Source organism: Urocampus carinirostris, chromosome 2, assembly GCF_059441175.1.
Source record: "Urocampus carinirostris isolate Australia breed hairy pipefish chromosome 2, RoL_Ucar_1.0, whole genome shotgun sequence".
NCBI lineage: Eukaryota > Metazoa > Chordata > Actinopteri > Syngnathiformes > Syngnathidae > Urocampus > Urocampus carinirostris.
In genome coordinates this window covers 3767871-3822516 of record NC_142350.1, presented here as the reverse complement: position 1 = coordinate 3822516, position 54646 = coordinate 3767871, and the positions used below count along the sequence as shown (strand labels likewise).

General features: G+C 40.0%; 3 protein-coding genes, 1 long non-coding RNA gene and 1 other non-coding gene across 8 annotated transcripts; 3 read left to right on the top strand and 2 right to left on the bottom strand.

The window, feature by feature from the left end:
• Positions 1 to 509: 509 nt before the first annotated feature.
• Positions 510 to 28691, bottom strand: cdcp1b (CUB domain containing protein 1b). The gene is made up of 13 exons (XM_088328417.1): positions 28353 to 28691; positions 26955 to 27170; positions 24215 to 24559; positions 22026 to 22241; positions 20377 to 20727; positions 17808 to 18023; positions 13272 to 13634; positions 8721 to 9080; positions 7195 to 7392; positions 6079 to 6435; positions 4632 to 4991; positions 4484 to 4565; positions 510 to 1180 (listed from the first exon to the last, which is right to left on the bottom strand). Exons 1-13 carry the CDS (start codon positions 28408 to 28410, stop codon positions 691 to 693), a joined length of 3612 nt encoding a protein of 1203 aa, XP_088184543.1. The 5' UTR covers positions 28411 to 28691; the 3' UTR covers positions 510 to 690.
• Positions 28692 to 34783: 6092 nt separating this feature from the next.
• Positions 34784 to 38550, top strand: nrm (nurim). Its single transcript, XM_088328426.1, has 6 exons — positions 34784 to 34868; positions 34956 to 35065; positions 35232 to 35450; positions 36461 to 36654; positions 37831 to 38007; positions 38071 to 38550. The coding sequence occupies exons 3-6, from the start codon at positions 35300 to 35302 to the stop codon at positions 38350 to 38352; spliced, it is 804 nt and encodes a 267-aa protein (XP_088184552.1). The 5' UTR covers positions 34784 to 34868; positions 34956 to 35065; positions 35232 to 35299; the 3' UTR covers positions 38353 to 38550.
• Positions 35560 to 35632, top strand: trnak-cuu (transfer RNA lysine (anticodon CUU)). The gene has a single exon. It is a non-coding gene; the product is annotated as a tRNA-Lys (tRNA).
• Positions 37736 to 39471, bottom strand: LOC148370687 (uncharacterized). The gene is made up of 3 exons (XR_015849703.1): positions 39117 to 39471; positions 38080 to 38325; positions 37736 to 38014 (listed from the first exon to the last, which is right to left on the bottom strand). It is a non-coding gene; the product is annotated as an uncharacterized LOC148370687 (long non-coding RNA).
• On the top strand, positions 39303 to 48478 carry ppp1r18 (protein phosphatase 1, regulatory subunit 18). 4 transcript variants are annotated; one of them, XR_015849701.1, is made up of 4 exons: positions 39303 to 39529; positions 41041 to 44588; positions 46976 to 47106; positions 47758 to 47901. XR_015849701.1 is itself a non-coding variant. In XM_088328415.1 (4 exons), the coding sequence occupies exons 2-4, from the start codon at positions 41097 to 41099 to the stop codon at positions 48082 to 48084; spliced, it is 3702 nt and encodes a 1233-aa protein (XP_088184541.1). In that variant the 5' UTR covers positions 39303 to 39529; positions 41041 to 41096; the 3' UTR covers positions 48085 to 48478. The 4 variants fall into 4 exon arrangements, 3 of the variants coding, with proteins under 3 accessions (XP_088184541.1, XP_088184540.1, XP_088184542.1); XM_088328415.1 differs by lacking the exon at positions 46976 to 47106 and adding an exon at positions 48065 to 48478 and having other exon boundaries at positions 47758 to 47947; XM_088328414.1 differs by lacking the exon at positions 46976 to 47106 and having other exon boundaries at positions 47758 to 48478.
• Positions 48479 to 54646: the final 6168 nt, after the last annotated feature.

The following is a 54646-nucleotide window of genomic DNA, read 5'->3' as shown; positions in this document are numbered from 1 at the left end:
ACTACTTTTTTATCTATACATTTCCAAAATATATTTGGCATCACGCCAAAATAACACCTGATGCATTTTTTGGCCAAGAAAAATCTACTTGGAATAAGGAAATTTCCCCAATGGATTATTTTTGCATAAAATAACAAAATCTACATAAAATGAAGAACATTTTATTTAATTCTTGAATACATTTTTTTTAAATTATCTTATAATAGTCTGACAATGATTTTTTTAATCCATGGCTTATAAGAAAAGAAATCTACTTAAAATTAGCAAAAAAATTCTGACAATGTGTAAGAATTTGTTTATATTTTGCATAAAATGCGGTCTGTCGAGACAGCCTTCCAAATTGCAACCGTTAAACGGTTCCTGTATTATGCTGCCCCCTACAGTTTTACATTGAGCTTGAAGTATTTATTGTTTTCTGCCAATGGTTATTTTCTTACTGTTGTTATTTTTTGCAGTGCATGGTTGTCATGCTTTGGAAATCAATTTTAAACAAAAAACCTCAATGCTGCTTCAGGCCAAGGGGGCGGTGTCATTTTTTTCGCCCTAAAATTTATTGTTTAAAAAAAATGCAATTACAGGGAAATAAAAACCGATGCATAAAAAAATACATAATTTTCCAAAACAAACAATCCAAAAATGAGTTCACAGCCCCTGAATTCGAAGTTTGCAAAGCGTCTTAAAATTAAATCGTCACAAATACTCCTCCTCGGCAGCAGGCGCTTCGGCACCGGACAGTCGGAAGGTGTCGCCCGTGTTCTTGAACGTGTAAAGCTCGTTGTCTACCATGCGGCGGTCCTGGAAGCCCAAACTGTCCTGTCGCCCGATCGGGGTTCGAGGGCGAGGCGGGTGGAAAGATGGCGACGGGTCCAAGAAGACGTCCAGGTGCTCGGCTTCAGGCTCAGCCTCCGGTTCGTTGAGGGCGGGCAAGGAGGCGGGGCCAAAAGTGTGGTAAGTGTCGGTGGGCGTGGCTCCGTTGTAGCGCTCCTGCAGGCTATCGGCATAGCTAGCCGTGCCCAGAAGATGCCCATATGTCATCGTGTCGTCGATGGAGGCGTAAACGTGAGATTCGTTATCTGAGCGCGATTTGCCGAAAGGCCGCGGGGCGGGGCGGAAGGGGTGGCCAGCCCCGCCCATGTAGAGGGAAGCTGCTTCCTTCTTCAGGCGCTCCTTTTTCTTTTTCCTGACAGAAAAACAAAAAAAAAAGAGGCAATTCAAAACTCATTCTTATAAAATTAGGTCAAATCTATATCAAAAATATAAAGGTGTATTTGTAAAAAGGTGTATTTGAGCCCGAGCCCGGCCACTGGGGCCTAAAGTGTGAATCATTGCTTTCGGGTTCGGGCCAGGTCGAGCGCGGTGACAAAGCCTGCGCTGCGCGAGAGGGGGACTGAATCTACCGTGCGACACAAAGAACAATGAAGGGCCTATATATATATATATATATATATATATATATATATTTTTTTTATTAAAGGCAGCATGAGAGAAGTTAGTCCTTGCCCTCACAAAAAAATAAATACATCTCGCATTTTCTTTGGGCTCGGTCTCTCAAATCAAGTTCATTAGTCGGGCTTGAGCAGGATTTTAAACCCGATCTAATTTGTTATGACATGAAAATGAGGAAAAAAGTGAAGCAACATTTATCTGTATTAATAAATAATAAATGAATAAAAAAATTCTGTACTCAAACCTAATGTTTTTGTAGACTGGATTTGATTTGCAATTCAGGATTCATTCACCTTTTTCGTGGCCAAATTCAAGCACGTTTTAATTTCCCAATTTTTCCAGTACCATTAGAGAAAATATCCGATGTGAATCATGTATTTCGCAATTTATAAGTTTCGTTTTTTTTTTAACCATAATCTTGTGTATTAATCATTTAAGCCATGATTTTTAGTTCTTGAGTAAATATTTGTGGATCTGAGCAAATACCTGTGTGAATCTTTTAGAAAAGACGAATCTCTCGCCATACAGGTGTTGGGTAAAATGTAACTTATACAGGGAGTGCAGAATTATTAGGCAAGTTGTATTTTTGAGGATTAATTTTATTATTGAAAAACAACCATGTTCTTAATGAACCCAAAAGTCTCATTAATATCAAAGCTGAATATTTTGGAAGTTGGAGTGGGGCTTTTTTAGTTTTAGCTATTTAAGGAGGATATCTGTGTGTGCAGGTGACTATTACTGTGCATAATTATTAGGCAACTTAACAAAAAATAAATGTATACCCATTTCAATTATTTATTTTCATCAGGGAAACCAATATAACAGCTCAACATTCACAAATATACATTTCTGACATTCAAAAACAAAACAAAAACAAATCAGTGACCAATATAGCCACCTTTCTTTGCAAGAACACTCAAAAGCCTGCCATCCATGGATTCTGTCAGTGCTTTGATCTGTTCACGATCAACATTGCGTGCAGCAGCAACACAGCCTCCCAGACACTGTTCAGAGAGGTGTACTGTTTTCCCTCCTTGTAAATCTCACATTTGATGAGGGACCACAGGTTCTCTATGGAATTCAGATCAGGTGAACAAGGAGGCCATGTCATTAGTTTTTCTTCTTTTAGACCCTTTCTTGCCAGCCACGCTGTGGAGTACTTGGATGCGTGTGATGGAGCGTTGTCCTGCATGAAAATCATGTTTTTCTTGAAGGATGCGGACTTCTTCCTGTACCACTGCTTGAAGAAGGTGTCTTCCAGAAACTGGCAGTAGGACTGGGAGTTGAGCTTGAGTCCATCCTCAACCCGAAAAGGCCCCACAAGCTCATCTTTGATGATACCAGCCCATACCAGTACCCCACCTCCACCTTGCTGGCGTCTGAGGCGGACTGGAGCTCTCTGCCCTTTACCGATCCAGCCACGGGCCCATCCATCTGGCCCATCAAGACTCACTCTCATTTCATCAGTCCATAAAACCTTAGAAAAATCCGTCTTGAGATTTTTCTTGGCCCAGTCTAGACGTTTCAGCTTGTGTGTCTTGTTCAGTGGTGGTCGTTTTTCAGCCTTTCTTACCTTGGCCATGTCTCTGAGTATTGCACACCTTGTGCTTTTGGGCACTCCAGTGATGTTGCAGCTCTGAAATATGGCAAAACTGGTGGCAAGTGGCATCTTGGCAGCTGTACGCTTGACTTTTCTCAGTTCACGGGCAGTTATTTTGCGCCTTGGTTTTTCTACACGCTTCTTGCGACCCTGTTGACTATTTTGAATGTAACGCTTAATTGTTCAATGATCACGCTTCAGAAGCTTGGCAATTTTAAGAGTGCTGCATCCCTCTGCAAGATATCTCACTATTTTTGACCTTTCAGAGCCTGTCAAGTCCCTCTTCTGACCCATTTTGCCAAAGGAAAGGAAGTTGCCTAATAATTATGCACACCTGATATAGGGTGTTGATGTCATTAGACCACACCCCTTCTCATTACAGAGATGCACATCACCTGATATGCTTAATTGGTAGTAGGCTTTCGAGCCTATACAGCTTGGAGTAAGACAACATGCATAAAGAGGATGATGTGGTCAAAATACTCATTTGCCTAATAATTCTGCACTCCCTGTAGTTTCAGTTGCAGGAAAGTCTTCTGTTTAAAAGTCATTACTAGGAAACACTACCTTCATTTTATGCATGGCTCGTAATAAATGTCCATAATTGATTTGTAATTCTTGCACTAATGCACATTCCATAGTGGCCTGTTTAGTTGTAGTAAAAAAGTAAAAAACAGTACAAAAAAAACCCATGCAGTTTTCTTATAAAAATAAAAAAGATGATTCTGTTCATAATCTTCACGTCTACTGTGATTGGAAACTATTTAAGAACGGTTTCCAAAGACCTAATAAAAACAAACAAAATTGCAGTAAAATATTTTAATAAGATATTTTTAACATTTGTATTTGTAGGATTCAAAATAAAAAGAAAAAATACATAATTAAAAAGAATCAAAAACATGTTTTAACAAATAATATTTGTACACAATGTTCACGTCTACAGTGACTTGAAATTATTAACAAGATTTGTAATTATAAGGAAATAAATACCTAATAAACAACCAAAGCTGAACAAAAAAAAAAAATATATATAGATAATATGATAGTTTTGCATTTTAATGTAATTGTCATGTAAATAAAATCTAATGAAAACATACTGCAAAACATTATATAAAACTGTATTTGTAATTTAAAAATTAATAGAAAAAAATCTGATAACTTAACACTAAAAATGTTGTTATTTTTTATGTGTAATAACAAAAAACTAAAAAACTGTTAATTAATCATGTATTTGTTATTAGAAATCTGTATTTTCATTGTAAATAATAATGCAATCAACATATTATAATATCACTCAAGAAATTTCAATTCTATGATGTATTTGTACAATTACAAAAAAATAACAGTTAAAAATATTTGATTAGATACCTGATCATGAAAACGAGTCGTATTCCAAAGATATAGCAAAAAAATAATTTCAAACCGATTTATACCGACCTGACAAAGAAGAAAACGAGCGCCGAAGCGACGAGTATGAGGAGGAGGACGCCGGTGATGCCAAGAAGTATGGCTAAAAGATCTGAAAATCCCAATATATTAAGAGCAGAACCATTCCAATTTTGCACCCAAATAACACGTTTCTTACTGGTTTTGGACTCCAACACAACTTTAGTGAGCATGGCAAAGTGTCCCTCCTCTGGGACACAATTGGACACGTTGAGGTAGAAGCTGTCGAACAACAACAGTTCCTCGTCCTCCATCTTCTGGTCGCCACGGCGACTGAGGAACTCCTCCTCAGAGTTCAGCAGCCGGACCTTGACGGCCGTTTCACGCTGGGCGCACTTGGGCCGGCTCACGTTGAGGAAGCGGGCGCGAGCCCTGTACCCGGCTGGCAGGGACACCAACCAGGACGTCGTGGACGAGGGACGCATACCGGATGGCCAGTTAGGCGTGGTCAGCACACTCGGGGACAAGGGGTCGGGGATAACATGGTAGATCAGGGTTTCTGAAAATAGAAAATCACCCAGAAGTTATCACATCAGTATATCACGATATTTTCTGCATTACAAGGCACTTAAGGCACATCCTCAGAAAAATAGTCTTTTGCTATATATTTTTCATTGCGCACATTAGGCACTTGCCAGTTCAATGATTGATAGATTGGAAAATGTCGCTGACAAAAATTGTATGAGACAGGAATTGAAACCTAACCACTAGTCATTGGAAATACAGATAACACAAGAAAAGGCATTCGATTTTATTTCATTATCACACTTCTTTTACTTATGGTGCCAGAAACGAGTGTTCTGGAACGGAGAAAACAGAAAATCGTCCAGAAAAACGTAAAAAAGCACAAAAATGAAAACAACTCTTTGGTGCATCTAATGATTAATCGGAATTTGCATTCATTTACATCTGTCAAGTCTTTCAGTTTTCTCCGTTCTCTAACATTTGTTTCTGGCACTTTAAAAATCCTGTGATAATGAGATAAAATCCAATACCTTTTATATGACATCTGTACCACTGGCGTTCTAGTGGTTGATTGCCGACGCCCTTATAACCATGACCTGGGTTCGATTTCCCTCATTCTCTCCCGACACTGCCTCAGTTGATTCCCAGTCCCAATAACAATAATCTGAGAACCCACTGGTGATCACTGTTTCTTTGCGCTCTCCTGACTTTCCTCAGAGTCCGATTTATTTGACGGATTTCTTTTAAATGTAACAAGCCGCTAAAATACTAGCTCAGCCGTAGTTGTGCTCCGCAGTTCGTTTTGGAGGGGCGGACTCATTGACCTTTGTGCCGACCCACTGCGGCTGTTTGACAGCATCCACCAGCCTATGACAGTAGTCACGTGCACAATCACGCCCACCCAACACACAAAGCCCTCCCTAACCTGCCGATGTGATAGCGTTTGCTGTCTGCTCAGAACACAATGCACGATACAGTGATGTCAATGACAAAGACAATTCAATTCAAAATCTGCGAGGAAGTTAAACAGCGATAACTGAAGCGCAAACTAGCGAGGGGTCTCCGTTTATAAAAGTAAATCATAATAGTACAATAAAATGTCAATAAACAATAATACTCACCTGGGATCTCTTCGGTAAAGGTGACGTTGAGGAAAGGCCCTCTGTTTTTGCTGAAGTCTCGCTCGGCAACCGTGACTGAGATGTTGGTGTGCACTTGGACTTTTTGGACGATGCCATCAGGGCAAAATTCTCCCACACGGAAGCCGCCGCTCTCCTCTAGTCGGAGTGAGTCGAAAGCTCTGCAAGGCCGGCCCGGCGTCGACTGCCGCAAGCTGCCTGTCGGCGCCACCAGATCTACTGTGCGGTCCTGGGGGATGCTAAGGTTCCAGCTAAAGATGCTGAGGGGCATCGGGAGGCAGAGAGCGAAAGTGGGCACCATCAGGAGCAAAGGGGGGCAGATAGAACCGCTCGGACAAGCTGAAGGCAGAAAAAAAGGACTGTCTGCATTTTTACGGGAGTAGTAAAATAAAATCAACACATCTGACAGGAAAATACGTCTTTGGCTCTGAAAAAGTTCAAATGTATATAGATATAGAGCATATTTTTTTTACAAATGTAAAGAGAACACAAATTTAAATTAAAAAAAAGAATCATTGTCATCCATGATTGGGACTCAATGTCCAAAATGGGACATGAAAATACCTTTTTGGGACTGAGCAACTTCACACATATACATATTATATAGAACAAAACAAAAACAAAAAACGTGAAATACATATTTTGCACGGAGCCAGTAAAAAAAAAAAAAAAAAAAATAGTTCATTAATTTTTTTACCCTAAAAAAAAACACAACAAAGGCATAATTGCAATCTAAGGTCTGGACTAAAATAAAAAAATGCATATAACGTGAAAATACATCCTTGGCACTGAGCAAGTTATTATATATATAAAAAAAAAAAAAGAATAGGTGTTATCCAAGATTGGAGTTGTAAATCAAACAAACAACAGATATGGCCTGAAAATACTTCTTTGGCACAGAGTAAGTTTATATATTGTATTTTCTATTCTTACAAAATGTAACAACACGCTATTAGAAAAGGACCCTAATTGTTGTCCGAGATGGGGACACCAAAACAATTTAAACAAAAAAAAAAGATATTATGTGATATGTCGTTGGCAGCGAGTTTAGCATTTTATTCAATTTTTTACAAAACAGAATATACGTTAAAATCTGACCTATAAGTTGAGCGGCCGACAATCTGACATCCTGGTTGGGACAGTCGAGAAAAGAAAGCTCTGCCTTCTGCCCAGCCCCCAAATCCACGCTTTCCGCCACCTCACCGTCCACCCTCATCTCGCAATACGGGTCAGTGCCCACCTTCTGGATCTCCAGGGACACCTGCGGCAGTTTACCCAGGTCCACCTGGCACATAACTGCAAAGAAACGGTCAATCAGAGTGATCGACAGCAAGGGCAGTTGCTACGGGCAGTGTTGGGAGTATCGTATTAATAAGGAACGTAATTACTTTTTCCGTAACGCATTATTAGTAAAATTTTGTAAATCAGCTGTTGTAACAACGTCATGCGATACTTCACTTATTAAAAGCAGATGATGAATCACAACGGCTCCTTCTCTTTCACGGTTCATCCTTCACTCACATGGTAATGTACAACCCTCAATCCGCCAGCAACACAACGCGTTATACTGTCTAAATGTAAGTTGGGCATGTTTATATGTACCGACAAAATATACTTGCATAGTTACAGTGGGGACGTCTAAGGGGTGGCAGTAGCTCAGGCGGTAGAGCGCTCGTCTTGGGATCAAGGGATCCCAGTTCGAATCCCGGCTCGTCCGTGTTACATGTCGAAGTGTCCTTGGGTAAGACACTGAACCCCTAACACCCCCAATAAGCAGGTTAGCGCCTTACATGGCTGCAAGGCCGCTATTGGGAAATGTGGAGCACATTGTAAAGCGCTTTGGGAAGTCATTGACTTGAAAAGAGCTATATAAATGCAGATCATTTTCATTTATAAAGCACAAAGTACAAAAACGTGCAACTTTTCCACAACTGATATTCTTCTAACGGTATGAAAACTCCTTGCTACTTCGTGCTTTGGTTATTGCTGGTTCACTGCTTCGCAGATTTTTAGACTGAATTTTCTTTATTGTCCATAATATCAACATATTGTGCATTGTGTTCTGATAGTCAGCACAGAGAAAATGCTATCACAGAGGCAGGTTAGGGAGGGCTCTGTGTGTTGGGAGGGTGACTATGTGCACGACTGATAGGCTGGTGTATGCTGTCAGTCAAATCAAGTTTTCCTCAAGAAATTGCAATCAGGAGACCTAGCTCAATCCAAGAAACTCGGATCTTAGAGTGCAGCTAGGCAGCCGTTCTCTTAATTGCTCTCCAATTTTGTTGTACTTTTGTATTAAGACCATTCATTCAACTGCAAGTCTGTGTTCTGTGTTTTTAGTTGTAGATTAATGGTTGACCGGGTGGAAACATTTGTTGGCCTGGAGAGAGATGGGCCCCACCATGCTGTACTGGCTCTAGACACACCACAGGAAATCATTCCCAACAACCCTTGTGGTTACAGGATCCACTACCACATTTAGTTGTTATTTTGTGGCAGTCGTAAACTCTAAGGACGTCATCTCTAGGTAAGTTTGACCCTCGGGGGCTTTTAGGAAGCTGCAACACTACTTCGCAGATTTTCACTTTTTGCGCCCAACACTGACCACTGGTGTTGCTGCCCACCTGGGTGCCCGCTCCTCATGACGTTTACACTGAACTGCAGTGCCAGCCCCTGCAGGGTTCGGTTGGTGCGGCAGTTCTTAAGCGCCATCCGGAAGTCGCCCTGTTGGTGCTCAGGCTGGCGCTTGCTCAGCGCGGTTTGGATCACTTTCCCGTCGGCGAGGGCGTACTCCACTGCCACGCTGCCTGTCAGGCACTCGGGCGCCTCGTGGCTCCGGAATCGAACTGTGTAGTTGTGCATGCCGGGCACGGCAAAGTGCCAGCTCATTTGTTGCTCGTCTGGGAAGTCACCGGGGTAGTTGGCAGACAGCAGGGTGGTATCGGAAACGCCTCGGGGCAGCGAGACTTGCACCACTGCCAACACTGATGCAAAATAAAACAAACAAAAAAAAACAATCTTGACCCATTACCAGAAATAAATAACATTAAAATCCATATTTAACCAGATTTTTTGTTTGTTTTTCTGAAGGATACACTTTTTAACCAAACTCTCTAGCAAAATTCGCCCCCAAAATAGAACAAAATATATGGGCATTTATAAAAATTGTATTAACTCTGAAAAGACCGAAATGCTAGTTATTGGTCCATCTAAATGCCGTGACTTGTTCTCAAAAACTGCAGTGAACATTGACAAATGTCACATCAAACAGAGTGGCTCAGTTAAAAATTTAGGTGTCATATTTGACCCCGATCTGTCCTTTCAAACACACGTGAAGAAAATTACTAGAACCGCTTTCTTCCATCTTTGCAACATTGCTAAAATTCGTCCTGTACTGTCTCAGTCGGATGCGGAGAATTTAATTTGTTTGTTACCTCCTGTCTCGATTACTGTAATGCACTACTTTCCGGTCTCCCAAAGTCCAGAATCAAGAGTCTTCAGCTGGTACAAAATGCTGCAGCAAGGCTTTTAACTAGGACAAGAAAGTCCGATCACATTACGACGATTTTGGCTAACCTGCATTGGCTCCCTGTAGCCTAAGATGTGATTTCAAGGTTCTCTTGGTATTATACAAAATCATACATGGACTTGCTCCCTCATATCTTTCAGATTTGATTTCCCCCTATGTTCCGGTCCGAAGCCTTTGTTCTAAATGCGCTGGTCTACTGGTGATCCCAAGAGCCAAGAAGTGTTCCGCAGTTTCGAGAGCGTTCTCCATCCGGGTACCGGTGCTGTGGAATTGCTCTCCCCCCGGAGATCCGATCTGCAACCTCAGTGGAAATGTTTAAATCTAAGCTTAAAACACACTTCTACTCTATAGCATATGAATAACCTATATCTTTTGTTGACAATATCTCTGTACTATTTGTACTTGCAACATCCATTGCAGCTTGGTCATCCTGAAAGGGGGATTACCACATGTGCGGTCGCTTCTCAAGGTTTCTTCATTTTCCTCATGTTGAGGATTTTGAGTTTTTCCTTGCCCTCATGTTGGTTTCAGATCAGGGAATGGTGTAATAATAGTCTGAAATAACATCATCAAAGCGGCGCTGCCACGAGCGGCTGCCTTTTCCAGCAGCTGCCCTATTGTTTTATTGTCTGCTCCTATCTTCGGTGTTTTTTCTTCCCGTTTTAACAACTAGACTATGGATTACTTCTATCCAATGGGACATGGGTTTTAGCGCACAAAAATGCGTGTATTCAAGGAATTTCAACTCCTTGCCCTGAAGAATTCTCGTGCCAGCGTGATGAAGGGGCCTATCGTGGAAAGAGAGCCGGAGCTAGCGAAGCGGCTAGCGGCGTTATAAGTCTTCGGTACCATCCCTAAACATGGTAAATGCGAACTCACGACCAAATAAGATCATCGAGTGCTGGTGGAAAACATCGAAGCGCACAGGGAGCGCAGTTGCTGTGTTTTGCGGAAACGTGGCTCACGTTTAGCATTCCGGACGCTAACGTGTAGCCACCCGGAGCTACCCGGCTTCAACGTCACTAAACAGAAACACGAAAGCCGGGGGGAATCGGAGAGGAGGCGGACTTGCTAACACGAGGTGGTGTATCCCTGGATTTTCACAAAGAAAAGTTTTCCATCTGCCGAAGGGATGTCAAACTTTTGGACTGGCGTGACGTCATCCACTCCGCTACAAGCACACCTAGGGCATCATGTTCATCTGTTAATAAACAACGGGGTAGACTACGGGGATGAATAAAGTATATCTATCTATCTATCTAGTCTGTGCAATAACCTGTGCAGCCCTTTGAGACTCTTTGTGATTAAGGGCTATACAAATAAAAATGACTTGACTTGACTATTATATCATTTTATTTTGTTTTTAATTATTAGGATGATTATTGTATTTTGTGCATTTTTGGATTGGTTTATTTTATTATTATCATTATTGTTTGAATTTTATAAATATATATATATATATATATATATATATATATATAGGGGAGCACGGCGGCACAGTGGTTAGTGCGTGTGCGGCACAGTTCTGAGGTCGTGAGATCGAACCTCCTGTGTGGAGTTTGCACGTTAACCCCGTGCTTGCGTGGGTTTCCTCCGACATTCCAGAAACATGCATGGCAGGTTAATTGGCCGGTCCAAATTGTCCCTAGGTGTGAATGAGTGAGCGAATTGTCTGTCCCTGTGAGCCCTGTGACTGGCTGGCAACCAGTTCAGGGTGTCCCCTGCCCACTGCTCGAAGATAGCTGGGATGGGCTCCAGACCCCTGCGACCCTACTGAGGAAAAGCGTGCATATATATATAAATATGTGTATATTGTAATATTTAATTTGAATTTTTTTAAATTATGATGTTTTAAACTATTTTTTATTATATTTTAGTATTTTCTTTCTATTATTTCTATTTAATTGTAATCGTTTTATTTCTGTTTGTATTTTCTTTTTAGTTACAGTATTACTGTATTAAATTTCAATATTCATGTATTTTTAATGCTGCACGACAGGTGAATGGTTAGCGCGTCCGCGACACATTTCTGAGGTCATGAGTTGAAATCCAGCGACCAGCCTTCCTGTGCGGAGTTTGCACATTTTCCCAGTGCTTGAGTTTCCTTCGTGCACTCCGGTTTCCTTCCACATTCCAAAATATGCATGTCAGGTTTATTGGCCGGTCCAAATTGTCCCTAGGTGTGAATGAGCAAGTTAGTTGTCTGTCCCTGTGTGCCCTGGCAACCAGTTCGTGGTTTCGCCCGTCCACTGCCCGAAGATGGCTGGTATTGGCTCCAGCACCCCGCGACCCTAATGAGGATAAGCGGTGCAGATAATAGATGTATGTATTTGATATTGTAATATTTAATTTTAATTGATTTATTTACAATTTTGATGATATTTTTTTTATATGTATTATTTTTACAATACTTTAAATTTGTCATTGTTTTATTTAATTCTAATTTATTTAGATTACATGTTTGTTTTATTTAAAAACAATCTCATATTTATATAATAAAGTTCATAAAAATATGTAATACAAATAAATAATCAAACTAAAACTAGAATCTCATCTCATCTCCTCATCTCATTAGCCGTACCGCTTATCCTCATTAGGGTCGCGGGGGGGGGGGGCTGGAGCCCATCCCAGCCATCTTCGGGCAGTGGGCAGGGGACACCCTGAACTGGTTGCCAGCCAATCGCAGGGCACACGGGGACAGACAACTCATTCGCTCATTCAGGGACAATTTGGACTAACTAGAATAATAATATTAAAATTATGGAAAAAAAAAACATTTTCAATGTATTTTTTCTTAAAATATTTGTTAAAAATAAAGAAACATTATTTTAACTTTTAACTTTTATATAACATTTTATTTGAAAAAAATGTTTGTTAAAGTAAAAAAAATAATAATAATTTGAGCATTTTTTCCAATTTACATTTATAGGGTAAAATGTTTAAAATGTTGCAAAATCATTCACTTAAAGGAGCTGTACAGAATTTTGTATTCAAATTGGACCCGGAAATAAGTGTGCGTGACGCCACTACCAATTCATTTTAACGCATCATTTTTACATGCAAGGGTGCACAATAGTGATAGAAATACAGAAAGAGAATTCAAGCGTTTACAACTCTTTCACAATGAATAAAAAATTGGCCAAAGTAAAATAAACATTTGCAAATGTTTTTGTGTTCAAAACTGGTCGTTTCCAAATGGCCACTTTTGGAATGCCTAAACCTACCCGTAGAAAAATGTGTAAAATATAATGTTTAGTTTTTCAGATTATGATCAAATTTGACAAGCTTTTGTCTCATCTGTTTTACAGCTAAGATGCCCATGTTACACTCATCTGCAAGCATTTAATTGCAAAAAATAATTCAGGCGAGAATAAAAACCTTTTTCTGTGTGTTCTAACTTAATGTTAGTAACACTTGCATAGATTATTTGGGACAAAACTTCACTGTGTCACCTTTCAAAAGAGACAAAAACCTTCTATATTTTCCAAGAGGTTGAAGAACAGCACTCAATTTACTTTGGGTACAACTTGGATTGGGATTTTATGCAAATTTTACAGGAACGTTAAGGGGTTAAGGTTCATCATGAGATTGCAAATACAACCACAGGGGGCAGTAATGAGTAAAAGAAAAAGATCAATGCTCTTACTATTGCTCTCCGGTCCAATGCCGAGTTTCAAGTTGGCGAGCTCCGTCTTGCCCCCTGGAGGTACCTCCAAAGATACCCGGCCCTTGTAGCGCACCTGCACGCTGGCCACGCCCCCTACATGGCAGAAGGTGCCCACATGGGCGGGGCCTGTCCGCAGGTAGGCCACCACTGCATAGGTGCGCCCGTCCGGGCATGCCTCCTCGCCTGTGGCCGCCTGCCGCATGCCCGTCTGGGGGAAGTCCAGCTGGAAAGTGCGGGTGGGGCTGACCTTCACGTCCCAGGTGAAAGTTCGACGGAAGTCAGGAAACAGCGCCCAATTGGGTCGGATGACAGCGCTCGAGCAGGACAGTGCCTCTGTGCAATCTGGACATATTTAAGTTGAATTAGCGATCTCTAGAGCACAGGTGTCAGATCAGGCCCGCTAAGGGATTGAATCCGGCCCACGAGACAACACTCAGAGAAGCGCAAGAGAAAAACAAGCTGCAGGTTGAAATATGTCAACTTGATGTTGCCAAAGCCAGGTGCCTCTCACAAAGACACTACTCGTATTTACTTCTCTCTCTCTCTCTTTTCCACCCCCTTTAATCCACTCTGTCTCTGTCTCTTTCACTCTCTGTGTGTCTCTTTTTCTCTTCCTTTGTTGCTCTTTGTCTCTTTCTCTGTGTCTTTTAACCTCTTTTGCTCTAACTTCTTTTTGTCCTTTTCTCTCTTTTCTCTTTCTCTCTTCATACCCTTTGCGCTTTCTTTTCTCTTTTCTCCCCTTCTGTCTTTGTATTTCTCTTTGGATTTCTTTCTTTCTATCCCTTTCTTTTCCCCCTCTCTCACGACTTTTTATCTTTTGTTTCTCACGCTCTCTCCCTCTCTCTCTTTTTATTTCTTTGTCCGGCCCTCTCTCCTTTTCCCTCCCTCTTTCTCTTATTTCTTTATCTCTCTTTCTCTTTCTCTTTAATCTACAAGTCCGGCCCCCGACAGAATGTTTGTTCTATCGTGTGGCCCCCCCGAGTTAAAATGAGTTTGACACCCCTGCTCTAGAGGGTGTAAATGGAATTACAGAGGTATTTCTTGATACAAGATTAATTTGTTCAAGGCTCGTGCTCGTAGCTTGAATTTCTCGTTTAGTGAGTTAATTTCCTGATATGAAATAATTAATGACTAATTGCCTGAACCCCAACCTCCCAAAAACATCAAAGTGAATGATAAATAGCTTTAAAACTGATCTTTCTGATCACTGAAAACGCATTCAACTAGTAATCAAACATGAAAAAAATACGGTGAGTAGAAATGTAATATATTAACGAAATAAAACGAAAGTTTATTAGGAGCACTTACCGTGGAGTAGAGGTAAGATCTTGAGCCCGAGCCGAAATTCGAGTGAGGCTTAAAATGTTTATCATTACGTATTATTTATCCATGCGTCATTGTTCTTTGTTTCTCTTTGTTTGTGCGCGGTGGAGGATCCATGCAATGGATTCAGTCACCCTTGTTCACAGCTCGACGGCTGGCTCGGCGCGGCGTGAGAGGAATATATCCGTCGCGCGGATCCTTAACCGCACAACACAAAAGTAAAAGAAACAAGTAACAATAACGGATGGATAACTTTTAAATATTTATTTTTTTATTTTTTTAAGTCAGCGAGAGAGATAAGTAGGTCCTTACAAATCAAATATGAATATTCAAATCAAGTCAGTTGGTTGGGCTCGGGCTGAATCGGGCTTCATTAACTGCGGACCTGGGTTGGGTTGGATTTTTTTTTAGGCCCGATCTTACTTCTACCATGAAGGCATTCGCCTTAACAAACGTTTGCGTGTAGTACGGATAGACTGTAAGGAAGAGTGTTCACCTGAGATTGCATACTTGTGAATGTATACGTGTTACCTGTATTTCATGTTTTTTTGATCATTTCAAACACGAGAAGACCGAACACGTGTTCGACCTTTTTGCTCTAATCCAGGTTATTTCGGTCACTGGTAGCAGACGACAACGTACATTGCTTATATTGTTGCGTATTCTACGTAGACCATCTTTCTGTGGGTAAATAGGTGCCACGCTGAGTTCGGAATGTTTATTATCGTTTAATAAGGAGGATTTACAATCAATAATTAGGAAAGGAATTGTTAATATTAAAATGTGGCCATCCACCTATTTCCCGTTACAAAAGCATTTACTGTACACTTAAAATTAAAGTTACTGTAACTTTGAATAAAAGTATACACCATTTTTTACAGCACTATTTTTTTGCCTATACTCAAAATTTCGGAACAAAAAAGGTTTTCCCTAGTGAATTATGTTCTTGTTTAAGTATTGTCAAACAAACACCAATGCTTGTCATTGGTCTGAATCATCCCTTAAGAGCAAGGAAAAGGTCAAATCAGAGTCAAATCAGGAGACTTACTACTGGTGACTGTTAAAACCAGTTCAGACGTTCCCTTACTTACGACCATTCGACTTACGAAAAACTGTAGATGTGAACATTTTTTTCGGGATGTCGAGAAATATCCAGACATTGCGGTTGGTAAAATTTTGTATTGTGTGCACCTTTTTCCGAGTACAGGACATTACTGTAGTGCTTCTTTCCGCCGCTACCGGCGTGTGGCCCTGTTAGGGGTAACCCAGTATCCACCCGAAAGAAAAAAAAATCCGCTTCCTCTTCCTATTTTGTGTATTAACATTCTATGCTCTATCTCAAGCGTGCTAAGAACTTTTACATTTTTATTGTTTGATATCTCATGTATCCATTCAATAGGGTTGGCGTAAAGTGTAAAGAAGAGGTGATGAGCAGTTTCATTTCAAATGAAAGTGGAATATGAAAGCTTGATGCTGTTGAGAAAATGGCTGGATTGCTTTTTTTTTCAGAAACTTTTTACCACGGAAGAGGAAGTCGCCTGACTGTTGAAGTTCATCTTCCAAAAGTAAGTTAAACTTAACTTTAATTATATTTATGGAGCATATTTTATGAAATGTTTATTTTCTTTAGCACAAAACAATACAGGTTACTTATATGAACCTTAAACATACTTATATAAACCTTAAACATACAAAATATAGCACTGAAGCAAATGACAAATAAATTCAACTTACGAACAATCGTCCGGAATCTCGTTCGTAAGTAGGGCAGCATCTGTACTCTGGTGGTTAAAGCCCCAATGTGTAATAATTGCCCACTAGATGGCACTGTGTGGTCTAGTACGAGTAAGGGCCAGTGATACACAGCACAGCATGGCAGCAGGATGCTGGACAAACATTGCGCCGATCTAAGTGGGGATTCCACTGTGTAAAGTAAACACAAATTTCACCACCAATTTTTTTTTTTTTTAATAAAAATTAACATTGAAATGATAGTTCATGTATTTTGCCTATTATTCAGATCAAAATTGTTTTTGTTTTACTAGATTTTTTGGGGGGTACAGTGTTCTCGTTTGCCCGCGTCCCTGCGTCCGAGACGCATTATTTTTGCTGGGGACGCGTCGTGTCAAATCAACGTGCGTCCCAGGGACGCAACTTTTTTGACACAAAATTGATATTATCATTTTTTAACAAAGATTTACCGCACGCCAAACTTTTCGTCAGGCAGATCCGCCATTGTTGTTTTGGTCTCGTGGTTCGAGTTTTCATCTGCACGCCGATCTCGATTTCGAGTTGTGTAGTGAAAGTCCGTCTCTTTTTAGATGACCGGCTTTTTCGGCTCAACTCATTAAAGAGCCGGCTCTCAAACGGCTCACTAGCTTTGATACATTATATTACGAATGATTATGTTGTATAAAGAAGTTAAGAAAAAAAGGAAGTATAAAAGGAGAAAATGAAAAAAAGACAGGTTTTTGGTGATCCCTTTTAATCAGTATATTACCAACAATAATTTAATGCAGAAAATGAATTAATAATTTGAATAAGAAAATGTATTATTCTACTTAATTATATTTGCATGAATTTTTTCCTTTTACAGTGAACGTCCAAGCGACTTCATTTTTGAACTTTTTTTATAATAAATCTCATTCATGTTGAGCAACTCAGTGTCTCACAACAAAATGTTCATTAACAATATATATGATATAAGGAAACACACGTACAATAGAACATGTTAAACTACATAAATAAACATGTCTGAAAAAAAAAAAAGATTTTTTTGTATTTTGTAAGGGAAAATACGACAGTTTGTAAGGGCATGGAGCACACTAAATTTTGGGGACCCATAGATCTCTTTTGGGACCCATAGATTTTTGAGCATGCGAGTCCCCGGGACCCATCACTTTTCACAGGTAAAATGAACACTGGGGGTACCACTAGAAGGCATTTTACCCACTGTTCCTTTAAGAGATCCATGAACCTCAAGCAAGTAGCAGTAGCTTGCATGCGCAAACTGGAGGAGCTGATGCTGGTGGTAAGCAGTCACGAGCAGTGAGCGGTTTGTAGTGGTCGCCTCTGGGACTACTCGTGAACTGGATTCTCCTCAGTATAGCGAGATTTTTGTTGTAAATAAAATACGAAATTCTCATGTTTAGAGGTGCTCGTATAAAGATGTACCACTGTACACCTGATTACCTATTTCTCTGTTGATCTCCACTCGGAAGATGTCCTCAGGCTTTGGACAGGTAAACTCAAGGGATGTGTTGCGAGCTTCCCTCAAGGTGAGAGTTTTAGGGTTGCAGGTCTGCCCAGGGGGCGTTCCAATGCACACGCTGCAGTCGGGTTCGTCCCCCTCACGGCTGATGGTAATAATTGTTTCCGGGTCAGGGGTCACGGACAGCGCTCGGCCGGCTGGTGAGGAAAAGGGTCACTGGGATTACCATAAATTTCAGTATTGTTTTTAGAATTCATTAGCTTTATTTGATCAATTAGATTAGTTATTTGATATATTTAATTGTTTTAGTGATTCAATTAGTGGGTGACTGGGTGTAGGGTTTTTCTTATAATTTACAATAAGTTATTTTCTAGTGAAGTGTAAGTATAAGGAGGGAGAGGTAAATACATGATTTAAATGAGTAATGAACTTCCTAATTCGATGAATTTATTAATTATTACAACAATTTCATACAGTGGTCGGCAACCACTGAGCTGTGGACCGGTACCAGGCAGTTGGTCGTTTGGTACCAGACTGCACAGAAATGAAATTAACCTTTTTTTGCTTATACCATATTCATGTTTACACAGATTTTCTATTTACCAAAACAAGATTACAAGTTTTACACGAGGTTCTACTGTAGTGTATGTACTGAGCAACAATGGATCGGTTAACAAATACAGCTGATACCATTTGCTCAGCTAGATCCAAAGGGAATCAAACCCAGATTGGTGCCGTGAGAGCACTGAATCCTAACCACTAGGTCATTAGAATTGAGGATGACATGGGAAAAGGCATTAGATTGTATCGCAGCATTACACTATTTTTCTCAGAGTGCCACGTAGTGATGGAGAATCATGGGAAAGAGTTCAGCCAAAACAACATTGCACTGCATAAGACCGTTGGTCAAAAAAGTGTGGATGCAACAAAATCGAATGCCTTTTCCTTTATAGTCTATCCATAATGGTCTAGTGATTACACAAGGGATTTAGGGTTATTAACGTTATAGTTTTTATTACTAATATTAATTTTAGGCCGGGCCAAGAGAATATTGTCAGACACTCCTCATAAGTGTATTCATAAAAATCGTTTGTGGGTGTCGGGTAGGTAGACAAGAGACCTGGTAATAGATAAAATAAAATCAATTACTATGATTAAAACAGTAATTCAATAATGAATGATAAACCATTCTATCTTTTAGAAATTGATTTATTTTTGTGTGTGTAGCATAGCTAGAAATGAAGGAGGCAAATACACAAATAAAATAAAATGAGTTAGTTAGAATGTGTACAAGTTGTATTTGATTTTATTTGTTTTGATACTATAAATTATTTTGTGAGTGTCGTGGAAAGTAAAGTGGAGACAGTAAATAAAAAAATCTAATTAATAATGTCATGAGAAGTTGATTATCAAGTGATTTATTTAAAAAAAATGATATTTCTATAAGGGTTTTATGGGTGTATAAAATGGAAAATATCAAAGTAAACAATCCAATTTATTAATGAACTACATCAATTAATTTATCTTTGTTTAATACATTTATTCAATGAATGTAAGGAATTTATTAAATAATCAGTTTAATCAATTTATTAGACTAATGGATTACTTTAAATTGATGAATTAGATGAGTAATAAGTAATTAAGAAAATTGAGTTAATCCCACCAATTCATTATTTTACTAAAATAATTAATTTAATGAATTAAAATATCAATTTTTGTGGGTGTTGTGGAGGTAGAAAAGCAGGGCATAATCAAATCAAATTAATTCTAATGAATTAACTAATGATTAAAATTAAATAATTTGATTATTTTATTTGATGAATTACATTGATTAATTCATCCGTTCATTTTGGTAGGTTTTGCGTGGGTGGAATCGCAGGATTTTTTTTTTAAATGAAATTAAGCCAATTATTTGTTAGATCAGTTAAATGGGATTAGAAATATTGGTAATAGTATTAACTCAATACATATTTTAATACATATTTTTGTAGGTGTCAAGTAGATCACAGGATCTCAACTGGTCTCTCTTGAGGACCCAACATTCCACGCTAATGACATGGCTGCGTATCAAAGAAAAATCAAGAAAAATATTCCGCTTCTCAACTTCATTTAATAAAAGCAATGGTTTTCTTCTTCGTCTCGAGCTTGTTTTCACCACTTTGTACCTTACTTTTCCTTTACCACAAACTTTCTTGCAACCCATTGTTATGGGAGGAAAAAGGAAATAAAAACAACAAAATAAGAATACAACGAGATTCGGTCCATATCAAACGCGTAAATTAACTGAACATGAAGGAGAGATTGAGCAGGGGATTATCGCCATCTACTGTTAAGGAGTGTCATTGACCTTCAGTTTTTTCTTCTTCATGGGATTATTTGTCCAAAGAAAACGCCCACGACCCACTGAGAACGGGTTAGCGACACATTTTTGGGTCCTGACCCACCAGTTTAGAAACACTGATGTCGATAGGGGAACAGGAAGTGGTTGAATAAATATCAATCTAATAGAAAATTATAAAGTGAAAGAAGTGTCCTTTATGTGACATTCACCTCTGGGCGCCACTTGAGCAGCAAAAAGGATCCGTTCCATTTCCTCCCCTTTGGGGACCTCCACGGTGACGGAGGTGGTCCCAAGCAGGTCCAGACTGGAAACAGGTCCTCCCCGGCAGTAGTTGGCGATCTTGAGCCGCCCGTCGTTTTTGGCATTGCTCACAGAGTAGCGAGGACCTTCCTGGCAGGGATCCGCCGCCGCCACCGCCTTTAAGCGCTCGACGGGTAGCTCCAAGGTCAGGACTGTCCGGTCTGGTACAGCCAAGTCCCACTTAAGGGTCCTCTTGAAGTCTTTCCACAGGTTGGGGTCCAGTTGGCCTGAGTCGGGGGTGCACGAGCTCTTGCTACATTCTGAAACATATGAGAACAAAAAAAAATAACTTAAGGGATAAAACATTGGGGAAAAAAAATAGTCAAATAATTTCCAGGTAAAATTTGTCATATTTAGTATTAGTTTTCCTCTATTATATTCTTTTCAATTATTAACAGGAATTTCTGCAGAACGGGAATTGAGTTCAAAAATTAATAAAACCCGATATGGGAAAGCTTTGTTGTTTTTTAGATAAAACAAAATTAAATTAAATGTTAAAATATTATTTTGCTCATTATTTTACTTTATGAAATGAAATGATCTGCATTTATATAGCACTTTTCAAGTCAAGACTTCCCAAAGCGCTTTACAGTGTGCTTCACATTTCCCAATAGCGGCCGTGCAGCATTGTAAGGCGCTAACCTGCTTATTGGGGGAATTAGGGGTTCATTGTCTTACCTAAGGACACTTAGACATGTAACACGGAGAAGCCGGGATTCGAACTGCGATCTCTTGATCCCAAGACGAGCGCTCTACCTTCTGAGCTAATTCATTTTTTTGGCTTTAAAAAAGTGTCAAGATTTTTTTAAATTCTTGAGTCGAATTGGAAAATTATGTATTAAGGAAATTATTTCAGTTTTTTTTAACTTGACATGAGCATTGATCACACTGTACAAAGTCCAATAGAAAAAGGGGAAAACGTTTAATCTGAAAATAAAATACAGTAATTACTTCAAACCATTTACATTTAAAATATGTATATGAAAATAATCTTGATCATTTACGCCTAATTATTGTCATTATTCTACTAAAGTAAAATTAGAATTCAAAAATGATAAATTTATATTTTCCCTTTTTTCCTCAGAATATTAGGATAAAAATACAATTAAATAAACAAGTATTATTTGGTATTAAATATGTTTCTTACTATTCGCTTTAAACTGGATGTGAGCTATGAACACACAGTAAAAAAAGATTGAATTAAAAAAAAAAGTCTGGAAACAGATTAAAATTAATTTAACAGAAAATACTTTTCTTTTAAATATGGTGTTCTGATGGCACATATTTTTTAGATTATTTTACAAGAAAAAAAAAAAAATTTCTCTTTAAAACCATGGAACAAAAAAAATGGTTACGTCTATTTTGGTATTTATCTTGGCATAAACATTTATATACATTTAATGTTTTTAATTAAAATAAAAAGGATGAGATCATTATTCTATTTTTCCATCACTAAACTGTCTGCAGTGCAACCATTGAAACAATATCATCCGACATGGCAATCAATGGTAATTTAACTTCCCATTACTGCTTTTATTTTAAAAGGCATTCAAAGCACCTATTTTCTTGTTGACTTTCACAGCGTAGACATCTTGAGGATTGAGGCAGCTAAATTCCAGCGACAGACTTTCCGTTTGCGCAAAGGTTTTCCCGTCCGGGCTACAATCTCGATCGGAACCGCTGCCGGCGCATAACTCGCAAGGCAACTCTGGTGCCGACCTGCTGATAGTCACTGTGGTGCCGGCGTCGGCGCTCACCACAAGCGTTCGGCCTTCTGAAAAGGAAATAGAACCGCTTGCATTTTAAATATAAAGTGCCGTAAAAAAACATTTGGACCCTTCCTGATTTCTGTGTTTTTTGCATATTTATCACTCACAAAGGTTTCAGATCATCAAACGACTTTTTAATAATACACAGAAAAAAAACAACGAAATACAAAATGCAGTTTGGAATTGTTGATTCCATTTATTAGGGGACAAAAAATTCAAAACCCAATGTGAAAAAGTAATTGTTCCCTGAACCTAATAGAAGGCCACCTTTGGCAGCCACAACATAAATCAAATGTTTACAATAATAGGAAATGAGTCTTTCACATCACTGTGGAGGGATTTTGGCCAACTTTTCTTTGCTAAATTGTTTTATATCTGGCATATTTGAGGGTTTTCTAGCACGAATTCCCCGCTTAAGGTCACACCACAGCATCTCATTTAGATTTAAATCCTGACTTTGACTTGGCCACTTGAGAAGCTTCAATTTTGGGTTTATGAGCCATTCAAAGGTGGGCTTGCTGGTGTGTTTCAGATCATTGTCCTGCTACAAGATCCAAAAGCGCTTAAGTTTGAGGTGACATACTAATGGCCAGACGTTTTCCTTAAGGATCTTCTGATAAACACCAGAATTCATTATTCTGTCAACCACAGCTAGTTGTCTTGGTCCTGGCCCTAAGGCAGCAAAGCAGCCCCAGATTCCATTTTTAGCTATTGTCTTTCGTATTTTCAAGTCATGTTTATTTTTATAGCCCTTTATCACAAGGAGTCTCAAAGGGCTGCACAGACGACAGATTATTGAAAACAACAGATTATTATTACACAATACCCTGATCTAAAACCTACATGAAGGCAAGGAAAAACTCAAAACGTCAACATGAGGTAAATGAAGAAACCTTGAAAAGAGACCGCACATGAGGTAATCCCCCTTTCAGGACGACCAGGCTGCAACAGATGTTGCAATAACAAACAATGCACAGATAGTCAAAGTGAAATATAGGTCATTAAAAGCTAGAGAATATAAGTGTGTTTTAAATCTAGATTTAAACAGTTCTACTCAGGTTGCAGATCGAATCTCAGTGGGCAGAGCACTCCATGCTCTTGAACCTGCAGATCTCTTCTTGGCTCTAGGGATCACTAGTAGACCAGCTTTTTCAGAGCGAAGACTCCGGACCGGACCGTAGGGGGAAATTAAAATCAATGAAGACGCAGATAGTGGGGTCATGAACACTGAACCTAACTAAGGCCAGTAAGGCCTGCAGTTCCTTGGATGGATTTTAGGGTTCTTTTGTAATCTCCTGGATATGCCGTCGTTGGAGTAATCTTATTTGGTCGACCACTCCTGGGAAGGTTTGCCACAGTTCCCAGTTTTCTTAAATTTTGGATGGCTCTGACATTGGTTTGTTGGAGACATAGAGCCTTTGAAATGGCTTTGTGACTTTTTCCAGACTGATAGATCATAATCACTTTTTCAAATTTATTCTGGAATTTCTTTCGGTCGTGTCTGTCAATTGTGTCCTTGAGATTGGGTATCCTACTTAATGATGTAACAGATTCAACTTGTGCTGGCTGGAAATCAATTTTGGGTGAGGCCTGTGGAATTGAACTCAACTTTTCCAAAACTGTGGTTAGTCACAGTTACTTTGTGATTTAACAAGTGAGAGCAATTATGTTTTCACATAGGGCCAGAATGGCGTAGATTTTTTTGGTTCCTTAATAAACGAAATCATCATTTCAAAATGGCATTGTATTTCCTTGGGGTGTCTCTGTGTGATATTAAAATTGGTTTGCTGACCTGAAACCTTTGTGATAAATATGCAAAAAACCCACAATTCAGGAAGGGGGGAAATCGTTTTTGACAGCACTTTATGCAAATGTTGCTCCTTGACCTTAGGTCATTTGACAGTTGTTTTGAGGCTTCAATGTTGCCACCCTGCAGAAAAGACGCAAAGTGGACAACTATTCGTGTACTTTTTCTTACTGAGAGGTCCAGGAGAAGCCTGGAAGAGAACGGGGTCCACTTGCATCCCGGGCGCCACTTGCAGGGACACCACAGCTTGATGGAGAAGGTCCAAATGGGTGACAGAACCGGCTTTACAGTAGCGAGCGACCGATTTGCCGCCGGCACCGTCCGACGCTGTCACGGAATATTGGAATCCATCCTCACATGGCTTGGACGCCAAGCGGAGTCCTTCTCCTAGGATGTCCAAACCCACCAGCGTCTTGGGAGGGGCCTTAAGGGTCCAAATGAAGGTTCTGGGGAGCTCGCTGAGGAGAGACGATTGAAGTTCGATGGTGGCGGGGGTGCACGTGTCCTTCGTGCACTCTGCAGGGTAAAAAATGAAATAATTTGGGGTATAATTTAATTCCAATTATTTTTCCAAATCCTAATTTCCCTCCATTACATTATACTTTATCTTTATTTGGATTTTATTTAAATTCAAAGTGTTTATCTTATTTTCATTTTAACATAAGTGTCCAAACCATTTAATTATTTTTGCAAATATTTTCTTGAAAAGAATACAGTTATCTCAACTTTTTTCCACCTAAAAATAAATCAGATTGGTTGCAAATATTTTTTGTGGGAAGTGTAATAATTTTGAGCATAAATATTCCAGTATTTCTCATTTTACATAAAATATATCAAAAGAGAATAATAATTGTCAAATCAGTGTCAAATCTGCCATTTTTTGCAAAATTACTCGAAAAGGTCGCTGCACAGCAGTTAAATGACTTCATGTCAGAAAATAACCTCTTTGAAACTGTCCAGTCAGCATTTAGGGCATATCTCTCTACTGAGACAGCCCTGGCTAAAGTAACCAATGATCTCCCTTTAGCAATTGATTCCTCATCAATGTAACTGCTGCTGGATCCCAGTGCTGCTTTTCATACTGTCGACCACAACATATTACTTGTTCGTCTGGAATGAATTGGTATCTCAGGAACTGTACTTTCATGGTTTAGGACCTACCTGTCAGACAGAATGCAAAGCGTTAACTATGGCAATCTGACCTCTAAACAATCTAATGCCCCATGTGGTGTCCACAGGGCTCTGTACTTGCCCCCCTTCTTTTAAGTATTTATATGATCCTGCTTGGTGACATTATCCGCAAGTATAATATTAGTTTCCATTGCTATGCAGATGACACTCAACTGTATGTGCCTCTGGAGATAACTGGACAGTTAAGTTGTAGAAATCTGGAGGCTTGCCTTACTGAGATTCAAAGAGGGATGACACTTAATTTTTTGCGTCTTAACCCAGAAAAAACTGAAATGTTGATTATTGGTCCAGCTCATTGTTGTGAGTTTTCCAACACTACCCTGAACCTAGACAAATGTAATATCACCCATAGTGAATCGGGCAAAAATCTAGGTGTTATATTTGATCTTAATCTGTCGTTTCAGTCACACGTGAAAAATATTACTAGAATAGCTTTCTACCACCTCCGTAATATTGCGAAGATTCGTTCGATGCTGTCCCAATCAGATGCAGAGGTTTTAATTCATGCGTTTGTTACTTCTCGGCTTGATTACTGTAATGTATTGCTTTCTGGTCTCCCAATGTCTAGCATCAAAGGTTTGCAGCTGGTTCAGAATGCAGCAGCTAGACTTTTAACTAAGACCAAAAAGTTTGAGCATATTACTCCTGTATTGGCCAACTTGCACTGGCTCCCAGTCCACTTAAGATGTGACTTTAAGGTTCTCTTATTAACATATAAATGTTTGCATGGACTTGCACCCTCTTATCTCTCTGATTTGATTTCCCCCTATGTTCCTGCACGGAGTCTGCGCTCGGAAAATGCCGGTCTACTTGCGACTCCGAGAGCCAAGAAGTCTGCAGGCTTGAGAGCGTTCTCCATCCGGGCCCCGGTGCTATGGAATGCCCTGCCTCCGGAGATAAGATCTGCAACCTCAATGGAGGTTTTTATATCAAGGCTTAAGACACACTTCTATTCCAAAGCTTATGATTGATGCCCACCTCATATTCTGTATCGTCCTGTCTTTTTCCGACTGCCTGCCTGGTAGTGATACGAAGGAGAAAGACGATTTGAGATGAGTCAGCGGACCAACGTTTGACCTGAAGCATGTGAACGCCTGCATAGACCAGCTGGCAGAGATGGGAAGCTGCTGTCATGCACTTCCCGGACAAATTTTCAACATGTTACCTAGTGTTTACTAACATAGTGTTACTATGTTTGTGTACTGTAATGCTAAATGTAATTCACCCTGGTCATCCTGAAAGGGGGATACTACTTGTGAGGTCCCTTCTCAAGGTTTCTCTTTTTCCTCACGCTGAGGTTTTGAGTTGTTCCTTGCCCGCATGTTGGTTTAAGATCAGGTAATTGTGTCATTGTAATCCTGTACAGTCCTTTGAGACATTTTTGTGATTGAAGGCTAAATAAATAAATTTGACTTGACTAATTGTATTTAATTTCTAACAGTGTTCTAAAATTCAGAACTTTTTGGAAAGTAACAGAATTATTACGAGGTGTTTTTTTTTCACAGAAGAAAATACATGAAATAAATATGGTAAAATAAATATTTATTGGGAAATATATTTTTATTTACTAATAAATACTTGTGAACATAAATTCTTAGATAAATTTTATTTCTCATTTTTGACAATTAAAATGATAGATGAATAAATCAGAAAAATTTAAAAAAAAAAATTGTGGATAATTTTCAGTAAAATAAAACAAAGAAAATTATATTGGCCTCACCTATGTCCTGACTGATGCTAACGACATAGGAAGTTTCCACGGGGCAGTCAAAGACCAGCGTGACCTCCAGCTCAGGTTCCAATGTCAGACGCGAGTGGCAGGTCTGCGTGGCGTTGGCCCCACCCACCGTGCACACCATACAAGCCTCCGAGGAGCCGCCGTTGGACACCCTAACCCGGGGTCCTATGCTGGGACGCACAGTCAGCTCCAGGCAGTCTGGAAGGGGAGGGGAGAAAAAAAAAATGATAAATAATTTATTCATTTATTTTTCAATGTTTTTCTAATTTGAGTGCAGAAAAACAGTTTCAATTATATTTTTCAAATTTTGCTCATTTTAAATATATTGTATTTTAATAGTCAAACGCTATACAAAGTCAAAAGACACAACGCGTGTTATTTTACTAGGCAAGTAGATTTTAAATATTATTGAAATGAAAATTGTAAAATATCCATTCCAAAAAAAACTTTGAACAAATACTCAGATAATTGTTTAAAAAAATATTCCAGTACCTCTATTTGAATTTCCGAACCATTAAAAAATAATAAGGTCTTATTTTACAAGAACAGAAAATTAAAAGGATAAAATACGATTTTTTTTTAAATTTTGTTGGTAATAATTTTGAAGCTAATTCGATCATATAAAATATGACAATTATTCTAAACATTTATTATATAATCATCCGTTTGAAATTGAGTACGTTGGGCCTTTTAAAATGATTTAAATAAAAAAACTTTAAAAAAATACTTTCAAAATATATTAAAGTAAGAAACATGTTAAAATATTTCCAAACCTGCAATGCTGTTTATACTTGTTTTGTAGTAAAATGAAAAGGGAAACTTGCTCATTTGAAGTATTATTTTCATTTCATTGTATTATCATATAAACACAATGGATTTACTGACAACAGCGTAAAATAGCTTAAATGTCCCATACAACAAATGGCAAATTGTACTTTAAATATAAACCAAAATAAGAGTAAATAAATATTTATATAAGAAGAAAATGGCCATCAACTACGTCATACTCCAAAAAGTATTAAAAATCAGCTGGTTGCCATGAAAACAGTTTGATTTGGAAGCATTTTCACGTACAACACGCCTTTCTTTCTTATTTTTATCTTATTGTGAGCGTTTTTGATCAACGTTTTGTCCCGTTTAGCTCTCATTCAAAGATATATTTGTGCTCCAATATCGGTAGCAGATTGCAAATTAATAATTCATCAATCATCACACGCCGCCGGCGCCTCGTGTGGTTGTGCGCATGCGCGTTGGACTAAAACGTCTTCAGAGTCAATTGTTGGGGTGGAATGTGACGTCACGCACTAACAAAGACCCCACAGTCTGCACCGTCGGACCCAGTTCGACTTAGAAATTAAAAAGTTAACCTGAAAGTATCACCTGAGTGGAAAAAGAGAAGTATAATTCCGAGCGTCGCACATGAGCGGAACCGCGTCATGTTGCCGCCCCAAATGGTGTCGCTCCGGAACCAAATTCGGGTCCAATTGTCCGAACTCGTCAACGAAGCTCGGCAGCGCCAAAGTGTGGTGGCATCTTTCTTCTTAGGGGTGAGGGGAAGGGGGGGACTTCGGTTCCGTTTGTCGGCTGATACTTCCTGCTTCACCTTCGCGCAAGTTAGGGGCGCGGTCCTGACCTGTTCCGACCAGACAGGTGAGCTCGCGCTACAGCAACGCGAGAACTCCGAGCACGCTCTCGCGTGTATGCGTGCGTGTTTGCGTGCACGTTCCTGTGCCCTATTAGCAAGCGCTCTAATGCGGGAAGGGTGTGAAGTGGATACAGGATTTTACGAGTGGTACTTAGTTGAACGCTAGTGGCGATTTTAGGTTGGGAGGTTTGGGAGGGCTGAGCACCTAGATTCGAGGTGGGCAAACGACGGCCCGCCAGGCAAAAATGGTCAAAATAAAATAAATATATACAATGCCGGAGTGACTAATCCATACCTGTTAACCTCTACGGCTCCATTCCCTTACAAACTGTCGTATTTTCCCTTACAAAATAAAAAAAAAATCTTACACCATCTTTTTTTTCAAACGTGTTTATTTATGTGGTTTAACATGTTATATTGTACATGTGTTTCGCTATATCATTCTGTACATATTCTTAATAATAAAATAAAAATAAAATAAAAAATATCAGGAACAATTGTTATCAGCGTAACTAAAATATCCTTTAATAACACTTTAAATTTAAATTTGTAAATAAAGATATTTTTGGGAGGAAAAAATTAGTAGGCATTTCTATTTTGTAAACCAAACCACAATATCAACTATTGATGCTTGTATTTTAATGCTTTATTTTGAACATTAAAATAAAAACAGAACAAAAACAATAACTCAACAACAAAATAATGTCTTATTGTTTTAATAAGCTTATTATATAGAATACGATTGCTATTGTCCGAAGCGCAGCAGAATGCGCGTTCACGCGAGGGGGGGAGGATTTTGCAAGGGAGTCGAAATTAGGCACTACAAAATAAAAACAGAACAAAAACAATAACTCAACAACAAAATAATGTCTTATTGTTTTAATAAGCTTATTATATAGAATACGATTGCTATTGTCCGAAGCGCAGCAGAATGCGCGTTCACGCGAGGGGGGGAGGATTTTGCAAGGGAGTCGAAATTAGGCACTACAGCGGCAGACGCATGCGCACAGTAGCATCAAACGCTGGCTTCTTTTGCAACGCAATAAACGATACCGAGATAGAGGCTACCGCGGCGAACTCGTTTAACTTGATTGATTTGCCGTTTCGTGATAGTCAGTGTATACCGAATGGTACCCATAATTGACAAATTTGCGTTTTTCCGTACAGATTTTATTGTACGTCGTGTACGTCATAAAATGCATAATAAACATACTTTGTACGGCAAAAGCGTACAGGTTGACAGGTATGCTAATCGGTAAAAAATGGGAGCTTTCCCCTGAGGCCGGCTCATGTCAAGGTCGAGTTTGGGCTGGCTGGAGGAGAAAAGAAGATTTGTACATGTGTCTGTAACTTGCAAAATCTAACCTTACTCGTGCATTCATTCTCTTTTAGCTATTTGGCCACATTCAGTCCAACCCCGTCGTTGCAGATGAAATGAGTTTTACCCTATGGGGGAATTCTCCCCTCCCAAATTTTAAATTGGTTTGGCCTTCCACCATTCCTCCTTTTTTAGCGGTAAAATTAACACAGAACAGTGCAAATGACATAAGTCAGGTACAATGGAGGGGGAAAAGGTGCTAGTTGGAGCCGAAAAAGCCAAAATTAAATTCGTTAAAAGAAAGACTGTTACCATACATTTCACTCATCTTACACTATTTGCCTGTCGTCTGTGTGTGACTGGGTGTGTGTTGTGCTTCGTGTTTTCAGAATTTAGCAGTTAACTGCCTTTACCAGGTCGCTCCTATCATCAAACAAGCTCATGGTGATAGGAAATCCGTCTCCTTTTCGAGAAGCTGCTCTTTCGGCTCGGCTCCCAAAATACTGTTCGGATTGTTTTTGGTGCTTTTATCCATATATTAAAAAAACATTATGTAACATTATTTACAAAATCACTTTTTGGGGCCCAAAAAAAGAAAATAACAATTAAAAAGAAACAACAGTAGGAAAAAATAAAATAAAGAGAGAAAAAAGAATGAAATGGCCGAAAGAAAAAAAAAATACAGGGAAAATAAAAAAAAAGAAAAAAAAGTGGGGGGGGAATAAGAAAAAGAAAAAAATGGAAGAAAAAAAGAAGAAAAAGGCTTCAGAAAAAAAGAATCCAAAGAAGAAAAAGAAAAGAAAACAAATAAAAATCAAGTCCTGTCATTGGGCTGGCATATAAGTTCCCGTAGAGCCTTTCCTGTACACAGGTTGTATGTGAGCAGAGCTTCTCTGCTTTAAAATGTGTGAAAACTAGACAAAGCAGCTCACTGTCTTCATACGGATGTAGACTGAAAAGGAAATTCTCGTGTCTTTAGACAAAGACATTGTTATCAACAAAGTTGCCAAGACTAGTTCTTTGCTGAGGAGAATTTTGATGTTTTAAGTAGCCTACCTAAAATGTGTGTAGTGAAGCTACTTCATAAGAGTTTACAGGAGTTTAGTGTAAAGCCTAAAAATCTGTTGGGAAGGCAAATGCAATGTAGATTTGAGATTACTGATACTGTACATACTGTAGTTGTATATGTTTTCATCTATATCAGAATCTTTATATGATTTTCCTTTGAATTGAAATTGTTAAGTGTTTTCTGTTAACTTAACAACATATTACCTGAATTCCTTCCCAATAAAAATGCATCATAAGAGCTCACTGCCATTCCATTCATTAAAATTCATTCTCTATCGCTAAGTGGGCCGGCTTTGGGTGGAAAACTCCCAGGCTGAAAACCATATAGAAAATATTAAATATAGTACTAGTAATAAAACATGTTTTTTGGGTGCCAACTTTGTGCCCATTGTCCCTTTGTGTGTCAGCAAAAAATACAACATAAATACTACAAAATTATTTCAAAACTAACTCCCTATTTCAAATCTAATGCTTAAGACCAGGGTCTTACATATTATTATGTCTTATACTATCGAAATACTACAAAAAATACTACTACAGTAATTCTATGATACAAAAACACTATTACAGAAACATAACAGAAATACTACAAAAATACAACGACAGTAATATTTAAAAAAAATAACTTAAGCAATACTACAAAGATACTAATATTGAAATACTTCATAATACTTCTACAGAAGTATTCCACTACAGTACCACTATAATACATAAATACTGCTACATAAATATTACGACAGAAATACCATTTTTTTTTTAAACTACAGTAATACTACAGCGATACTACAACATTATGATTACAGAAATACTGCAAAAATACTGCAAAAATACATCTACAGTAATACTACAGATATACTACAAAAATTCTACCACAGAATATACTTCAAAAATACTCCTGCTAAAATACTATAACGCAGAGCTAAAACTCAAAGGAACTAAACCATTTCAAGGTAGTGAAGTATTTTCAACGCTGTGTTGTTCACATTTTTGTTTTATTTAACTTTTGTTTTATTTTATATATAGTACAGGGGTGTCAAACTCATTTCAGCTCGGGGGCCACATGATAGAATAAAAAACATTCTCTCGGTATGGCAGCCTAGTAGATAAGAGGGGAATAAAGAAGACAAAGTGGGGAAGAGAAAGAGAGAGGGGGAAATTGGAAGAAAGAGAGAAAAAAAAGAGAAAAGGGTAAGAAAGAGACAAAGAGAGAGAGAGGGAGAAAGAGAGGGAAAAGGAGCTATTTTTCTCCCTCTCTCTCTCTCTCTCTCTCTCTCTTCCTGATAAAACAGAAAAAGAGAAATACATAAAAGAAAAAGATACAGAGAAAGGGATGTATAGAAACAAAGAGACAAATAAAGAAAAGAGAGAGAGAGAAATAGAGTGAGATAATGAGAGAGAGAACAACAGAGAAATAGGGTGAGAGAGAACAAAATAGATTGTAAGAGTGAGAGAAAGAGACAAAAAGAGAGAGAAAAGGTGAGAGAGAGAGAAAGAAAGGAAGAAAGAGAAAGAGAGAGAATGAGTGACAACACGTGAGAGCAAAACTGAGAGAGAAAGAGAAAGAGGCTAAGAAACACAAAGAGAGAAATATTGAGAAAAAAAGGAGAAAGTTTGAGAAACACAAGTCAACCAAAAGAGAGAACGAGAGAAAGAGAGAAAGAAATACAACTACAGCGTTTTCGTGAGTGGTGCCTGGGGTCAAATGGACATATATCAACCTGCAGTTTGTTTAACCCGTGGGCTTCTCTCAGCGACGTCTCACGGGCCGAGTCATTCCCTTAGTGGGCCTGACCTGGCCCGCGGGCTGTGTTTATCACACCCCTGGTCTAGCGAATAAGTGTGCCATTTTTTTTGTATCGTTACCAACTCCATCACTGAAAGTCATACAAGCCTTGGCCAAGAAAATGCAACAATGAAGCAGTCATTAGCCGTCCTGAGGTTAGCTATCCGACATTGGCGTCTCATTTAGGATTCTAGTCATTTTTTTGCACCCGATTTGACGTGCAACCGTCGCAGAGGCTCCCTCCTGCCCGCACACGCCGCGTCATGGAGAAATTCCTGAGATGAAACACGCCCGAGGGCTAAAACAACCTCCAAATATAACAAAAGGCAACCACAGGATGGTGTCAATTGTTTGTTCTGATCTCAAAAATAGAAAGTTGATGCAAGTGGTAAATTGACCCATTTTGGACCCAGTGTGGGATCGTTTTCCCCAGTTTGTTTGCTATATTTGTTTTCAAAGAGATCCTTGCTAGCTAACAAATTACAAGTGGGTTTTGGTGGAACCAGTTAGACAACGCCAGTGGGTGGGGCTTAGGCCTTAGACTCAGAGAAGAATGATGCAGCTGTCGCCACGGCGATCCCCTCCACATGTGTACTCGACGTTTTTTCATACCAGGGCGTAAAGTTTCCTTGCAAATGTTGCTGGTAGCTAGCGATAGCGACGCTCCTTGCAGCTGTCCGTGCAAAACCAAAGCAGGAAATGGACACCAACAAAAACACGATATTTAATTTTGGAAAACTGGAGTTTAAAATCTGCTTTATGGTGATGATATTTTTCAGATTTTCTTTTTTTTTTTGCAGGCGATATAACAATATCAGCGAAACATTGTATGCAACAAGTTTAGACCTTGAATAATGTAATAGATTATCAGGATGGAAAGTCAGACATAAATTGTATCATCGTAATCCTTAGAGCAGGGGTCTCAAACTCAATTGACTTGATGGCCACCGGGGCTAGGAACTGGGTTATTTAAAAAGTCCACTGTTATCAAATACCTTTTTAAAAATATGCAATAGAAATGAGATCCACAAACAAAAAATATCAGGAATTAATGCGAAACAAAATCATCCAGTAATAGACATCAAAGGGGCAATGTGTATTGTTTGACCACTAGGTGTTATATTCTTGTGCCGTGCAACCGAAAATGAGAGCTGAAAAGAAAGACACACTACAGAGACTTAAAGTGACGAAACCGCTACTTTTTCTTTGCCCAGCCTTTTGCAAAGAAAGATGAAAAAAGGGAAATATAAACAAAAAGGGGAAAAGGACAAAGAAACAAAGAAAAGAAAAAGATGAAAAAAGCTAGGCAAAGAAAAGGAAAAAATACATTTTTTGGTTTCTGGGGTGAACTGAAGCAGAAAGATGGCCAACAATTATGTCAGCTCCAAGCAAGTGAGACTATTGTTATGTAAAATAAATGCTAATTTCTCTACCAATTAGAAGTTTAAAACATGGACGTTTATTTCATAGAGCATATATTTTTGTAGGACTGCTTTGGGGGCTGACTCTTGTTAGGAATTGAACTATTAAAAATGTATCATTTACCAAATTGTTCGAATTAGTTATCTGACTCCATTAACCAAACATAACCTTCATTCACCTAACAATACATGCTCGTTTCTTTTTGTGAAAAGACGGACAAGAGACCGGCATTTCCACACGAGGGCAGATTTATTTTCTTAAAGTATTTAACTAAGTGAATCCCATCGAATTAGCCGAAATTAGCTGATTTATTGTTCGTCGAGCCTTTTCTCTCGTTCTCCCTCTCCGATTTTCTAAAGTTCTTTTCTCGACCCACGTCTTTCTCCCAAGCTGTCGTGTCGCTCCTCCCATGGGCGCGTCAGGAAAAGCCCCCACGTGGGCTCCACGGCTCCTCGATGTCTGTCATGGTCAAAAAATCCCCGCGTGTTTCCATGTCATCAGGGCTTTGTTCTCCAAACATCGCCTGCCGTCCCCCGTCATCAGGGCCCCTCTCCGTTGTCGGATGTGCTGATTATCTTATCAGCCCTTGTCCCAGTTCCCCTTGTTTCTGTAAACATCATTCTTCACAAGGTTGCAATGACCTGCCCAACAGCTCAACCGGTGAATATCTTTTGCATTTAAGTGTAATTTGTATTTGATCGTGCAAAATACGTTATAGTCAAATGTATAAAATATTTCACTCTACAGCAGGACTGAGTGCTTCTGTAATGGAATTTGATAAAATGTGTAAAGGAAAAAGGAAGCTTAAGATGAAAGCAGACAAGAGTGAGGCAATGGGGTGGTCGAGAGGTGGTGAGGTAGGTGGATTACAGATTTTGTTAGATGATGCACATTTGCAGGAGGTAGATGGTTTTAAGTATTTGGGTTCTTTCTATCATTTTCTGTTTGAACAACGAAATGCTTAGAATGCAAATTATGACGTTTCAAGCCAGTCACAGCGCCCTCCAACGGTTGCTTTTACAGACTACACCCAGTCCCGGAAGAAATTGACAAAAGTGAAGCGACTGAACCGGACCACACCGAAGTTGGAAATGGATTTAATCTCGGTCCACAGTTGCCTTCTGTGCACTTTGACCTTACTTAACTTTGCTTTTGTTTTCGTTTCCGGCGCAGATTTTATCCGCTTTGTGTCCTTTCGAACCATTTATCACAACATCACTGGAGAGACCACGCTCTGTCAAGGTAAAGAAAAGTGTCAGAAAAGTGTCTCGTTCCCTTTTCTAAGCAGGGCACCCTTTGCAGTCGCATAAATCATGTGATTTTTTATTATCACAGACTGCTGGTGGCTAACGCCCGGCTAGCTCAGTCGGTAGAGCATGAGACTCTTAATCTCAGGGTCGTGGGTTCGAGCCCCACGTTGGGCGAAAATATTTTGTGTCTCCTTGTGACGCATTTTTATGTATTAAGGAGTGAAGAAAAAGTATTCAACACACATATTTAATATGTTATAAATTAAACACAGTGATACCTGTAAATACAAGCTACTCGACCTACGAGATATTCGAGATATAAAACATATGTGTGAAAATCAATTTTACAACAATACCCAGACCTTACCAAAGGTGACAGTTGTTTCATTATCATCTTATTTTTCTTGTTACTATATTTTAATTTAACTTGGATGCTTTTGTGTGGCCGGGATCAAATTAATTGGTATTATGCATGGGGAAAAATTCGAGATAGCTGTTCTAGATACAAGTATTGTGGGAAATGTAGTTTTGGGTTAAATCACTCTTTTGACCTGTTAATTTTTACAGACTCAGATATTTTAAGCTTTTAAGGGCCACATAGAATTGTTTAGCGGGCCACGAGTTTGACAAATGTCCTGTTAAGTGCAAAAATGAAGATAGCTGACAAACACCTTTATACTAAAAATGCGGTCTGTAAAAACAAAACTGCAGCGAATCAAAACTGTTAGTACTCTTCCTCTGTCTGACCGGCTCAACACTCAAGGCCACATTTGGCTACATATATTTTAGTTTACATACTGTACATTGGATTGTTTAATAGTAAGACCAAATAAATGATCACACTTATCAGTATATTTAAAAATGTCTTTTATGGACTGTCTTTCAATTCTGAGCCATGATTGGCTGTTACCCGGGAAACCTCAATGTCATTTTCACTCTTACTGTAACTTTGAACCAATGACAATGAATATTTTGTCTCAATTTTTTCTTTTGCCTGGTTAGACTCCATCTCCTGGTCTGAGGCACTCCAGAATGGTTCGGTTTTAACGTCCTTGTTTGTGGACGCCATCCTCCTGGTTCTGTTCACCGCCCAGCACAGCATCTTGGCCCTGCCCTCCATCAAACGGGTCTGCCAGTCAGTTCTGGGCTCCCTGAACCGGACGGCGTACTGCTTTATCACCGCACTGGCTCTGCAGGTACTGTGGCACTAGGCTATGCCCATTCTAATACAGTAGACTCCGGGTGTATGACTGTAATTCTTCTGAGGTGAGGAGTGCTAATTAGCTCCCCAGTACCCCAGATGAAACCATTAAAATAACAAAATGGTATATACAGTAGTAAGTACTACTTATAGGCCCCTTATTGTAATACAAGTCCTGATCATCGATTGGTTACAGCTTCGTTTCCATGGTTACCTTAATTTTGCTTCTGATTTCAGCTTCATTGGAAGCGAATAAATACAGTACAAAAATTCTGTAACGTATCACCAACTAGCAAAGAAGCACACATCATGATGATCTGCATCAGCCAAGATATCTTAGAGACGTAACTTGACATACAAATTAGAATTTTTGGGTTTGCGAAATACGTTATTGTTTATGCCGTACAGTTGAGTAAATGCAATAAAAAGGGGCCGATAAAACATCTTATTCCCCACTGTAAAGTGAACATGTCATAAGGAGGGGTCACTGTATCCCAGGGGACTGTTAAAGACGTAACCAAGTTGGAATTGTATACGTTTTTGGGCGTGTGATATAAGTTGTTGTTTATGCTTTAAAGTGGGGTAAATGCCATAAAGACTGGCCAACAAACTCTTTTATTCACCACTGCAAAGTGAAAACGTCACAATGAGGGGGTCACTGTATCCTGGGGTTCTGACAGAGACATAACTAAGTTGGAATTGAATACATTTTTGGGCATACAAAATTAGTTGTTGTTTACGCCATATAGTGCAGTAAAGAGTGGCTGAAAAATATAATTATTTTCTCCACTGTGAAGTGAAAATGTCATAAAGTGACACAGTTTGATCTTATGCGTTTTTGGGCATGCCAAATAAGTTGTCGTTTAAGCCATGTAGTAGGGTAAATTCAGTAAAGAGGGGCAAAAAAAATAAATAATTCCATTTCCCACCGTAAAGTGAAAACAGCCCAAGGTGGGGTCACTGTATCTTGGTGGTCTGTCAGAGACGTAACTAAGTTTGAATTATATTCACTTTTGGGCACGCAAAATATGTTTATTCCTCCATATAGTGAGAAAATTGCCGTAAAGCGGGTACAAAGAAACATTCAGCAACGTAAAGTGAAAACATTGAAAGTGGTATTCCGTATCCTACTACTATACCCTCCCCCAATTCATTGTATCTCTGCTGTCAGATCTTGATGCGCTACTGGCAACCCGTGAGTGGCGCCCCCTGCCTATGGGCGGTGCGGCACGCACCTTGGAGCGTGTGGTTCCCTCTACTATGCTTCACGGTGCACTTCTTCTGTTGGGCCCTCATCTGCAGCATCCTTTTGATGTTCGACTACCCGGAGCTCTTGGGCCTGAAGCAGGTCAGTTCTGATCAGAAGAGGGATTGAGGCGAGTCAAGTAGAACCCTGTTTGTGGTTGTGCAGGTGTACTACCGGTGTTTGGGTCTGGAGGAACCGATGTCCTACAAGCCGTGGGAAGCCCAGCGCTTCTTCTCGCATCTTCGGCACCCGGTGTGCCTAGAACTAGTTGTGGTTCTGTGGCTCCTGCCTGCGTTGTCACTGGACCGGCTTCTGCTGGCATCAGCGTTGTCCGTCTACCTGGCGTTGGCGCACTCGCTAGACAAAGAGGATTTGGCCTTTCTTGGTGGGGAGCTTCGGCGCAAGGTGCACCTCCTGAGGCTGGATGGCGAGGAGAAGCGAAAGTAATCACAACACAAGCCGATTTAAGGCTAAAGCCATCTTGGAACTGGATGCTCTTCTCGCTCTCTTTTCAAAATGTGACTTTTTTTATTTCATAAACAAACAAGAACCACTGCCTTCTGTTCACTGGATGCAGGTGTGCGCAGTTCCATCCCTCCCCCTGAACGGTGCCCAATGGGGGAAGGTGGCATGACTGATCCTGACACCGTTGGCTAAATAAAATTATTTTGCTTATTTTAAATTGACGGTGTGTACTATTTTATTTCTAGAGGTTGCTGTATTGTTTAGTGCAGTCCCCTTTGTTTCCGTGGTTATCAAGTCTTTGCTTCTCCATTTAGCATTGCTGCAAGCCTTGGGACCTATAGCCAATAAATACAGCACAGAAATTACAGTATTGTACTGCTCAAACACACAATATTCTAAACTGAATGAAGAATGAGAAAGGCATTGGGGGTGATAATTCAGCCAACAGTATATTGGCTTCCATGATAATGTGACACTAACTAATAGCAATACAATCGAAGCACACTAACTACCTGTAACTGCTCAAAACATGAAAGGCAGATGGAGTAAATCCCCCACACGTTGTTAACAAAATAACGAGCATACCTTGAGGGCGATGCCATAAAATATCCAGTAACTATATCTTAAAGAGCAAAATTCCACTTAAAGTAACAAAACACGAAAGACCGGTACAGGAGATGAAACAATATTTATTTGAAATAATATATACATATAAAGATGCTACAAATAGTAGTAATAGATACTACCTTTGATATTTATTTCCAGTCCAGATCCTGATCCTAGGCCAGCTTTGCCCCCCACAACCTCCTCCGTCATCTATCTCCTCCAATTAGGCGCAAGGATGAGACAAGGGGACAGGGCCGAGGTTAGAGCCCGGGCAGACGGCCGTGCTCTTTAAAGGCCTTTCTTAGTTCCTGCAATATGGTGCTTAACTCCACTGATGGAATTGAACGTAATTATCGGATTAGCGTCCTGGTGCTCGAGATCTGGAAGTGTTTACAGCAGTCGGGGATGCTGCCGGGTTCTAGCGCTTGCTTCTGAGAGGGTTCTGAAAGGAAGGCAACCATTTTGGCAGAGTTTATACATATTTCAGGGGTGTAGAAGAAAACCAGATCTAGTGGAAAGCGAAGAAAAGTGGATCCAGCCTAGGAAGGTTCTTGTGAGTATCTTTCATGTTTCTATTCCAGAAGTGTTTTTATAGTAACAAATGGAAGGGTGTTTGTTGTCTAAGATTACAGCTTAGTTAACATTGTATACAACGACATGGTACTCCAGGATAAATATGCAATCAAAGACTTAAAAGAAGAAAAAAGATATTTCCCGTATTTTCCGCACTATAAGGCGCACCGGGTTGTAGGGCGTACCCCGAAAAAATAGTTTTTGGTCCTATATTTGACATACATAAGACGCACCGGATTATAAGGCGCTACAATGGGAACGTCGACAAAACAGTCAGATAGTTCAGTCAAACGTATTACCCCCTTAACATTACGAAAGCTTACAAAGAAGCAAATACGTGTCGTAGACACGTGCGGATGCGGTGTCCGTACGACGTCACTCAAATGCATCGTTCCAAATATCATTCGGAAGGTTAAAGTCTTGGGATTCAAGAAATGCCAACCATTCCTTAGTTTCTATTTTCTTTTTCACTCGCAACTTTACTGTGCATATGACAATAAACATTTGGAATTGAGTTTAATCTAAAAATAGACATTCCATCCAGTTTCTGCACCGCTTATCACAGAAACATCGAGTTAGTAACAACGTATTTCTAAAATAAAGGTAGAGAAATAAAACGTGAATGTACATTTTTTTTAAAGAGAGATTGGATAGCAGGGAATTACAATCATCTATTTTGGAGGAGTTCAGAGAGCAGGGGTATACAATGATTTCTTTTGTGGGAATTCAGAGAGCAGAGAATTACAATAATCTATTTTGGAGGGGTCCAGTGAGCATGAATATGCAATAACGTATTTTGTGGGAATCTGGGGAACAATGAATTACAATCATCTGAACAGTAATGAGAAAAAGGCATGCATTAGCACCTCCGTGTTAGCATGAAAAGAGATGGGCAAACTTTAGCTATATTCCTCAAACGGAAACAAATAGCTTTAGACTTTTTTCAAGGGGACCCAAAAAGCACGATATTATTCAATTTTTTTTTAGAATAAAACATATCTTTATTGTGATTGATTACAATGTAGTGTACATTGTTCACAACAAGATTATATGAGGCACCCTGGGATAAAAAAAGAAAAAAGGACTTTGACATAAAAAAAATAAGATTAACAAATATTTACAATTTGTTTACTGGCATAGGTTGTAAGTGCATCAGAAGAATTGTGCAATGAAAAATGGTCCGCTAGTAATTTTGAGTGTCCGTTTAGGGCAGTGATGGCCCTGGGAAGAAACTTTATCGGAGCCCCCTAGTCCTTGTTTTAAGGGACCTTTAGCGCCTCTAGAGGTCATCAGGGAACTTAACAATTGTGTTTAGGAGGTAGGTGGGTGAAGATTCGCAAGTGTATAAGGTACACAATGTACACTACATTGTAATCAATGACAATCAAAAAAATCTTGTTAACAAAGGAAGCCCTTGTGTTTATATGCTTAAGTTTTCGACTTCCGATTGGCGCACGATTAAACTGAACCAACCATGTCGTTTCTCCACAGTTTCAAGGGCGAACCACCAAGCCAAACCTCACCGGACATACATCACTTTTCCCATCATGTCTTCTGTCTCTCTTCCGGAATGGAAGCAACTCCTATTGGAGAGGAAGAGGAGAGAGGAAGAGGAGCGAGAAAGGCGGGAAAAAGAAGAAGAGGAGAAAATGGCTAGCATGCCAGCATGGAAGCGGGGGATTATCCAGAGGAGGAAGGCAAAGCAGGATACCCCAGGTGACATCACTGTCATCCCTGTCGATGCCCAACTTCCCTCAGATGCACCAAGTGATCTAAGCAACACCCGAAGTGTAAGTCATGGACAGGAACATCGGCTCAGTCCAGTTCCAAACCAGTCCATGAAAGTAGTACCTCAATCAATCGGTCAGGTTTCAGAAGAAACAATTGTCCCGTTCCATGAAAACCCGTTCATACGTACGCAGAGCGTCTGGAGGAAAGGCAAGGAAGGGGAGGCAATGTGGCAGGAGTTGGAATTTAAAGAACAGGATAAATTGATCTTGGGGATCCAGGATGGGGAGAGGGGAAGGAATATAGAACGGAGGTTTGAGAGATGTCGAGATTTGAGTGAAGGACGAGACAAGAGCAGAGACAGGAGTCAAGCACAGGACAGTTATAGGGAGATCAACGGACCGAGGGTGGACATTGTGAAAGACAAAGAGAGAGAATTTCTCAATGAGGAACATGAAAGAGATACCACAAGTTCATTCCCCACGGTCGTCCCTTGTCTCCGAGCCATCCGTGCAGATAACATCATCATCATCGAGCAAAACCGCAGAACCGGTGACGAGATCAGAACAAAATGGAGAGAGATGGAAGAAGAGATGCCCGAAGAGGACTCGCAAGAAAAGAGGGGGATGAAGATGGACCTCAGGGAGATACTGGCAAAGGGGGCAAGCGTGACTGAGATCAGGGCCTCTGATGTTCTCATCATAAAACCCAGTGCTGAAGATCAGGCCTTGGGAGGGGTAGGAAACAAAACCACTGGAGGAGAGATGTGCTTCTCCGATGCAAAACTCCGAACTGAGAAAGAAAGACCAACGCTGATAACGGAGAACAAAAAGAACAGCTTAGATGACGCCGTCCTTTATGACAGAGGAAGCAGAGTAAGCCAGCTGCTTACAAAATTTGGGGAGCTGCATAAACCTCCTTCCAGATCCAAAAGTTCAGATAATTTCCTCAGACCTGGTCGACGGAAAAACTCAAGAGAAACCAATGAGCAACCCGAGAGGAGGACATCCAATGTGAGGACAGCTCCACTTAAAGGTGTTCCCAAACGTTCATTCAGTTTCTCTGATAGACTTGTCAGTGCCAAAGAAAATGGTTTAGATTCTGATGGCCACTTTGAGAGGAAACCCCGTGAGAGGATACTTTCTGACCGGACGGGGGATGGATCAGGGAAAGAAATACCGGTAAGGTACAAAATTGGGTTGGGGCGACTTTTAGAGAAAGACAACTTTGGAAAGCATCAAGAAAAGATCAATACGACCGAAGATAAGAATGATGCAATCCATAAAAGAAGTGATACAGGATTGGAACGCAGGTCCCAAACAAAGAATGTACACCTCCTTGAAAGCAGGGCCAGAAGTGACAAAGATCAAGAGGGCTTCACAATGGCCTCGGTGAAAAGCATCGAGGGGATTTCGTTTGCTCGAAGAATTCCAATCAGGAAAGATGGGAAGGCAAAGATGGCAGAAAGAGAGGTGAAGAGACTCAGCGAAAAATGGGACACCAGGTCAGCGGAAGACTCTGACTTTGGAAGATGTTCCGAGGGACAAAATAAGCCATCAGAAAAAACTAAGATGTTCACTAGTCGTTATTCAACGGAGAGCTGCAACAGGTTCGAATCCGATCGCAGAGACCAGGCGGGTCTGCTAAGTCCTGGAGCAGACCGAGGGTCAGAGTGGGACGTTTTGTCCCTCCACACGGAACAACTCATTAGTAAAATAGAAAAAGTAGTTGAGGTACCTGATCAAGAAGAAAGATCTCACAGGACTGAATGCAACCAAGAGGCACAAAGTCCAAATGAAAGTCTTCCTTATGAGGGAACCCCTAGATCTCAGAAAGGGATTCCTCCTTTGGCAAAAGATCCAGGTCCCCTCGAAATTGAAATCCCAAGGACTGTGTTTTATGTTGCAGAGGAAACAGCTAAAAGAAAGTCAACAGGGCAGAGCAATGAAGGTCTAGACTCTCTGGAAGAGAAAGCGGTCGAAAGACGAGACAGTTGGAGGGTCGGCAAACCCTTGAGCCGCATTGAGTCCCTGCGAGAAAAAATAAGACAGAAAGAGCAGGAGAGGCTACAACATAAGAAAGGTGAAGGTAAAACCATTTTTGATGGAGACGCAGAAGAGGACAGCTGTGAGCAAAGTGGAACAGAAAAAGAGACAATATGTGAGACCATCGCTTCTTTGCAGAATAGGACAATTGCGACAGAGAGCGCTGAGACGGTGCATACATCCGGGTCGGCGATTGACATCACGCAGGATGTGGACATATTGAAAAACTTCCCCCAGCTTCCTGTTTCTGTCCAACACTCACCCACCATCGGTAGAGAGGAAGTGACAATCAGTGAGGATTGCGGACTTCAACTCTCTGAAGAAGAAAATGAACCAGTGGAAGAACAAGTGACAGGACACATCAGCCGATACCAAAGTAGTGACAAAGAAGAAGAGGACAAAGACATAGGGGATCAAGAGAAGCAGGCGGTGTATCTTGCACAACCTCCACCTCCGTCACCACCACATCCTAACTCTCTTGCAGCAATGAGCCGGATCTACAATTTGGGGACGGTTGCTTCCAGGTCAGGCTTATGTTTACGAGAGAGGAACGTGGATGGTTCATCGGTCAATCTCCTGAAGGTAAAGCCTCTTATTGAAACACAAAAGGGAGACAGAAAAGTCCTCTCTGGTGAAGACGCTTGTGGGTTAAGGGCGATTCAACACCAAATCGAGCAGTTCGAGCTTAAAGATCAGGAATTGACATTAAACAATCTGTGCAAGGACAAAGATGTAAAAGGCCATCCAAACAAAGGATTGGGCAAGCAACAGATGGACGATATGTCTAAAGAAACACCGGAAATGAATCCTAAAATGTATTCGTCTTTTTCCCCAATGCCTTACCTTAAACAACCAAACCCAATTACAAGCTCACACCTCAGGAGCCAATCCCCAGACAAATCCCTGAAATCCACAGACAGTGCGCCAACACCAACCTCCTCGCCATGTCCTTCATCGCCTACTGCTTCCTCCCCCTCGCCGACATTCATCACCATCCGCAATGCCTCGGGGGCCCACGGCAAGCGAGGGACCACCATCACCATCAACCCCAAAAAGTCCACACGGGAAGGAAGCTCAACAGAATCCAAGACACCGTCTTCACATGTCCCTGATACAAAAATCCCTCAGCCCATCCAACAGACTCAGACTGCATCAGCTGAACGCACAAAAAAGAAATATCCAGCGGTGGAGGAAATTGAAGTGATTGGAGGTTATCAGAACCTGGACAAGTCTTGTCTTGTCAGGAGCAAAGTGTCTCCCAAAAAGGTAAGTGTAGAGTGGTGACAAATGTTTATTCCAAATAATTACTAAGTTAAGTAGTAAGCCTACCTGGCCCTATATGAAAATGTAATTTTGCCAATAGGCATCATGATTATCCTTAAGACCTTTGGAGAAACATCTTGTGGACTGATGAGTCAAATATTGAACTTTTTGGAAGGTGTGCAGCCCATTACAACTAGCGTAAAAAATGGCACCGCATTTGATGAAAAGAACATGAAATGATCTGCATTTATATAGCGCTTTTCAAGTCAATGACTTCCCAAAGCGCTTTACATTTCCCAATAGCGGCCGTGATCTGTGCAGCCATGCAAGGCGCTAACCTACTTATTGGGGGTATTGGGGGTTCAGTGTCTTACCCAAGAACACTTCGACAAGTAACACGGACAAGCCGGGATTCGAACTGGGATCCCTTAATCCTAAAACGATCGCTCTACCTCCTGAGCTACTGCCGCCCCCGTGATGCATGATGCCAACAGTAAAGCATGGTGGTTGCAGTGCAATGTCCTGGGGCTGTTTTGCCGGCTCAGGACCAGGACAGCTTGATGTGGTTGACGGATTAATGAATTCTGGTGTTTACCAGAAGATCCTTAAGGAGAACGTCTAGCCATCAGTTCGTGCCCTCAAACTCAAATCATGCAGCAGCTCAACGATTCAAACACAGAAACAAGTCCACCTCTAAAAGGCTAAAGACAAAAGGAATTGAAGGAGTGGCCAAGTCAAAGTCTGGATTTAAATCCTGATAAGATGCTGTGGTGTCACCTCAAATGAGAAGTTCACGCTAGAAAACACTCTATCTAGTATGGCAGATTTGAAAACATTTTGTAAAGAAGGGTTGGCCAAGTTTCCTCCACAGCGCTGTAAGTCATTACCAATTATTGTAAACATTTGATTTCTGTTATCAATGCTATAGGTGGCCAAACTTGCTATTAGGTTCAGGGGTCAATCGTTTTTTCACATAGGTTTTAATTTTTTGTGCCTAAATAAATCAACATTTTAAGACTGCATTTTGTATTTCCATGGGTTGTGTTTGTGTGAGATTGAAATCGGTTTGATGATCTTAAACCTGAGTTATAATTATGCAAAAAACATAGAAATCCGGAAGGTGGTAAATATTTTTTCACGGCACTGTAAGTGTTTAAAAATAGACGGCATTTAATTACCAAAACCACAAACATCGTAACAAAGGAAGAAAGTAGTCCCTCGGCCACACACGACCCTGGTACGGCGGCGAAGGGCAATTAGCCAATGATATCCCCTGTTCTGGCAGCAAGGGTCGCTCTGTCGCTTTTGTTCCCTATTCCAGCAACAAAGGTCTCTCGGCTACCCATATATCCTGTTTCTGCCCACTTATTTTCCTTGTTCCTGCTGCATAGGTACCTCGACCACCTACGTTCCCTGTTACAGCAGCAAAGGACTGTCTACAACACCATCTGTGTTCCTTTACAACTTTTTATTGTTTGTTATTCGGGTTGTTTGGCCTCCTGCCCTTGAAGTGCAGGTAATGGCAGGCCCTGGCACTCACTTGAAGGGCACTCACTTGGGGCAATTCAGTCTACACACCTAGAATTAAATATTTCCAGCTTTTAGGCTGTCGGGTCATTGATATTGTCTCTTCAGGTTTGCTTTTTGCTTATGGTTTGGACATTCCATGACATCCATTGTATAGTCCTGACCAACTTGAGACAGGAAAAAACTCAATTGATATCCATCTGGTTTTTGTTGTGTGGAATCTCCTTTCACTGGGAGAACATCCCCTTCAATTGGGAGGAGCAACAACACAGACAGACTTAAGCCGGTTAAAGCCTTATCAGGCACGGCATCACGATCCTGAGCCATAGAACCCTGCAGGAATCTTCTTTGCCGCTTTGCTCTTTTTCAGTTGTGAACCCTAGTTGTTTTTCACCAAACTTTCCTTCTTTCGTTTGCGCCGGTTCAGCTGTTTGTGCTGAGTTAGTGAGCTTAGTCGATTTTGTCCTTGCACTGTTCGATTGTAATAAAATTAAATGCTTACAACAGAAACCTGGCAAAAAACAGCTTCCTCAAAACTAACTTCACCGTACTATTTTAAGTCCTGGTATTACCCTTGGAAATGACTTGCCCAATGAAGTATTTGAGTTGAGTCCAAGGACTTTCTTTGGGTGCAAATTAGAGTTTTAAAGCGACTGTAAATTGTAACTGTTCGTCACATAGCTTTCCTCTAGTTTACTCCATCTTAGCATCTGCCAAGTCACAACAGAGTGTAACAGGTCCTCTCTGACTTTTGCAATTGCCTGAGCTTTGTAGATATCTGGTGCTAAAATCATTTTCAACATAAACCATCTTGTTGGAGTTGTTTCAGCTGATTTATCGACGATCTTTGCTTTTTATGCCAGGTGTTAATAAGGTGCCAGGAGTAAGCTTTTTTTCACTACGATTCGTCCAGGCAGGCGAGTGTGCTACTGCTTTACTGTCTGAAGGCCCCTGCAGGGATTGAATGGTCCACAGCTACTTCGTGCCTGCACAGGTAAGGATATGATAGGACTTGCTGGGTTATAGCCCTTCTTGTCAGATCTGGCACACTATTTCTTGAGGGCACCAATCCGGGGGGAGTGGCTGGAGAGCACCTACCTGCGCCTAATTATTCTCAGCTTTTGGAACTCTTGGTTTTGTCATGTCAGGTTTGTTTTTTTGTTTCTGATTTGGACATTTTGTTAGTTTTTTTTAGACCTATTTATTTCTTACCTGGGCTTTGGTATAATCACGATTATTTTGAGCATGCCTTCTTCTCACACACGACACACATTGAAACAAGACAGAATGACCTCGACCACATCTGCTGTTGTGGAGAGTCAAAATAGTTGGAATAATGAGGTGCAGGTGTGGGGACTAAATAGGCGTAGGTGGGCGACATACAGCTCACCCCCGTCCCCCACCCAACCACCACCCACCCCCCCTTCAGGTTGTTGCACTGTAGTGCCTTATAATCCCAGTGAGTACCATCATATTCTGGCATGTGCAAGAACGAGGTGCTTACAGACCCCAGGTACAGGTGTGTGGTCTCCGACCACTCCCCCGTTTGGGAAATTATGTCAATGATAAGACAGTTTTGATGACCATCTAAGGTCATCTTTTTGTATCAATTCTGAATGAAAATGAGAAGCAAACTTTTCTGCAGGTGAAGGTGCGCTTCAACGAGGACCATCTGGAGCAGGTTTGTGAATATCCTTCCGAGACCTCAGGCTCGGCCCCCCAACCTAGAGAAACTGAGATGCCACAGGAAGACCAAGGGGAAGCAGACGGAGGAATCCGTGCATCCAGGAACCTAAGAAAACCAGGGGCAGCGTTAGGACGGGCTTTAAGAGTGGGTCAGTGCCACCCCTTTCTTAAAAAACACAATGTCTACGTCGTACGTGTAAGGTTAAAGAATGCTGAGGAAAAAAAAAAAAAAGAAAGGTGATTTTCTTCTCGTTTCTCTTTTCCAGATGAGTCGTGCCCTCGGTAGATGCTACTCACCTCCGAAAAACTGTTGAGACAACTACACTCACTTGTTTCAATTTTATTTCCCGTGGCAGGTCAATATGATCAAATTCTTTGAGAAAAGCCTATGCAAAAAAGGGAGATGTTTTTTATTGTTTTGAGTAGGATTTTGATGTCATCTGAGTGCCTTACTTATCTAAAATGACACGGATATAAGAATGTTTTTATCAAGAAAAGAGTTTGTAGCGGTTGTGTTGATATTTTGTCACTTGGAAGTGGTAGAAAAAGACATTTGTCCATGTGCTGGCTCTTTATTTTTTGCACAAAGTTTTTGGTCGACCGGTGATGTTTCCTTTGAAATGCAAATGTTGTTGGTTTTTTTTTAATTTATTGCTTTAAATAAAATATATTGACAAACACGTTTCTGTTGTTGGCCATGTTTTAACACACACATCTTGCATATCCCCTGCAAACCAGGTCAAGATAGGCGGTGCAGAAAATGGACTGGGAGATCTTGCATATCATCACTGTTAAGTTAAAAAAGGACACAAATAAATGAATAAATAAATAACCCGTATTAAATAACGGGCAATATCAAATGTAGCGTTTAATCCATGAAAAAAATAAGGAACAAGATAAAAATAAAAAATACAAATAAAAAGCAGGATTGTTTTGCGACAGTTGTACTGCTGTTTGGCAAATTTTGTCAGATACAAAAGTAGTTTGTTTCTTGTATTTTCTTTCAAACGGTAACCTTTTTTTCCTTTAGTTTCTTCCGGTTGCTTTAGTTTTGGTTTTCATTGTGTGAAACATTGACTCAAGAAAAAAAGTGTGTACATGTTTCTCCAAAATAAAAATAAAAAGAAAAGGACTCTATTTGCGACAGTTAGACCAACGCACGGGAACTTTGGACAGATAGAGAGAACAAATGTTTGGGATTTCCTATATTTTCTTTCATTTGGTAGTAATTTTATTTTATATCTTCCAGTCTCTTTTTCTTTTGTAAGAAATATCACCTCAAAGAAAAAATGTCTCCAAGCGGAAAAAAATCAAAAGGAAAAAAAAAAACATGCTCATTTTGTGACAGTTATACAGATTTACAAAATTCAATTTCAAATTTTGTGAGCAACACACGCCATTCTTACCCTAACCCTAGACCCTACCCTAACCCAAGTTCCAACTAAAATCATAAGCCTATCCCCATCCTCTGGCTTCATGACTCAACTGGGCTTTGACATAGCCAGGGCTCTAACTCACAACCACATACAGTTAAGTCACTGATTATATCATTTGCACTACCAGTGATTACTGATTAAACTATGTGTTAAGGAAGTCAAGTCAATCTTAAAACTCCTTAATTCAGGAAAAATGCCAACTAGTAAAAACACGAACCCCAGCTTTCAAACCAACAAAGACGGAGCAAACCCTAACTCCAACCAAAACCCTAACCCTTAATCCAACCAAAGCCGTAATTCCAACCGAAACCTTAACCCAAGCATTAGCTCCAAACCATCTTTAACGATAACCCTAACCATCTCACGAACCCTAACCCTAACTTAACCTAAACCCATGTCCCCCCATAGGCCTTAACCTAAACCCGAAACCCTACCCTAACACTGAGCAAACCCTATTCCTATCTCCAACCAAAACTGTAACCCTAACTCAGGCAAACCCCTAACTAAACTAATGTCCTAACCCAGGCTCCAACTAAAAGTATAGGCCTTGCCCTATCTAGTGACATAGGTGGGGATTGAACTCACAACATTACACTGGTACATCAATAATCTTATCAGTTGAGCTAATAGTAACTACACTAAACAATAATTGTCTATGAAATAAAGTTAGTCCAAAAACCCTAAATTCAGGAAAAATGCAAACTGATAACATTCCCAACCCCAACTTTAAATCAAACAAACACTGATCAAACCCTAACCCAACCAAAAAATCTAGCTCTAACCAATATAATGACTTCACAACTGTAAGTTTACTTGAACCCACTACACCCTAAACCTAAGTCTGCTTGCTGGAAAACCCTAACTCCAACAAAACCCTAACTCTAGCCCCAACCAAAACCCTAACTTATACTCAAACCAAAGCCGTAACCACAACTCAAGCAAAAATGTTAGCTTCAAACAAACCTTAATGATGACCCTAACGCTGCTCTAACCCTAACCTTGACCCTAACCCCTAATCCAGCCAAAACCCTCACTTAAACCCTAGCTCCAAACGAACTTTAACAAGAACACTAACCATCTCAAAAAACCTTACCCTAACCCGAACCCTAAACCCAAACCCTACCCTAACACTGAGAAAAACCTATTCCTAGCTCCAACCAAAACTGTAACCCTAACTAAACCCCTAACTAAACTAATCTCCTAACCCAAGCTCCAACTAAAAGTATAAGCCTTTCCCCATCCAGTAACATAGGAGGGGATTAAACTCAAAACACTAAACTGCTATGTCAGTAACCCTATCACTTGAGCTATTAATAATAACAATAGACAATAGTTGATTATCAAATAAAGTCAGTCCAAAAACCCTAAATTAGGGAAAAATTATAACTGTGAAAATTCCTAATCCCAACTTTAAATCAAACAAACATTCAGCAAACTCAACCACTAAATCTAGCTCTAAGCAATATTATGACTTCACAATTGTAAGTTTACTCGAACCCACTACACCCTAACCCATTAAACCCTAACCCTAACTGCGCTTGCTGGAAAACCCTAACCCCAACAAAACCCTAACTTTGGCCCCAACCAAAACCCTAAATTATACTTCAACCAAAGCCCTAACCACAACTCCAGCCAAAATCTGAGCTTCAAGCAAACCTTAATGATGACCCTAATGCCGCTCTTACCCTAACCCAAACCCTAAACCTAACCTTAACCCCAACCCTAACCCTAGCCCTAACCCTAGCCCCAAGTCTAGCCCTGCTTGCTGGAAAACCCTAACTCCAACAAAACCCTAACTCCAGCCCCAACCACAACCCTAACCACAACTCCAGCCAAAACCTTAGCTTGACACAAACCTTAATCATAATCCTAACGCCCATATTACTATAACCCTAAACCTAAAACCTAAACCCTACCCTAACTCAAGCTCCAACTAAAATCATAAGTCTACCTCATTCCTCTGGCTTCATAACTGAACTGTGCTGTGACATAGCCATAGCTCGATCTCACTTCCGTATACAGCTATGAAACTGATCTTATCAGTTGCGTTACCATTGATTATTGTTTGACTTTTGTGTTAAGCAAGTCAAGTCAATCTTAAAACCCCTTAATTCAGGAACAAAGCTAACTAGTAAAAATATGAGCCTCGACTTTAAAACAAAGAGTGAGTAAACCCTAACTCCAACCAAAACCTAACCCCTAATACAAGCAAAGCCCTAACTATAACTCCAGCCAAAACCCTAACTGGAACCTTAACTACAAACAAACCTAACAATAACCCTACGATCTCAAAACCCTAAACCCAAACCCGAAACCCTACCCTAACACTGAGCAAACCCTATTCCTAGCTCCAAACAAAACTTTAACCCTAACTCAGGCAGACCTCTAACTAAACTAATCTCGTACCCAAGTTCCTAATAAAAGTATAGACCTTGCTCTATGCAGTGACATTGGTGAGGGTTGAACTGACAACACTACACTAATATGTCAATGACCTCATCAGGTGAGCTAATAGTACTTCCTATAGGCAATAGTTGTAAAATAAATTCAGTGTAAAAACCCTAAAATCAGAAAAATGCAAACTGATCAATTTTCTAACCCCAACTTTGAATCAAACAAACACTGAGAAAACCCTAACCCAACCACTAAACCTAGCTCTAACCAATATTATGACTTCACAACTGTAAGTTCACTAGAACCCACAACACCCTAACCCTAACTCCAACAAAACCCTAACTCTAACCCTAACTCCAACAAAACCCTAACTCTAGCCCAAACCAAAACCCTAACTTATTCTCCAACTAAAACCCTAACCACAACTCCAGCCAAAATATTAGCTTTAAACAAACCTTAATGATGACCCTAATGCCACTCTTACCCTAACCTAAACCCGAGACCCAGCCTTAACCCAAGCTCCAACTAAAGTCATAAGCCGACATCTTATCTCTGACCCAGCTAAGCTTTAACTTAGCCAGAGCTTGAACTCACAACAATACATGGCTAAGTCAATTACATAATCAGTTGCACTACCAGTGATTAGTAAATGAAAACTGTGTTTAGGAATTAAAGTCAATCTTAAAAACCTAAATTCAGGAAAAATGCTAACTAGTTAAAACACGAATCACAACTTTAAAACCAACAAAGACTTAGCAAACCCTAACTCCAACCAAAACCCAAAATTAGGGGTTTTAAAGCGTTTCTAGGTTTTCCAGATAGGGTTTTCAAATTAGTCGTTACACTCATTGATGATGATGGCGGCGTGCATGGACGCAGCGGCTCACAGCTCTTCAGCTAATTTTCTAGTCATTACCGTTCTCTTGTCTGTTTTGCTTTCTTTTCTGGACGCATGCGTGGCCAATAATACCTAGGGAGGAACTGATAAATTTGTGTCTGCGTCTAAATTTCGACTTTTGGGGCACTTTTTATACCACCTTTGATATCCCGCAAGAAATACACAGGCTTGCGGCGGAGACGGCGTAGGGATCGCAAACAAATGCGGGGCTGTCGCTCGGGCCATGGTGCTAAGCTAAGGGAGCTACATCGGCAAAACGGCAGAGAAGGACATGAAGATGATGGAATTGTGCCTAATTCCACCAATATTTCTTCTTCGATCATGCCTGTCAACCTACGCCTGATACACATCACACTCGAACGGCGACATCTAGTGGCGATTTCTACAAAGACTTCAGCTAGGTTAAAAGATTTAGCAAAGCTAAAATTTGGTCTTTTAAATATTAAATTGCTTGCTCCGAAAGCTCTACTTTTTGATGATCTTAAACAGTGTTCATATAAATCTATATATTCATTCAGTTTTGATCATCATAATTAATTGGTAATACAAAGCAGTTATCACTTCAGATTTTTCAGTTCACAAAAATATTGTACATTATACAAAAAATTATTGCTGAAATATTATTCTATATATTCATGCAGTTTTAATCACTTGATCTTTCAGTTCATATATTCTTTGTGGTTTGCTGTCCCGCCACAGTTGTAATGCCTTCTCAAGGTCCAATTGCAGCAACGGAATTTTCATAGCTAATTTGTGGTTTTCATTGTCGTTGTGCCGATCCAATGTGCTTTTCTGAAAGTTTGTATTGCGAAATGATTTATGCAATCCAATTTTTTTGTCACGCTGGGTGCACGCATCACAGAACATGTAGCCTCCATTATCATCATCCTGATAGCGTAACCAGGAATATAATTGAGTCCATTTTGGCAGAAAAGTCATTTTCTTGCTAGAAGTATTCTTTTGTTTATCTTTCGTAAAATCGGTCGCTTCAAAACACGTGTTTTCCTTGCCTTTAATCAACTAATTGATTTGCCGATTCATAAAAATGGAAACACACTAGACTTGATTCTGACTCGAGGAGTTTCAACCTAAAATGTGACGGTTTTACTGTGTACTACCTTTATTTCTGATCATTATTTCGTTACTTTTGAGGTGCTGCCTAAATGTTGCATTAAAGAAACTAAAGGATTTAGCGGCCGCAATATTTGCACTGGCATAGTTTCTGAGCTCTTTGATCTTCTTTCAGGAGTAGTTCGTCGTTTCCTTTATATAGAATAAAATAGAATATACCTTTATTGTCATTGTTACAAAATGGGTTAACATATTGTGACAACGAAATTGGGCATGACACTCCAGTTTTACACATTCACAGTGAGGTATGAGCCAAGAAGATAAAGGAACAGAGAAGATAAGGTTATAAAACAAGGGGGATAAGGCTATAGTTATAATTTACATGGTATTTACACAAGAAATGTCGGCATGTGGGATGTTACATACAGTGTTATCATGATACCGTTGGTATCGTAAGGGTTGTGCAATATTGCATTTGGTGCAAAAGTCATCTTAGTGCAAAAAAAATAGTCAGCATATGCATTGGTGCAAACATAGTCATCATAGTGCAGAAAAAAAGAAATGGTCAGACATTGTGCAAGGTGAGCAGTAAACATAGTGCAGTCGACATGTGCAAGAACATAGATATGAGTACCATTATATTCGTATGAGGTAGTGTTGGCAAGAGTTTTCAGTTTTTTTGTGCCGTGTCTGTTTTGAGTAGTGAACAAACATAGTGCAGTCAGCATGTACGTGAGTACCATTTTACATTCGTGTGAAGTAGTTTTTTGCAAGAGTTTTCAGTTTTTTGTGCGGTGTCTGTTTAGGGTGGTAATGGCTGTGGGGAAGAAACGGTCTCTGAGTCTGTTTGTTTTTGCTTTGTGCGACCTGTAGCGCTTGCCGGAAGGCAGCAGGTCGAAGAGGTGGTGGCCGGGGTGAGAAAAGTCCTTGATGATGTTTTCTGCTCTGCTGAGGTAGCAAGAGCAGGCAATGTCCTCCAGACTGGGCAGAGAGCAACCGACAATTTTCTGGGCTGTTTTGATGATCCTCTGGAGCTTTTTCCTGTCTGC

Bases quoted from the DNA above. Each gene is read 5' to 3' on its own strand.
- cdcp1b (XM_088328417.1), bottom strand. From the start codon at position 28,410: ATGACGCGGTTCCGCTCATGTGCGACGCTCGGAATTATACTTCTCTTT. The intron at 22,242-24,214 runs GTAAGAAAAAGT...TTTCCTTTTCAG, and splicing joins GGCTTCTCCTGGACCTCTCA to AAGGCCGAACGCTTGTGGTG. The intron at 18,024-20,376 runs GTGAATGTCACA...TTTCCTCACCAG, and splicing joins TGCTCAAGTGGCGCCCAGAG to CCGGCCGAGCGCTGTCCGTG.
- nrm (XM_088328426.1), top strand. From the start codon at position 35,300: ATGGATTTAATCTCGGTCCACAGTTGCCTTCTGTGCACTTTGACCTTA. The intron at 36,655-37,830 runs GTACTGTGGCAC...CTCTGCTGTCAG, and splicing joins TCACCGCACTGGCTCTGCAG to ATCTTGATGCGCTACTGGCA. The intron at 38,008-38,070 runs GTCAGTTCTGAT...GTGGTTGTGCAG, and splicing joins AGCTCTTGGGCCTGAAGCAG to GTGTACTACCGGTGTTTGGG.
- ppp1r18 (XM_088328414.1), top strand. From the start codon at position 41,097: ATGTCTTCTGTCTCTCTTCCGGAATGGAAGCAACTCCTATTGGAGAGG. The intron at 44,589-47,757 runs GTAAGTGTAGAG...ACTTTTCTGCAG, and splicing joins GCAAAGTGTCTCCCAAAAAG to GTGAAGGTGCGCTTCAACGA.